The sequence below is a fragment of the Agelaius phoeniceus genome, chromosome 34 (assembly GCF_051311805.1).
Source record: "Agelaius phoeniceus isolate bAgePho1 chromosome 34, bAgePho1.hap1, whole genome shotgun sequence".
Taxonomy (NCBI): domain Eukaryota; kingdom Metazoa; phylum Chordata; class Aves; order Passeriformes; family Icteridae; genus Agelaius; species Agelaius phoeniceus.
This window is the reverse complement of record NC_135298.1, coordinates 4032003-4086673: the sequence shown is the minus strand read 5'-3', so window position 1 is coordinate 4086673 and position 54671 is coordinate 4032003. Positions and strand designations below refer to the sequence as shown.

Below are 54671 nucleotides of genomic sequence, written 5' to 3'. Positions count from 1 at the left end.
GTCTCTGTCTGTAAAGTGGCCAGAGCTGGTTCTCAGGGAAACCACTGGCCAATGGTCCGGACGAGGACCAGAAGGTTTCACTGGTGTTTGCTGGCACCACCAGTGCCCAGATCTGGAAATTTCCCTATTCTGACACAGCCCAAGTGCAGCAATTTGCTGGCACAGAATTCCAAAACCCGGCAACTTTCTGCTACTGGGTCTGGCACCGCCCACATCTTGTGTTTGCTGTGCCAGTACCCAGATTTGGAAATTTCCCGGTGCCAGCAGAGCCCAAATCCGGCAGATTTCTGTTGCTGCCAACGACACCACCCAGATCTGGTGTTTGCTGGCAGCGCCAGTGCCCAGATCTGAAAACTTCCTGGTGCCAGCACAGCCCAAGTCCAGTGATTTGCTGGCACAGAAAGCCAAAAGTTGGAAATTTCCAGGTTCTGGCTCCAGCACCATCCAGATCTGGTGTTTGCCAGTGCCCAGATTTGGAAATTTCCCGATGCCTTCACAGCCCAGGTCCAGCAATTTGGTTTTATCTAGCTTAGGCAGAGAAGTTCCTGGGACTGGGACTTTCCTTTTTCTTGGAACTGTTTAAACCTGCTCTGGACTGAAAACCCAGAAAAACACCGGCAGCTCACACCTGTGGCCCACTGAGGTCTGGGATGCTGCATTCCAGCACCAGAGGGACTTAGAAGAGACCGAGTGAGCCAACTACAACCCACAAAAAGGACTTTCTGAATTTGCCATCTCGTCAGTACTGTCAGAGGTTTTATTTAATATTATTCATTTTTCATGCTTGTGAATACTTGTTAAATAAACTGGGTTTCTTTTCACTTTTCTCAAGGGAAGTCTTTTTCTGAACTAGTAGGGGGAGAGGCCACTTGAACTTGCTTTCTAGACAGACCCCTTTTGGAGGTTTCCTCCCAAAATTTGCCCTAAACCAGCACAAACAATCATAATGAAAATTTTACCAGTGGTATAATTTCCTGGTGGCAAATCTTGTGACAGAAGCTTGACCTTGTTCTCCAGGAGAGATTCTTGAGAAGAGCAGACAGGAGAAGATTCCTGGAAAACTGAAACAGCTTTCCAGAAGGGAAATGAAAATGAAAGAAACAATCCAAGATGTTTTCCTCTATTTATTTCTATGCTCCCCTTTTCCATGTGGCACTACTTCTCCATCCCAGTAATCCCAGATGCACCTCACCTCTAAGATCGGTGACTTAGGGATTTTTAGACACTCTAAAATACCATGAGCCACACTGAGTTTTCCTTCCCCTGTTTTTACTGGTGCGGCACTGCACCAGCTGCGGGGTCCTGCACCGCGACATCAAACCAGAGAACATCGTGCTTGACCTGGCCACTGGGCAGGCCAAACTGATTGACTTTGGCTGTGGCACCTACCTGCAAGACACAGCCTACGCTCACTTTGCAGGTGAGCCTACACAGGGCTGTGCTCCCCCTGCTGGCATCTCATGGCCCAACATCTCCCAGCCCAAGCTGGCTGTGGCAGCGGGGATTCTCCCTTTTGCTGCCAGTCAGGGGACTGAGTCATCAGCTGAGTTGCTTTAGAGCAGGGCTGGGTGGGGAGCCATCTTCCATCCCTGCTGGCAGCCTTTGCCAGCCACTCTGCCCAGGACTGGGGCTGGGCTGGGGCAGCCAGCCCGACCAAAACCTCCGTGAGTGGGGGTAGCAGAGAGGGGGGTGGAACCTGTGCCCCAGCCAGTTTGGTGTGCAGGCGAGAGGAAGGGCTTGCACTGCTCCACTCTCCCTGTTTGCCTTGGCTTCCTAATATTTTTGGGGCAATGCAGACAGGGAGGATAAGGGCGTGTTTTCCCCAGCACAGAGAGGGTTTTTCCTTTGCTTGTCATGGTCAGGCTTAGCTGGGGCTTCCTCTGCCCTCTTCTGACACCAGTGGCTTCTTTTCCAAGCCTTAGTTTGTGCACAAGTCCCAGGTGCTGGCGAGAGGGCAGTGGTTACCCTGTGTGCCACTGATGCAGCCCCCGCAGGCCCAGGGATGCTGGGGCCAGGCTCTGGGAGCAGAAGCATCCCCCTGCTGAACTCCATCTGTATTCCATAGGAACACCGTCCTACAGCCCCCCGGAATGGAACGACTTTGGCTGGTGTGACTGTGGTCACAAGGGTTTTCAGGATGAAGAAGAGACGAGAATGTTGACTCCATGATCAGAAGGCTTGATTTATTATTTTATGATATATGTTACATTAGACTATACTAAAAAGCAATAGAAAGGAAAGGTTTCTTCAGCAGCTAGCTAAGAATAGAAAAGGAATGAATAACAAAGATCTGTGTCTCAGACAGAGCAAGAGCCAGCTCTGCCATGAGTGGTCAAGAAATCCAAACACCCACAGGAGACCAATCACCTGTTGCATTCCACAGCAGCAGATAACCATTGTTTACTTTGGTTGCTGAAAACTGCAGCTTCTCACAAGGAAAAATCCTAAGAAAGGATTTTTCATGAAAGATGTCTGCGACAGGCTGGTACCATGGCGAGGCAGTAACGATCTGGTCCCTGGGCATCCTGCTGCACCAGATGGTCTGCGGGGAGCACCCTTTCAGGAGGGGCCAGAACCTCAGCTGGGGCCAGCTCCCGCTGCCACAAGGGCTCTCTCAAGGTGGATCCTCTTCTCTGGGCACGGGGGGAATCCCAGTGCTGGGAGCCAGCAGCGGGCTCGTGAGCATCCCGCTCTGGCAGCTGCTGAGGAGGTGGCACATGTCCTGCTCTCCTCCAAAACAAGGAATTGATGGGAAAGTTTAGGCCCAAACCTCAGCACATCCAGAATGGCCTGGGCATGGGAATAGTGGGGCAAAGCAGACAGGAGCCTTCTCTGGCTGACCGGCACTTTCTGCTTTCTCTGCGCAGAGTGCAGAGATCTGATCAGGTGGTGTTTATCCGTGAATTCCTTGGACAGACCCACATTAGAAGACCTGTTCTGTGATGCTTGGGTGCAGGATATTCCTCTGCCGTAGAAGAAGGGAGAGAGCCACAGGCACACTTTGATCCAGGGCCCTGGTAAGTTGCAGCTCCACACATGCCTTGGCAATCAGAAGCAGGGGAACCCAGACCTTTTTATGCTGCCTGTGTCACTGCACCGGGGTCATGGGATGGGCACACGCAGCCCCTGTGCTGCAGCTGAGCTGCTCTGCCCAGCACTGGTGGCCGCCATCCAAGCTGGTTTTGCTTGTGCTGGTTCCCTGACAGCTGGGGCCCTGGGCAGAGCCCTGAGAGCCTGGTCTCCCCCCAGGGAAGGAGCAGGAGCCCCTGGAGAAGCTGTACTGGGTGGGGCTGCTGCTGCTGCTGCTGCTGCTGCTGCTGCTGCTGCTGCTGCTGGAGACAGCCAGGATGGCACCAAGGATGAGAAGCTCTTCCTCAGCCTGGCCACTGGAGGCTGAAGGTGATGGACTTTGATTCTGGCACCTTCTTCAAAGCCAAACTCCACAGGGAATTTGCAGATGAGTCCCCACCTGGGGAAATGCTGCCAGATTTGGGCATGGCCCAGCCTGGCTGGGAAGCAAAGGTTCCCCCTTTGCTGGGGCAGATGCAACTCATTCTTCAGTCACTGCCCAGCTGCTTTTTGGCAGGGCTGAGGGGATGGGCTGGGCTGGGTACAAAATGGGAGTGGGCTCCTGGCCCTGCCAACAGCCCCCAGCAGCCACCGTGGCCTGGGCTGGGGCTGGGGCTGGGGCAGCCAGCCCGACACAAACAGAGCCCCATGGTGGGAGCAGAGGTGGGACTCCAGAAGCTGTGCATGGGCTGCTTGGCTTTGCAGGCAAGGAAGGGCTGGGCTGCTGCACTGCCCTTGTTTGCTTTGGATCACCGTGATTTTGGGGGGCAGTGCAGGGGGGAAGAGAGAAAGTGTGGGCTTCCCTCAGCCTTGGCTGGGTTTTTCCCTACCATGTAGGAGTTGGGCCTTCCTCAAGGCCCTGACAGAGATAAGAGTTTTTCCTGTTTTTCTTGTTTTCCCTTTTTGTCTCTAATCTCTTTTCAAGAATGTGTTGTTTGTTTTTCCAGAGGACACCTTCCAGGTGGTCCAGTGGGGATGGGGAAGTGCTTGGGAGCAGCTGTGGCGTGGATGGGCGGTGGCCTTGGAGAAGGCTGAGGCCATGGTTTGGGAGCAGCTTTTCTTGCAGCCGTGGCTGCTGCTTGAGGTGGGTCCCTGTGTGCTTGGCAGGGTGGGATCAGAGCTTTTGGGAGATGGCAGCGAGCACAGGAGCATCCTGCTCTGGGCAGCTGCTGAGGGCTGGATGTGCCGTGGCTGGCTGCAGGCTGGGCACATGTCCTGCCCTCCTGCTCTGCTGCCAAAGGCAGCAGGGATGGGCAGCTCTGGGCACAGCTCTGGGCACAGCCAGCATGGCCTGGGCACCGCAGGCCTTGGCACAAGGGCACAGGAGCCCTCAGCTGAGGGGCACTTTCTGCTTTCTCTCCTTGCAGCCGGGCTCTGCGGCTGCTGAGGCTGCTCTGGGCTCTGCCAGGGCTCTGCTGGGCTCAGCCCTGGGCCCAGCTGGGCTGGCTCTGCCCTCACATTGCTCTGACAGCTTTGCATCAGACGAGCCCCTTGCGAGCACAGCGCCTGAGCTTTCTGCTTTGGCAGCTGAGTGAGACTCTGCTGCAGGCCCAGAGATTGCAGCTGGGGACACCCATCCAATTGGCAAGAACCCAAACCCTCCACAGTCCCAGCTGAACGCCTGGATCTGCACAGGGTGTTTGTCTGTCCCATTCTTCCTTCTTGATTGCCTGGAATTGTGCAATTGCACTTTCTTCCTCCTCTAGAAGTGCCACGAGTGGACCAAAGCTGGCGAGTTGGGCCGTGTTCCTGAGGCAGTGCAGTCTGGAGCTGATGGATGGAGAATTGCCATTCTGCACTGCCAAACCAGAGCAAAAAGCCCTAAGTGGCACTTGGTGTCTCTAAGAAATCCCTGACAGTTTCAAAGGGAATGTGCAGCTCCTTCCCAGGCTGAGAAGGAAGGTCATCTTCTAAAGGATTTGGGCTTTGACAGAGTTTCCATTCCCAGTCCTGCTTGGAGCTGGAAGGGCACAAAACAATTTCCTCTTGCTTTGAGCACAATTTCAAATGGCAATGTTGGAAACAAAGCCCAAAATCTTTTAAAAGGCTGCTGGGGTCAGTAAGATGGATCCATGCCATCAGCACATTTACAGTGTAAATAACTGAGTTCCCTTTGAAAAAAAAACATTTACCTCTTAATGCAAAGTTTCAGAAGTTTTTCACTAACACTTGGGTTTTCTTTTCATCTTTCACATTTTATATAGTTTTTTTTCTTTTTCCTTTTTTTCCTTTAAATAGAAAACATGTCCTACAAAAGGAATGTCCTTTGCTCCTGGTTCCTGTGTGGAGCAGCTCCCTTCCTGCTGGCTGAGCTGCTCAGGCAGAGCCCGGCAGCTCCTGGCCCTGCAGGGCTGAGGCTTTTCCCCGTTGCTGGGCACAGACTGATGGAGCAGCACTGCTGAACACGGGCACACACAGAGGGCCCAGCAGCAGCTGCCTTTGGCCACCTGAGGCTCCAAGGCTCAACCTCTGAGCAGCCAGGGCTGGAAGAGACTGACAGCATCTGATCCCTGACTCTGGGCCAGGGCTGCACAAATGACCCCACAGCAGCAGCAGCAGCAGATGGAGCTGACTTTCAGCACAGCCCCTGCCCCTGTTCCCTCCCGTGTGCAGTGGTGTCACAGCAGCCTGAGGCACCTGGGAGCCCCCAGTGCCAGCAGGGACTTGAGATGGCAGCCCTGGGCTCCTGGAGGCTGTGCAAGGAACGCAGCTGGGCACTCCCTGTCCATGGGGAGCTTGCAGATGGAAAAAGCCGCTGTGCCCAGGCAGCTCCAAGGGCACAGAAAGGAGGTTCTGGAGCACTGGATCTGTGCCAGTGCCACAGTCCTGGGCAGCAGCCAGCCAGCCCTGGGGGAACACAGGGCACAGCATGAGGGGCAGAAGCAGGCAAGGGCAGAGACTGGGAAGAGCCAGGCCCGCGAGCAGGAACAGCTGCTCCATTGCACTCTTGGAGAAAGCTCCTGGCTGCTTCAAAGCGCTGAAAGGCGTGAAGGGCAGAGAGGAGGCCACAGCAAACAATGCTCCTGTTTGCACAGCCTCCCCTCTCCGTGTCCCAGAAGGAATTGGATGGACTGGATTCGTCTCTCCGAGTGGTCTCGTTCAGCATGAGCAGCTCAGCACCAGCAGCTGAAGGAGCTGAAGCCACAGGCCACAGGAGCTGGGCAAGAGGGAACTTCTGGAGCAAAGTAATGCTGCTAAAATAGCCCCAGCTGAATGCAGCGGATATCATCATGCAATCACAGAATCCTTTCTGTTGGAAAAGCCCTCTGAGCTCACCCAGTGCAGCCGCTCAGCCAGCAGTGCCAAGCCCAGCACTAAAGCACGTCCCTGAAGTGCCAAGGCCTGCACAGCAGCCCTGAGTGAGGCCTGGACAGCAGGCCCTGAGCCAAAGGTGGCCTCTGGAGGAACCTTCCAAGCAAAGGTTATCTTTGTATCTGCTCCCTGCTGAGATCTGCATGGTCATTAGCACTGTGATAGATGTAGCCACTCCTTAGTGAAACATGGATGGACCTTTGTGTATTTAGAAGCCAGAGAAGGCCATGAAATCTGACATCTGGCCTTGTGTGGGGCTGAAGGATCAAAGTCAGCTGCCTTGGCTCCTCCTTGAGGCCTGGCCAGGCTTTGGGAGGGAGCCAAGAGGAGGATGAAAGCAGGTGTTGGCACACTAGCAGTGCTGTCAGTTTGTTCATGCAGCACTGTCAGAGCTGGGCCCTCTCCCAGCGGGCTTGGAGCCTCAGCTGGGGCTGGAGGCACCTGCAGGAATTGCCAGTGCCCAGGAGTGGCTCTGCAGCCCTTGGCCGTGACAGCTTCCCCAGCTGCTGTGTGCATCTGGGGGATGGGAAAGGCTGAGGGTAAATGCTGCTGCATCTTTCTTAACCACTGCAGGCAATCTTTGGTGGGGATGATTGGGTGCATTGCTGAGCTGCTCCTGTTGTGATTCTTTGCTGCTCTGAACTGCAGGAAATGACACTGATTCCTCCAGTTGGAGTCTGTGTCTTTGGTGCTGACTTTGGCCACTGGTCAAACCAAACTGGCCCAGTCTGGCCAGATCCCAACCAAATGTCACTTGTTCAATGTCAATGTGAGGAATCAGTGCCATCAGAAATTCCCAGATGGGAAGCCCTTCCCTGGAGTTCCCTGGCTCTGGAGTGGGCTGAGGTGGGAGCCCCATGGGAGCAGTGGGGCAGTCGGGTAAAAGAAGCTGCAGCCCTGGATGTCTTCAAATGCATCCAAAAACTGCACATGGAAAAGGAAAAGGACTTGTGGGTTTGGGCAGACAAAGATGAATTTGTTAAGAGTCCATTGGAAACAGCAGCTTCAGAAGGAACAATTATTGTTGGAATGCTCCCACATGGAGCAAGAGAAGAAGGTTTTAATCTTGAGCTCTGATGTATTTGTCCCAGGGAAATATCAATGTGATAAATAACTATATACATATTTATAGGATAATACGACCTTAATATATATTTATAGATTTATATATATATATATATGTCTATATGTATATCTATATTTCTATCTATGTCTATATATAGATAGAAATATAGATATATATAGACATATATCTATATGTATCTATCTATATTTCTATATCACTGTCTACATATAAGATAATAATAATGTGAAATAGTGCTGACAATACTAATTTGGTAGCTTTGGCTGCTCAGGGATGTAACACTAAATACCCTACAGAACAGGATTGGCCAGGACCCTACTGTCAGTGGTCAACTTTGTGAGATTGTAGACAATGAAAAAAGGAGGAAGGGAGGAAATTGGCTATTTTCCCAGGGTTTGCTGATACTGCGATGCAGAGTGCTTTGTCTGTTGCTGTGAAAAATACAGGGATGAAGCCTGCAGGGTTTTTCATGTACCAGACTATGCACAAGCTGCAGGATTGGTTGAACGGGTGAAGGGGTTGTTAAAAGAGCAGTTGAAAAAATGAGGAGATGGGAACCTTTGGCCATGGAGAACCCATCTCCCAGATGTGCTCCATGCCCTTAACAATGCCCACGGGGGAAATGGAAACCCCCTGGCTGTGCACGGCTGCCCCCAATTTGCAAATCCAACCATGGGCAGTGAGACTTGGACTGCCTGGGAAATTGTTCTGGCTGTGATGGCCCCTGGCAGGGCCAGCCCAGAGGCTGCAGGGCTGGGCCTTCATGCATTGGAATTAATGAGGAGAAATTCAAAACCAATGAGAGCCATCAGTACTGAAACAGGAATTCAGATATCTCCAGGACACTTTGCTTTGGTAACTGCTCCCTTGGAGCTTGGCCTTGCAAAGTGTTCATGTCATGGCAGGAGGAATTGATGCAGAATATCCAGGAGAAATTACAGTAATTCTGTTAAACAATAGTGACCAGGATTGGATTATTCAACCCCATGACAGGGTAGCACAATTATTGATATTGCAATATTGAGAACGATTGTGAAAAAAGGAGCTCCAGCTCCAATCACCACCGTTTGTGGAGATAAAGGGTTTGGATGCAGCAGTCCTAATAATGGAGCCAGAGTGTGGGTCCGGAGGCCAAATGGCCCTCTCAAGGCAGCTGAAGGAGCAGCTCCTGGGAAAGACAACTCTGAGTCCTGAAACCTGGGCAGGAACAATGGGAATGTGTCCCTGCAGCCAAGGATTGTGTGTGAGAAACAAGTAGATCTGACAGGATATTGCTTTATACATGTTGCCAGACCAAATCTCCCTGTTTGCCCCAAGGGCCCCTTTGGCAAATGCTCTGATCCACGGGGCTCCATGGGAAGGCTGCTGTGACACTGAGGGACTTGCACAGGAATTGCATCCAGGAGCCTGGGTGCCCCTCAGGGACTGGGACCCAGCCCCTTCCAGCCAGAGGGGAAAGGGCCCCCAGGCCTTGTTAGCCCCAGACAACATGGTAAAGCTGAACAGCAAAGGGCCTGGGGGCATTATTCTGGAATTAAAAAGGTGCCAGCTCCATGGACAACAGAATTCTTGTTTCTAACTCCAATGAGATTGAGAAAAAAGAATGAAGAATGGTGTCACTGAGGTACTACTGATGTCTGTTAGGTGTACCTTGATAGTCAGCCAGAATCTTTGTCTGCCACAAACACCTCTAGTGTTTGACCAAGGGGTTAGTCATCAAAATGTAATGATGAGTTCTGATGGATTGCTGAGCTTCTTTTGTAATTCTTTGCTAATGATGATGTGCTTTGCTGAGCTTATCCTTTTGTAATTCTTTGCAGCTGTGCATGATATAAATGCCACAATTCCTTCAGTTGGTGTCTGTGTCTTTGGTAGTGACCCTGCCCACTGGTGAAACAGGGCCCCCTCTTGCCTAAGTGTTACCTGGGAAGGCAAAAAGCCTCCCTCCAAAATCCTCCCTTCCTCCTTGTTCCCCCCCTTCATACCCTGAGCATGATGTGCTCTGGTCTGGGCTGTGCCCGGGGTCAGCTGGGGTCACCTGTCCTGGCTGTGTCCCCTGCCAAGCTCCCCCGCAGCCCCAGCCCCTCCCCAGCGTGGCTGGACGAGGGGCAGGACAGGCCTTGGCTGTGCTGCAGCTCAGCAAGAACAAAACCATCTCTGCGTGCTCAGCGCTGTGCTCAGCACCCGGCCCAGCAGTGTCTCAGTGCCAGGGGCTGTGCCCTCAGTGCCTGCCAGGGCTCTCCATGGCAACTGCCAGGCCAGGTGCCCCAGGTGTCCTCCCCAGTGCCGGTTGCCATGGAAACAGTGCCCAGCCCTGCCCCTTTCTGTCTGGCTGACCTGGCCTTTGGCCCTGGCAGTGCCCTTGGCTGCTGGTTCCTGGTGCCTGAGCGGCCAGCGCGGCACAGGGCAGGTGGCCATGGCACAGCCCCAGCAAGGGATCCCCTCTGGCTCTGGGCACTGACACCAGCCCTGAGCAAGGGGCCCAGGGCAGCTTTCCATGGCCACCAACCATCACAATGCTTTTGCCCAGAAAAAGGTACTTGGACATCCGTAACTCTTTGTTCTTATTGTCTCGTATTCTCCTAAATCCTAATTGTCCAAATTTTTATTACTTTAATTATATTACTGTTTTTATAACAATTTAATTACTATGAAAAGTTGAAAATTTTAAAAACAAGTTATTGGTGTTTTTCACACAGTGCCCAAGACACAACATCCCATGTACTGATGTTTCTGGGGGAGGCATTTACAACACTGGGGGGTCACAGGATGTGAAAAACGCCAATCACTTGTTTTTTGAATTTTTAAAAGTTTCATAGTAATAAAATGGTTAGAAAAAGAGCAGTATAAGTAGAGTAATAATAACTTGGATAATTTGGATTAGGACAATATGAGACAATACAAATAAAGAGTTACGGACATCTGGGTACCTTTTTCTGGCAAAATAAGCCTGAAAAAAGACACACTTTACCAGAGGATTAACCCTTAAAAACAATAACCTATTGCATATTCATACACCTCATACGTGATGCATAAATTCCATTCAAACCAAGGAGTCTGTTCAGTGTCGATGCATAAATTCCATTCAAACCAAGGAGTCTGTTCAGTGTCAACTTCTTCCTCTGAATCCTGACGGCATCTTCAGGGCTGAGCAGGCAGGAAGAAGTTCGTTTCCTCTGATAGGAAAGCAATAAATTCTCTTTCTCTGAAAGATTTAGGTGTCCTGTGGCTGCTATCTCGCTGCAAGTCCTTTCTTTAAAAAAAAAAAAGTATCTCACATAGCATAGCTTCTATTTTAACATTACGTTATAACCTAAAACTAGATTTAACACATTACTTAAGAAAATTAATACAGCATAACTTTCTGACATAAACACATATAATAATCATTTGAATATTTGCGAAAAGCCAATCATAAAATACTCATTTTTCCCACAGGAGGACTGGGCTCCCCCAGTTATTCCCTGTACAGGCGGGACCTCCCCTTCCCCTCAGACCTCTCCTGCCTTCCCCGCGACGGCCAAAGTCCCGCTGTGCTGCCCCCGGCCGGCGACCACGGCGACATCGCCAACCCGCCCGGGCCCCTGGGCTGCCCCGAGACCTCTCTGGCGTCCACGGGCGACGAGCAAGCCCCGCCGATGGCCCCGCCGATGGCCCCGCCGATGGCCCCGATGGCCCCGCCGATAGCGCTGATGGCCCCGATGCCCCCGCCGATGGCCCCGCCGATGGCCCCGCCGATGGCCCCGCCGATGGCCCCGATGGTGCCGATGGCCCCGCCGATGGCCCCGCCGATGGCCCCGCCGATGGCCCCGCCGATGGCCCCGCCGATGGCCCCGATGGTGCCGATGGCCCCGCCCATGGCCCCGCCGGTGCCGATGGCCCCGCCGATGGCCCCGCCGATGGCCCCGCCGATGGCCCCGCGGCCGCCGCTCTCTCCGGCCGGGCTGTGCCCGGGCCGTGCCCCGCGAGCTCCGCTAGGCGGCGCCCCCGCCCCCGCGCTGAGGGGCCGCTGCCGCTTCCCGCCCTTCGCGCCCGCCCTCAGCGGCCGCCGGGAGCTGGGGCCGCCCCGCCCGGCCTTTTGTCGGAGCCATGGAGAAGGAAAACCGCTTTAAATTGTTCATGCCGCCGCGCCTGAGCGCTGGGCAGGTGTCTGCGGGCAGATCCCAGGTGAGCGCTCGGCCGCGGGGCCGCTGAGGGCGGCCCCAAACCCCCCCTCCCCGGCCGCCCCCTCGGGCTCTGCTGCTCTGGAGGCCGCGGCTGAGGAGGGGACACGGGGAAAGCGCTGGGGCCTTTCCCCGGGGACACGGGGACAGTGCTGGGCCCGGGGAGTGCCCGGCAGAGCCCCGAGCTGGAGCACACACACACCTGCCCCTTGCCCCGGCAGAGCCCCGGCCTGGAGCACACACACACCTGCCCCTTGCCCCGGCACAGCCCCGGCCTGGAGCACACACACACCTGCCCCTTGCCCCGGCACAGCCCCGGCCTGGAGCACACACACACCTGCCCCTGCATGGGCCGGGACGGCTCCTGCGCTGGACTCATTTCTGTGCGTATGCCTGGAGTGGCATATGCACAGACATCTTCGGTTTGAATTTCAAAGACTTTTGTTGTTGTTTTTATCAAAACTGAAGGGAATCATCTTCTCGAGCATCCGCTCTGTGCTGTAAGTCCGCGTTTGATGTGGGTAATTGAGCCCAGAGAGCGAGCAGGGCTCTATCGCCGGCCGGGCTCTGTGTACAAATCACAAACGGGACGGGACTGCTGAGGAACTGCCTTGAGCTGTTTTATTTTCCAGCATCAGTCTCATTACACGGTGATGACAATGGGAAGATGCCAGCAGCTCACATCCCAGGCAGCAGACCAAGAACTTAATGTTACAACTTACTTTCAAAGTTTTTTGACCAATCACACAAAGCAAAAGCATATTGACAGTAGTTCTATCAACCACTGTAAGCACACGTACCTTTGGTTAAAACAATGCTTGCCTTTTTTTTTTTGAATACAATACCTGCTTCTTGTAAGCCTTAAAACACAATGCACAGAGCTCCATTATTAAGCTTAGAACTTCCTAATATCTCGCTAGATAAAGTTTTCTGTAACTTAGGGAGTTATTCCAGACAAGCGTTAATACACAGACCATTGTTCTATTTGCCCTTACTTTTCTACTTTTTAAATAATTTTTCTGCTGACCTATCTCATGGCTCCTGCTTGGCTCTAATCACAGTTCTGCTGTCTCTGAGGCTGCCTTTTGCAGCTTTCCCAAACCCCTCTGATTTGATGGATTCCCACAGGCCCCATTCAGATGCTCACACTGGTGTTGGTGTCTTGGTCTCACCAGATCAGGTGTGCAGTGAAAGTGTTCTGTCCCCACACTGAGTTATGGGAATTCAACAAGTTATTTTTTCATGCTGAAGCTCCTTATGAAATATGGTGAGATTCAACAGGATATTCTGACAGCAGATGAGTTAGCTGTTTACAGGATGAACTTCTGTGACTTAAAAACCTTGTGAAAGGGTATTTTCATGCTAAAACATAATCAGATATGGTCTAGAAGTGCCCTTGGAAGCAAAGCAAAAAAGAAATATCAACTACTGGTCTTCAAAAAAGTAATTTTTCTCCTTGAGTCCTTTGCCATGCACCAGGGCCCAGACAGGCAGGAGCTGCTGAGTTCCCTGCATTGAATGCTCCCCTTTGGCCACAGTCTATAAATCAAACTGCAGGACACCAGCAGTTTGATAAACCACTGGGCAGTAAGAAGTCAGTTCCAAAGCCATTACCAATACCTTGGGCTTTGAAAATTGTAGGCAGCTGTTTTATTAATGACAAATTCTATTTTCACATCATCTGTAGGGACTTTTTATGGATTTTATCATTCTTCTTTACAAATCTACCCATAAGGAACTAATGTTTAAATTTGTGCAGGGTTTGAACAGATGCTCAGATGATGACTTTAAGCTGCCATTTGACGTGTCGAACCGTGGCGAAATCACTGATTCAGGTACGATTGGAATATTTGCCATGCACCTTCTTTAGATTTTTATATGTTGTCAAGGTTTAATTTTCATGAGTAGTCTCACAGTTTCATATCTGTAACTGTTAAATATAGTTTCACTGTTACAGTTTTTAGAAAGACATTGATCAAAATCTCTTCATGTTTCAGATACAATTTCACAGCAAGTGAAACTTTGCTCTGAAGTAGATGAAGAGGTCAGCTAAGTATCAACTCTGCACATCTAATTCCTTGGGGTCTTTTGAATTTGTTCCCAAACAGTGCCTAAAACATTATTCAATAGATATTTCAGGGCTAAAGGAAGTAGTTAAAAGGGAATAATGTTTTCTGTCTCCTGTTTAAAGCTGAATCACTTAGAGAAGATATTTGTGATTTAGTGAACATGCCTGGAAACAAATCTTTAAAAATTAAGGTGATTGCAATATTGCTGTTGTTCTTTCTTTGTTTGAAGTGCCTGTGAAGTCCATGAGCTTTAATTAGAGTAAGATTTAAACACTTAAGTATCCTTGTGGAACTGCATCTGAATATTCTGTTGAGGGGCAGAAGAGTTGAAGTCAGAGTATTCTTTGGAAAACTGAAGTAGATTATCCCCATTGCCTTGTCTGGCTTTGTTTTATCTGTAAAACAATGAATTCAGTGGTTTCCTCAAGCACTGGATTCTTTTGACAGTGTCTTTACCAGCAGATCTCTGCTTTAGCACAACTCAGTACAGCTCATTTTTTTGCAATAGCTTCTGTACTTTGCAGCTACAAAACACTCTTTGCTACCACAAAATAAAACCCATTTCTTGCACTCTCCCTGCTGATTTTCATATCCCTGACAATGTTTTAGACTTTTTTAATCCTAAGCTATTAAAGTACCATCAGGACTGGAACAAAACTGTGATGCAGCCAAAACAAGGATGGTGTTTGGGGGTGTTGTAAGTGAACCAAAGGGCCCTTTGGGCTCATGTGTTGCTCTCCCTGCCTCGACCACTGGCCCAGCACTGCTTGTAGGACACTTTCAAGGTGTTCTAAGGGCACAAGGGTGGTGGTTTTCCTTCCTGCTCTGTGTGTGAGCAGAGAACTGCTGGGACACTTGGGTATTTGTAAATCCCTGGGTCCAGATGGGATCCATGCCAGGGTGAGGAGGGAGCTGGCAGATGAGCTTGCCAAGCCTCTCTCCATCATTTATCAAGAGTTGTGGCTCACTGCTGAGGTTCCAGATGATTGGACACTGGCCAGTGTGACACCCATTTACAAAAAAGGTAGGAAGGAGGATGCTGGTAATCACAGGCCAGTTAGCCTGGCCTCAGTGCCAGGTGAGCTAATGGAGCAGTTCATACTGAGTGCTATCCCACAGCACTCACAGGATGGCCAGGCTATCAGACCCAGCCAGCGTGGCTCTACGAAGGGTAGGGCATGTCTGACCAACCTGGTCTCCTTCTGTGACCAGGTGACCCGCCTGGTGCATGCAGGAAAGGCTGTGGATGTTGTGTATCTGGACTCCAGCAGGGCCTTTGGCACTGTCTCCCCCAGCACACTCCTGGAGAAGCTGCAGCCCATGGCTTGGACAGGAGCACTCTGTGCTGGGCTCAGAACTGGCTGCATGGCCGGGCCAGAGAGTGATGGTGAATGGTGCTGCATCCAGCTGGGAGCCAGGCACCAGTGCTGTCCCTCAGGGCTCTGTACTGGGACCAGTTCTGTTCAATGTTTTTATAGACGACGGGGATGAGGGCATCGAGTCCTTCATTAGTAAATTTGCAGAGGACACTAAGCTGGGAGCTTGTGATGATCTATTGGAAGGAAGGAAGGAAGGAAGGCTCTGCAGAGAGACTTAGATCAGTTGGATGGATGGGCAGAGTGCAGCAGCATGAAGTTCAATAAGTCCAAGTGCTGAGTTCCACATTTTGGCCACAAAAATCTCCTACAACGTTCCAAGCTGGGGACAGTGTGGCTGGACAGTGTTGAGGCAGAAAGGGACCTGGGGGTGCTGCTGACAGCCGGTTGAATATGAGCCAGCAATGTGCCCTGGTGGCCAAGAAGGCCAATGGCTCCTGGCCTGCATCAGGAATGGTGTGGGCAGCAGGGGCAGGGAGGTCATTCTGCCCCTGTGCTGGGCACTGGTGAGGCTGCACCTTGAGTGCTGTGTCCAGTTCTGGGCCCTCAGTTTAGGAAGGATGTTGAGGTGCTTGAGCACATCCAGAGGAGGGCAACAAGGCTGCTGAGGGGTTTGGAGCACAAGCCCTGTGAGGAACGTTGGAAGGAGCTGGGCTTGTTTAGCCTGGAGAAGAGGAGGCTTAGGGGTGACCTTATTGCTCTCTCCAACTGCCTGAAGGGAGGTTGTAGCCAGGTGGGGTCGGTCTCTTCCACCAGGCAGCACTGACAGAACCAGAGGACACAGTCTCAGGCTACAGCAGGGGAGGGATAGGTTGGATATTTGGAAGAAATTTTTCACCGAAAGAATAATGAAGCACTGGAATGCTCTTCCCAGGGAGGTGGTAGAATCATCATCTCTGGATGTGTTTATAAAAAGACTGGACATGGCACTTGGTGCTATAGCTGAGGTGTTGGGGCAGAGGTTGGACTCGATGATCTGAGAGGTCTCTTCCAACCTCATTATTCTGTGACTCTGTCATTCTGTGTGTGTTCATGGCAAGATCACAGGTACTCTTGGGCAAAGTCTCTGAAGCTGCTTTTACTTAACTCAGCAGTGTCTGTCAGAAGGAGAGGACAGAAATGGTGTGAAGAACCTGCTAGAAGGAATTTTGGCTTCACTGATAATTCTGACAAAACTTTTATCGATTTTGGTGGACTGCAGTTATCCATGTCTTTAAGCCCATCTATTTGGTGATGTCTGAATGGGGTTTGGGATATTTCATTGTATTTGTTTCTCCTGTGTGCTCTGTAAAGCCTTTTGATACATACATAGAGGATGCACAAAGATTTGTGCATCCTGTGCATAAACTTGGGCTCCTGATCATATATCAACTTATATCACCATCTGTAGAAAAATATTACTCTTGTGATGTTTCTAAGAGATAAATACATTATCTACAACAGTATGAATTAGATATTATGTACTATTAATTAGATAGTATTTGAGATTAAATTGTGGAACCTGTTTCAATAGAATACAGAAGCAATGAATGAATTGTTCTCAAAACTCTACAAAGAGGCTGAGAAGATCAAGCAGTGGAAACTGACTGTGGAAACTGAATTAAACCAGAAAGAAAGAAAGCTCCAGGAAAATAAAAAGACTATTGAAGCACAGAATAAAGCCATTCAAGAACTGCAGGCCAGTATTGTATAGTATACATTAAATAAACAAAGTTAAGTGCTTCCTGATTCAGTATGACACTATTATTGATACAATTAAATCTTAAAGACTGTTGCAGTTTGGTTGTGCCTTGAGAAAATGATCATTTTGAGAAGTTGCAGGCACCTGTCCTGTGTGAGTGTTTGTCTGAAGAATATACCTGTGTCTCATTTGCTGCTAAATTATTGTTCATTAATTATTGCATCTTTCATGCAAAAGATGACTCAGCATGTAATACCAGATAAAACAGACTTCTGTCTACTGATGCCCCAAATTACTTTTTCATGAGGGATTTGAGAAGTCAAAGTGCATTTCTAATCTGTTTTTCAATAATAGTGTCTTTTTGCATTTGTTCCCTATGAAATTAGTTTGAAAATGAAAAACTCCATTTGAAACTGGAAGATGAGATATGTGAAAATAAAGATCTCTTGAAAGAGTAAGTAATAGAACCAAGTATATATTTTTGTGGTGGAAATAATCAGTTTCCATGTGGGCAGTTTTATGTAGCTGTTAAATTTTGAAGGTCATTTCCATTGTTACTCCTTAGGTACACAAAGTACTGTGCACTCCTGTGCAAACAGGATATTTTTTCCCTCCTTTAGAGCTGCTGCTTTGAGGCATCTGAGTAATCTGCTCAAGGAAACCTGCACTCGCTTCACAGAGAAGACCAGCAAATGTAAATGCTTTTTTAGCTTTTATTGATCAGAGTAAATGTACTTCTAGCTTGCTCTAAATTCACAAACAGAAGAAAGCAGAAGAAATTTCTCATGCTGTTCAGAGAAGTTCTCTAGTTGAGATCGACTGGATGTGGCTCTCAGAGTGAAAAGTGAATTTTAAGTGGCTCACAAAATTGGAAGTGAAGCCCCAGGTCTAACAGACTTTTGGTGTGTAATGCTGAATGCAGAGGGCTTTTGAAGCCAGTGAAATTGTTTGCTGAAAGGTGCCAGCCTGGGAGCTCTTTGGGTGCCCAAACAGTGACCCAGGGTTGAGGCCGTGCCCACAGCCCTGACTGGCCCTGGCAGCCGCTCCAGAGCAGGGCAGGGCTCCTCAAGGCTGCTCAGCCCATTGAAGGTTTGCAGGGCCATCCACACACTGGGAATATATTAAGACATAAGAAGTGACCCTTCATGCCTGTTTTTAGGCAGTGGAATCTACTATAAATTCCCAGCACTCTCTAACAAATTTCCAGAGCTGACATTTCCTGTTTTCAGCCATCACACATTTATGGGGAGAAAAGGTCTTAACCCCAAGGTATAATCAGTAACTGGAATTCTTCTCATGAAACTGAACAAGCCAAGACAGCTGGATAACTTAATGAAGTTTAAATTCTTAAGGTTTTAAAATATGTTCTTGATTGGAAGTTCTACTTTATATGCAATTTAAAATTGTTATTCTAATCATTAGAATTTTACTAACTTAATCCTGGATACTTAAGAAGTGTCGATTTCTTTTTAGCCTTAATTCTAGAAACATTTTGTCATGGTTTGACACTGGCACAATGCCAGTGCCTCCATGAAGAGACTTTCTTTCTGGTAGCTGCTGTGAGATGTGACTAGGAATAAGCAAAGCAGGCTCTTACTTAGAGAAGAAAGAAAACAGAACTTTATTAACTACACTACAACTACAAATAAAAAGGAACACACACACAGGGAAAATGAAAACTTTACAAATACATTTCTTCCTCCCCCCATCAAATTTCTAACACAATACATCTATTCTTCAAATCACTAACTCTCAATCTAGCACTACCTTTCAAACAATCAATCTTCAGTTCATCAAGAGGAGAGGAGTCTTTCTTGTACCATGGGCTTCCCCTGGAAACACACCTGAAGCTTCATGTGTTTCCGTGTCACTCGTAGCACCGCCCGGAGTACATCTGCCGTTGCAACTTCTTCTTTTTCGTGTCTAGTGCTCTCACTACTGAACACGGACCAGAGCTGCTTCTAGGGTTGTCTTTTTTAAGGATGCTCTGTCCCGATTTAAAAAAAGGCACAGTCTCTCTTTTAAGACACCTGTCCCCACAATCTCTCTTTTGGGACACTTGTCCCCCCCATATTTTTTCACCCCCTGGAGCCGAGAGGCACTAACACTGAACTTTCTTAGTTCTGTAGCCATTGCCTCCCCCTAGAATGCAGTTTCTGTGTCACAAAGAACATGGTTCTGTCTATGGCTATACAAAAAGAGTTCAGCAAAAGCTACTCCATCATCTCTTCTTACTAAGATTCTTCTCTACTCTTCTACTATCTCTGACTCGCCTTGACCTCTCTCACACTTGCACATTTTTTTCTTCATCTTCTACTCTATCTTCTAAGAGAAGTCAATGATCTGTAAAATTCTCATTCTCTAAAAAGAAGTTAAAAGCTCTTACAAGTGGCCGGCTGAACCCCCCCTTCTTCTCTGTCCCAGCCGTGCTGCCGGCACAAGCTCATGTTTATCTAGTTTCAAAGTTACAGTTTCAAGCACCAGCTCTCTCTCTCTCTCTCTCTCTCTCTGTGTCTCTAAGGGGAGGCTGCCCAATGGCTCTCAATGTCTCTCTTTCTCTCTTCTACTCTTCTACTCTTGAGCTCAAGCCTACTTCTCTCAGCTACATGGCTTTTCCCCTCCCCGTGCCTAGCTAGCAGCTGGGCCAGGAGAGAGACCCGAACTCTTTCCTGCCAGAAACCTAAAAAAAGACCCTCCCAAGAAAGAGCTCTGCTTTTAACTGTGTTCTCAGAAGCGTGTCTATGTCTTAAATGGCCAAGTTAAATACCAATATTAAAGCCTGAATATCCATTAGCCCAAAACACAGCATCCCAAAAAACACATTTCCTGTCAAACCACCACACATTTGTATATAGATGTATCATTCTTTTTTGATAGCTGTTTCTTTTACTGTTTTTTTTTAATTGTTTTCTTAGGAAAAAATAGTATCAATTACAAAAGTGAAAGAAGGAAAATATGGACATGGAGTGTTGCAATTTTCTAATGACAGCTCTGTGGTTATAGGTATCTGCTGATAGGAAGAAATTCAGTGCTAAACCCAAGATTACAGTTTATAAATACTAACAGTTTTGATACATTATTATTCAACAGCATTAATACTATAATAATTAATATGGTCACATCAACTGACCCAGAATTACACTTTTCACAGAAAAAAATATCTTAGGAAGGAAATTTAAAAGCTGAGCTTGCTTAATGTTTCAATGAAATACACATTTTCCCTAGATTCTGTAACTTTTGACACCATATTTCATAAGGACTTATTTAATAAGAATGGAGCTGGTAATTCCTTTTTTAATTCATTATACTGATTAAGTATAATGACTTGGACAGCTGGCATTCTTGTTCAAAAGAAAAACTTTCTCATATGTTCTTGCTTTGATAGATGAACAGGAAAAGGCAGAAGCAATACAATTGTATGAGGAACTTCATAGCAACATAGAAGTAAGTGACCAGGCTTGATGAAAGGAATGTGAGTTATGTGAGCTGAGCTGAGTTCCATGTTTATGTTGGGATACTGTTTGTATCCATCATGTGTGGGTATCATGTCGTGTGTGATGCAGGAAGTTGGGCTTTCAATCCCTTTTCAAGAATGATTTTTGTGTTCCATAAAACACATTCAATGGAGAAAGTGCAGCAGTGTGTGGGATGTGGATCCCTGTGATCTGCGGGATGGGTGCTTAGTGCTGGGTCACTGCCACAACTTCTGGCTTCTTTCTGGGCTCTGTTTCACCTCCGTGCTGGTTCCTCAGAATGGCTGAGGTGGGCAGCAGCCCCTGGAGAAGTTCCAGGGTTTCCAGTATTGAACTTCAGATATTAAATTTTGTTTTTAGAGAATGACAGCGGCATTTGAAGAGCTTCGTGTGCAAGCAGAGAACGACAGATCAGAAATGAGTTTCAAATGTGAGAATTCAGTTTATTGTGTTTATGCAGCTGGCTCAATTTTGTACTTCATAGCTTGTGTTCCACATGCAGGGTCAGGGCAGACAGATGTGAAGGGCTGGAATGGTGAGCAGGTCACCCTGAGACACTGGGACCCTTCTTTTATTCATGCAGCCTTTGTTCACTGCCTGGCCCCTTCTGTTGCTGTTCCACTGGGCCAAATTTGGAACTTTATTTTTCAAACTGTCACTCAACATTGAAGTTTTGTCTAGAGATCCTTCTGTGAAGTACAGTCTAGAGATCAATACTTATTTCACATAGTTGGTTTATTTAAATGATAATGCACTAGTGTATAGCTACAGAAACTTCTACAGAAACTTGAGCTAAATGCTCTCTCTCTGTATGTATAGCCTGGTATGTTCCTGTTTCATTTTCACATGCTCTTTTCTGTTTGTATTTTGATTATAAAATCAAACATTGCCTCAACAATTACTCTTGGGAAACAAAAGGTACAGCTGTACAATTCCAAGCAATCTTAAAGTGGAAGTTGTATTGAACTTGGAGTATATTTCAGCTAGAATGTTAACTGTGGATGTTACTGTATCTCAAAAGTAAAAGAAGAAGCAGAAAAAGTGGACAAGTTTGAAAAAGAATGCAAACTGGAAGTCAGTCAAAAGGAAAAGCAGGTTTGCTCATTTTACCATCTCATATGTAGAGCTTTGTTTGTGACTAAAGGGGCAATGCAAGAGCCAAGAAGTGTTTCTGGGTATTAGTAAAAAAGACAAAATAACATCTGAAGCTGCATTTAAGTCAAATTCTGCTAAGTTTAGTGATCTTTCAGTACCTTTAGTCTACTGGAATTTATGGTTTGATTTTGAATTGGAGAACTTTTTTCTTTAGAGTAATGTGACTTGATCAATATTTGGCTAAGATTATATCTAGCCAAATATTTTCTATCTGTCTGTCTGTCTGTCTATCTATCTATCTATCTATCTATCTATCTAATCTAACTTGAATGACAGCAAAATGTCTGCTTATCATACCTGGGGTACAAATGAAAATTAACATCTGTCCCTTTTCCAGACTTCATGGTGATATTTCTTGCATTTTTCTAGATTTCAGCTCTTACCATAGAGAGAGATGAAAAAGATGATGTCATAAAAGACATCAAGGCTCAGCTGCAGACGTCACAAAATAAGATTGCTGACTTAATGGAAGCAAAATGTAAGAGTTCTGCCTGCTGTGTTTAAATGTAATTGTTTATAGAATTTAAATGTAATTGTTTATGATTGTTTATTTATGATATGTAATTGTTTATAGAAGCATAGGAAACAGGGTCATGATAGTTTTATTCTGTTGCTGGTTGGCAGCAGAATTTTGGGGCCTTGAAGGCCTTATTTTTGTTTGGAACAGGAGCTGCTCATGTGGGAGCAGGACTGGCAGGGTCGTTTTTAGGGTGAGTCAAGCAGTGAGAGCTTTGGAAAATTGCAAGGGGAAAATATGTTGCTTCAGTTTTGCAAATTTACAGTCAGGCAGATGTCACTGAGGAAACTTACTTTTCAGAACTTGATTTTCAATATTTTTAAGCCATCTATATTCAAATTTTATCCATTATTTTATAGTATATGATGTCAGTACCATTGGTCTTTGTTAAATTCTTTAAATGTATGTAATTTTCCATTTTTAGCAGTACTTTTTGGTAAATAATCTATTTTTAAAAATATAAACATCTTTTTTTGTTTAGTACATCATGAAGAAATGTTAAAGGAATCCCAGGTCAGTAAAGAACATTTGAGGGCAGAGCTGGAAGAGGCTAAAATGTCATTGCAAAAGGCAGAGGTACCCCTTGCTTATAGTTTTACAGTAGAAATAGACTAGAGGAGTATTTGCATCAATAATTATGGATACTTTAGACATGAAACAGCTGTAGCTGTTTGTTGCAAAACATGTCTAGAAATGATATCATGTCTTGAAGGTTACTCAAAAGAACTTGGAAACTGAGTTCCAGACTACAGTGAAAACATTAATTCAGGTTACTGGAGAAAAGGAAGAGCAGGAGGAAGAATGTAAAAAAATGAAGGCTTTGCTTGCAGCCCTGACAGAGGAGTTTGAGACTTCTGTTGCCAATTTGAAAAGCTTGCTGCAAGAAGAGCAAAATAGGTAAATTAATGAGTTTCAATTCCAAGAGTGATCTTACAGGTTGCAGTCTATGACAAAATCAAGAACAATTGGAAATTAAGCTGAAATTTGGAGGTTTTTTTCACACAGTGGTCTAAATGCAGACAATTGAATGTAAATTTTTTTGTTGGTGATAGTTGATACTGGTCTATAAAAAGTAAATTTTTGCCCCCTCCAACTTTCATAATTCTGTCTTTAAGAAATAGAGATTTCTGTAGGTATATATTTGTTTACTTTTATGTCTTCTGTTCTGAGGTTGTAAAAGTGTAATTTGATATGTGTTGCAGGCAGATGGATCATCTGCCTGTTGAAAGGTAAATGTTCTTAAAGTGCTGGTGCTAAGACTTTGTCTTATTGTCCTTGAAGTTTCAAATGCAGTGAGTGCTTTGTACCCTACATTTGGGGTTTTTAATTTACCATTTTCTTAGATTAAAGAAATATGAAGATGATTCAAAGCTGCTTACCTTGGAGCTCCAAAAGAAATCTGCTGAACTGGGTAAGGCTTGTAGAAAGGCAGAAAATGAGCCAGGCAGTAATAAAAATGTTTTCTGCTGTTGTCTGGAAATGGACTGTCTCTAGTAGGTGGAGAAATGATTTTACAGTACCTGTACCTATCAGGAATGCCTGAATTTATTTTGACTCGGCTGATCCCTTTTCTTTGGGGGTCATTGGTGCTGGCAGCAGCCAAAGGGCAGTGCTGTGCAGAGCTCCAATAGTGAGACCATTCATGCATGAATTCTTCTGGAGGTAAATTTGGTTTCCAGCTAAGAGCAGCAGCACTGCAGGTGCCAGGACTGACTTCTGTAGCAGAGATGAAACCCTCCCATTGAGGTTTCTGGCACCCTCCCCATGCTGGAAGTGGAATGAAGCTGGCTGGGGTTGTCTTTAAATATCATCAATTTGATATCCTGTGTTTTCTAGGGATGTGCTCCTTAGTCCCCAGAGTAAGAGCTCTGCCTTGCAGTTGAGAACTTGCAAAAAATACCAGCACTGTCAATGTGCACATAGAAACCATTGGGAAGTCAGTAACAACTGGTTTCCTTTCTCAGCATATCCATGTGGTACCTTCAGCAGTTCAGATTTTTTTCTGGAACAATGCAGGTGCATCAATACTTGCAGAATACTCTAGTCTTACAGTCCATGGTTTATTTGAAGCTATAATTGTGGAAAACATAGAAAGGCTCTAAATTTTATTTAAGATAAATATTTAGTTTCTCTTCAGATAGAGATTTGCTAATGTCTGAATCATTTTTTCAAGTCTACATTTAGATTAAGTCATAAATTAGCTTTTCAGCTTCTTAACTTAATCCAACAAGTTTTGAGAACTGGGTATTGCAAAAGGGTAAATGTTTTATACTGCCTGCTAAATATGAAAAATCATTTCTGTTCCATTAATTTTACATTCCATGTGCTGTAGAAGAGATGACTCGAGTAAAATGTGATAAAGAAGTGCAACTTGAAGAACTGTCAGAAACTCTGGTAAATATTCATTTTATTAATCTCATGGCATTTGCTCTTCGTATGAAATTCCTCTTGCTTTGTAAGTATCTTAAATGTCATAAATAAACACCATCTAGTCTACCTTAACATTTCTACTAAACTTTCTCACACACAATTTCAGTGTTTTCTTTGAAGAACTTCTTTATTGCCTCTGTTTTTCTTGCCTCCTGTGCTTTTGGTTTTTCTTGTCTCCCATGTTTTTGGTTTTCCTTCTCAAGGTTTTTGGTTATTTCCTTCTTTGTTCATGCCCATTCAAATGCCACTCCCTCTGGATATAAAGTTTTCCCGTTTGTTCTTCCTTACAGGCAGGTAATTAGCTCTGGCCTCTGTGAACCCTGCTGTACTGTGACACAGGCCCATTTTCTGTCACAGAAGTCTCAGCTATATGAAATACACTCTGAACAGAGGTTTCTTTTCATTATGATTTTATATTTACAAGCCTAACAAGAATCCATATCAACTCAAGTTAAGATAGTGGGAAATCAGGTGTGCATTTCACTGTGTTTGCTTGTTGTTCTAATCTGTGCATTGAGTGTTCTGAACTGAGTTTCACTCATTTTCTATAATGGGCAAATTGGAGGACTTTGACTGAAGAAGAGTCTTGAGGCTACTGTAGAAAATATGCAGAGAGAGAAAAATGTGGAGAGAGCAATGAAAATGCTCTCCAGATGAGAGAGGTCTGAAGTAGGGCAATAGTAACATGTTTTTAGAAATAGTGAAGTTGCACATCATGACTCGTACACAAGTTTATGCATAAGAAACAGCACCCAGAGCAGTGTCCCACCCTAATTTTGCAGCCCAGGTAATTAAACTCACAGCAGGGGACAGACATGAACAGCACTAGTGTCACAGTTCACTATCTCACAGCACTTCCAGATCCCAGCAGAGATTGGAAAGATCCAACCTGGATAATCCATGCCATGGATGTTGTTGGGTTCTTCTGAAAGCCTTGTGCTCTTAGTTCATATCTGATAACCTCCAGCAGTTGGAGTTTGCACATGGATACTCAAAACTCTTCCTTTTCATTTTGCAGAAAGAATTCCAGGATTTGAAAGCACAGCTGACAAGTACAGCTGAGAAGGAACAAGATTATTTAAAGCAGCTTGTGACTCTGAAAACAGATCTTGAACAAGAGGCGTATGACTATCTTGAAAATACAATATTTAATTAGTTTTGGTGGAGTTGCTTTAATCCACAGTGAAATGAACTACGATTGTTTTCTAATCAAACTTTTGAACCACATATATGCCATTGATTCTAGACTTACATTTCTAAATTCCACTTTCTCTATTTGTATGTATTCTATGGCATATGTAGTTGTTCCATATCTCTTTGACTTACTTAACAAGAAGAGAAAGTTTCTGAATTCATGGTTAATCTTGCTTTGAACTACATCATCTTCACTAACCATGAGATTTATATAAAAGTTGACTCTGATTTTCTTTCCTTCTTCTGTCACCTTTTTACATCTCTGACTCTGCTGCAAAGCTTATATTTGTAGATAAAGGCCTGGACTTCTTTCAGCATGGAATAAGACTTGATAATGGGTATGTTTAATTTAAAAGGAGATTTCAAAAGGCATCTTCTTATTCCTCTTGGCCATTTGTTTGAAATTAGGTTAAGGAATGAACAACTAACAGTGGATCTCAGTAAGCTTTCACTAGAGAAAGAACAAACAGCACAAGAGAAAAATGCTGTGGCTGCAGAACTCAAGAAACTGCAAGAACAACAAGAGGCAAGTTGTAAACTTCCAGGTTTCATGAAAGGACAATACTCAATTTGACAAATTACTCAGTTTTACAAATTAGATGATGAGCTGCAACATGACTTGGGTCTGTAGAGTACCTGAGCTGTTTTTTGTGTTTGAGTTGGAGAGGAAGTGTATTTACACTTGTGAGCAAGGCAGGTCAGTGTACTTTGGATGTCTTTGCATTTTTTAAGAAGTCACTTTGAATTTTATTTCTTTGCTGACACATGGGTCTTTATTTAGGATAGTAAGAAAAAAGAAGAAAATACAAAGCAGTTAGTTGAAAATCTAGAAGAGGCAAATAGCCAACTAAGGCAAGTAAAAACAATTATAATAACTGATATTGTTAAAGGAAGTAGACTCAAATAGTTAGTTGTGTTCAAATGCTGCTTTCTGGGATTTTTTGATTAATGTTTTTCTAGCTTATATAGCTAAACAGAAACTATTCAGAATTGCTGTTGGCCAAGTAGAAATTTTCTCAGATGAGAAATACCAATTGCTGCAGGAACAGTGTTTGCCATCATTTTGTATTACATAGTAGGAGCTGTCTTGTTGTGCATTAGACACCTCAGGTGAGAAGGCAATGAAAATGGAAGGTGAAGGTCATGGATTAAATGTGACAAGGCAAAACTGGATGAGAGTTACTCTCTGTATCACCAGTTCAATAGACAGGCAGCTCCCATGTTTCACAGCTGCATTGCAATAGTCCAGGTGAGGATGTATTTTCCTTGGCTTAGCTGGAACATCTTTTCCTACTTAAAAAAAGTATGGAGAGTTCACACATTGACTTACTGGGCATGTTGCTGCATTTTAAGAACATTTTCATTGAGCAGCTTATGAAGTTCCCATCAACATTAGCAGCTCTTTTTAGAAAATAAAAGAAGGGTTTCTTAGAAGTACTGAAAATAAGTTAAAGGCAAGAAGGAAATATTTACTAATGGTTGTTAATTTGGCACTTAGAAATGAACTGGAGTCTTGGAAGGAGAAAATGGCAAAGACAGGTGAAGAGATGAGAAGTACACTGGATGAAAGAGAAGAAAATGTATGTCATGTGTCATGAAAGTATCTTACAGAACCTGTAGGACAGCATTAAATGTAAAATCTGTGTTGGGATTTTTCTGCAAAGCTCTGCCTGGGGGATGTGATCTCTGCCAGAGGTTTCTTCTCTCTCAGCTGCTGCCAGCTGTGCCATTGTGTGTGCCCATGCTGAGCCCTGGTATTTCAAAAGACAAGCACAGTCACGGGGATCTTCACTCTTTGCTGCAAGTTTCATATTAAAGATTTGGTTCTTTTCAGGCAAACAGAGAACCTGCTTTTCTGATTTTTCATATACCCACACAGTGATGGATGGGCTCTGGATTAGCTTTTTATATGTAGTGTGAGTTTTAGCTTAAATAGATTCAAACATTTTTACTTTTCTTTCTGTTGGTTCAAAGCAACCTGGGGTTTTTAGCAAATTTCAAAATTTCATTGTAACAGTCAAAGATTTACAATTGTCATTTCAGGTAAAGAGTACTGAAAATGAAATTTCGAGAAAGGAAAAGCCATTGAAGATTCTAGAAAATAATTGGGACAATTCATTTTTTCATGGATGTAGGGAACTTCCTACAAGTGTATTTTTAAATTGTGAAGATATTGGGGTATTTTTCTTCTTCTTTCCTAATTCCATAACCACTAAGGAACTGGTTCAGTGCTATTAATTAACATCTTGTGGTACTTTATGGCTAAAACTCTGATTATTCTAACATGTCAGCTGGTGTTGCAGTCCCATTGGAACAAACCAGACTGGTGCAAGTGCAGGTTTGAGAACATTTACAGGAATTGCTCACATAGGGAGTCATTTGTAGAACTTACTAATGAATGTCTGAAATCTCTCTTTCAGATGAACAATTTAAAGAAGCAGGTGGAAAATAAAACCAAATGCATTGAAGAGTTGCAGCAGGAGGTGGGTAGAGATTTTCATTTCACAAATACATAAACACATTATATTTTGGGTTGCCTTTTCAGCAGGTTTGTGTCTGCTGTGATATCTTTAGATACCCCTATGTAATTTAAAAATTCTCCTTTCTTATCCTAACCCTGAGCAAATTAGGAAGTTATCTCAGGAATCACTTGATTTGTTAAATGAGCTTTAATTTGAAAAGAGCAATTACAAAAATAGTATCTTTAATAAACTTCTACTCTTTTTCATTTAGTGCATGGTGTTATTTTTGTACTTGTAATAAGTATCTCAGTTACCACTAGTAGAAAATAATTCTGCACTGGCACAAACTGTAGTAACTTCACTGTAAAAATAAAGAACTTGTATTTTTTGTCATGACATCTTCACACCTTCTGTCAGCAGCATCTTAGTTTTAATTCCCATTCTGCACCTCATTTGTTATTCCCTGCTCTTGCTCAGAAGGAGCCTTTCTTAAGTTCATGAAGAAACAGTAATTATCACAGAAATTAGTTGAACATTCATTTGTTTGAAGAATTGTTCTGGAACCTGAGCTGCACAACAGAGAGTTATTTGCCTGATGAGAGCTGGAATTTCTTGATGCAGTTAAACCATTACATAATTCTATTTACTTATTAAGGTACACTGCTTGTTTTGTTTTATTTCAATAGAATAAGGTGCTGAAAAGGAAACTTACTGCAGAAAGCAAGAAAAGCAATACTTATGAAGGGAAGGTAGGTTTAAATAACATCATGTAGAAGATGAGATGAGTGTTTTTAAGTGCCACTGTAAGTAATGATAATACTTGTTAAATACGTTCTGAGCTGGTTTTTGGATCTGGGATACAGACTTTGCAGGAATGAGCTCATAGTTTTTAGAAGATGCTTCCATTTTTAATCATTGGGCACTGACTGTTGGACATTTAAGAGATGGATTCACATTGCAATTAATGATGTTTCTAATCTGTTCCTTTTTTTTTTTCTTTTGTTGATAGTGGACTGAACAGGGTTCAGCAACCTCATTGTAACAGAAAAGCATTTAAAAGACATATACATATATGTATATATATATATTACTTTTTTAAGGCTGTTCTTTAAATGTGTTCTGCAGTGGCAATCCCTCTGATGGGAATATTGTGTCCAGCTTTGGGTACTGCACTTGAAGAAAAGTGGACTTTTTTGAGGATATTCATTCATTGATAAAAGGAAAAACTGTAATCAAGATGCACAGCTGGGAGAAAAATGTACCATAAAAGCTGGTAAAATCTGATACAGATTTACAAGAGAGGGAATCAAATCTCCATCTGTATTTGTTTTTTTCTGAGGCATTCACAGCATTTAGGGTGACTGCTTAGGGCAGTCTTCCCCACTGGGCTGTTGCCATTCTTTCTTTGAGTATTTTCTAACTCACTTCAGGCCAAAGTTCAACTCTTTATTAAAAAAAAGCTGAACTTTTAAATAGGAAACACTTTAATCATATACCTGAACAGTAACAGTGTGTTTGTGCTCAAAAACAAGAGGTAAGAAAAAATCATTAACACAGTAATTCCTAAACAAATAACAGCAGCAATTCTGCATTCTCAAAAGGTGAATAAATTGCAGTTAGAGATGGAAAATATGAACAAGCAACATAAGGAAGCAGTTGACATCTATCAAAAAGACATAGAAACAAGAAAAGGAAATGAAAATAAACTTCGTGAAGAGGTGAGAGGTGTTATTTTTACTGCAATTTAATTTTTTTAATTTAAAATGTTTTTATGAAGCTTTATTGGCCAGAGTCCTTGCTCTTCCATTTCAGACATGCATGGAATTTGTGTATGCCTGTGAGCAAAGCTTTAGTACATGAGGTGTGACAGTGTTCACAGGGGTTCTTGGATGAGGCAAGAGATGAGAATGTTGACTCCATGTTCAGAAGGCTTGATTTATTATTTTATGATACATATATATATTACATTATAACTATACTTAAAAGAAATAAAAGAAAATATTTCCTCAGAAGCTGGCTAAGAATAGAATAGAATAGAAAAGAACGATAACAGAAGGCAGCTCTCTCAGACTCTGTCCAAGATAGCTCCGTCTTGATTGGCCATTAATTATAAACATTCAAGATGGCCCAATTAAAAATCCACCTGTTGCATTCCACAGCAGCAGATAACCATTGTTTACATTCTGTCTCTGAGGCCTCAGCTTCTCAGAAGGGAAAATCCTAAAGAAAGGATTTTTAGTGAAAAAGACGTCTGCGACAATTAGGTGCTTAGGCTGACGTATTTGAGTATGTCTTTGAAAATAAGAACTCCATTAAAACTTCTTGCTTTCAAGATATAGTTCAAAGAAATTCCACCCTTGGTATAAAGTCAGCATAGTTAAATTAGATTATAACTTCTCCCATATTAGTATTTTTTCTGCCCACACTTTTTTTTTTGATGGCAATGCTAAGAAATGTTAGGGCAGAGTGCTTGAAATGGCCTTTTGGTTTGAAGTGAACTTGCCTGCCATGGCTGTACCTTTGATCTTGCCCATTTTAACAATCTGCAGAAAAGATGAGGGATTTGAAAGGGATCTGAAAAGCAAATAAAGCCCAAGTGGGACTGCAAACTTTGCACCCACAGGGGAAAGAAGAAATTAAGATTAAAAAGAAATATATGGTTATGTTGATGAATGAAATGCAATTTATTACTGACAGGTAGAAAAGATGAGGTTGCTTTGTGATGAAACAGCAATGATACAGAGAGAAACTGATGCCAGATGTCAGCACAAGCTAACTGAGATGATGGCACTGATGGAAAAGCACAAGGTAAGAGATTTTCCTGCTTGCTGTGGTTTGCAATGTGTGATACCATGTTAATAGCATGTTTATAACTTGTGATACCACATTAATGACCTTTCAAAAGCAGAAACAGGCCTGAATCTGGGAAAAGGAAGCTGAACACATGCTGGACTTTGCATCATCTAAAATCAAATTCATTTGAAGATTTTCAAAAGATTCCTATGGGCAGATAAATTCCATTCATCTAAACTTCTGGGATTTTTAGATTTTTTTCAGTTCAGGCTTCCTTTGATACCATCTGAGTGCAATATTTTTCAGTATCAGTTTGGCCTCTTTCTCTGAGATGACTTAGTGACTGCCAGCAGTTTAGCCTGACACATTTTAGTTTTCCTTTCTATTCCTCTATTTTGCAATATCTTTAGCAGATACATTAATAAAGATGGCACAGCTGGCTCTTAATCCTGAGCACATATTGCTGCACAGAAATCAAGCACTCTCTGCCAGTCCACAAAATAATACTTGAATTGAGCATTTTCTGTTTTACAGTTTCTGCAGAAGCATTAATGAATCTTTTCTTTCTGAATCTTAAGAGCCTGGTTTGAAAGAAATGATGTTTTAAGACTGGATAACTCTATAATTGTAACATTTAGTCACATGTTTTGAGTTTGTTGTTGGTTTGGTTTTTTTAACCCAGAATGAATATGATAAAATGGTTGAAGAAAAAGATGCAGAGTTAAAAGTATATAAAATGAAACAGCAAAAGCAGTTCTCATCAGAAAGAGCACTGGTAAGGAGTACTTTCCAATGTTCAGTAATTCAGTGAAGGGGCTGATGTCCTTGTGTAGTGGTTTTATACTGGCTAAGGGTCAGGCACACACAAAAAAAAAACATTCACTCATTTTTCTCTGCTGTAGTTGAGCAGAGGAGGGGAAAGAAAAATTCAAGTTGAGATAAGGATTAGGAGAAAAACACTTTGAGGGTAAAGCAGATTCAAACTTAAATAGCATCAAAAATTTATTATTAACAGAATTAAAAATGGGTAATGAGAATTAAAATAAACCTTTAAAACACCTTTTTTCCCAATCCCTCCCTCTTGCCCCCCGACAGCACAGAGAGACAAAAGATGTGATCTTCAGTCAGTTTGTGACTTCTAAAAATCTTTTTTCAGTTTGCTTAGAGAGTTTCTTTTTCCTGCTGTGCTCTGGGGTCTTTCCCACCAGAGACAGTTCTCTGGGAACTTTTCCAGTGTGGTTTTAATTTTTGCCAGTAGCAGTCCCACCCAAGCTGCTGCAGCAGATCTTATTCTGGGCACTAAAAGCTCCAAATGTTTCTAGAAATGAATTGGAGTAGCAGTGTGTTTGTGTCTGCTCTTGCAGATAGTGTGTCATGCTCTGACTTCCCACTTGGAATAGGAAACTTTTGTTGTAAATATTTCGATTGTGCCCTCTCAGCCCTGTTCTCCCAAGTGTTTTAAGGTCTTACCTTGAACATTTCTGATCAAGTTCCTGTTTCTTATAGTGCTTCAGTCTTTTTTAAACAAGCTAAAGCAAAGCTTCAAGTATAGGGCTGAAAAGCAAATAGAATTCTCTTGTGTACCTAATGAGTGTCCCTGTTAATTACTGTCTCACTTGGGACTGTTTTCTTTTTTCTGGGCTGTGCATAGTTAACCCTGTCCTTTATTTAATGGTTTGTAGGAAAATGAGCTGTCATGTTTGAAAAGTGAACTGGCCTCCCTTAAGGAACAACTGAAAGCAGAAATTGAAGAGAAGGTGGAGTTTTTTATTCACTGAGCAGTGGGGGTGAGAGGTGTGGCCTGGGCTTGTGCTGTGGGAGGAGTTGGATAAGAAATGAAACTGAACAGAAAAACAGGGACTTTTGAATGCTGGGGTTGTGCTAAACCTGGTCATATATTTGTGTGAACTTTGTAACAGTCTGTGATTATAGATTATATATGAATAAGCAAACAACAAAACAAAACTCTCCTTTATTTTAGTTAACTTTAACTAGCTAAAGCAAAAAAGTTCCCTAAACTGTAGGGTTTTTTTCAGTGGCTTTTGAATGCTGGGGCTGTGCTAAACCTGGTCATATTTTTGTGTGAGCTTTGTAACAGTCTGTGATTATAGACTGTGCTGTGTAATTACACCAAGAAGATTTTTAACAACTGAATTCAAAGAAATATTTCCTTGCTGTCACATAACTCTTTTGTAGGAGAATCTTGTAAAAGAGCACTCTCGCAGTATGATTCCTGAAAGTGAAAAGAAACACAAGGTAACTTCAACTTTTTAATTGCTTTTAGAATTTGGTAGTGTTTATATGTGTAGAATCAATTGAAGTGCATGATAATTTATTTGCATTCAACAAAAGACACTGGAATGCTTTTGACTTCAAACTTTTTAAAGAAAATAAAAATTTATGTTTCTGGGACTCCTAAACCTTGTTTAGATCTATACAGTGAATCTACTCATGTAAAAATAGAAAGTCTCCAAATTATATTCCTAAAATAAAAAAGATAAAAATAAAAAATATCTCCTTCAGTGCAGGAAGCCCCTTGGGCAGTCCAACATTGAAGTTTTGTAACTCCTAACAGTGAATTTTTCTTGTTGCATTTTTCTGCCTGTATTTCTTACTTCTCTGTAGATGATTTTTTTTTCCCCTGGGATAGGAAGGGATTTTAAAGGGTCCTACCATTCCATGGAGATATTAGACAGCAGTTTCTGGAAGGGCTCCCACTGTGTAATTTTTCTTGCTCAGTTGTTGATTTTTTTATGTCTCGAATTGTTTTACTTAGTCTTAAACGTGTCCATTTGTAAAGGCACTTTTCCTCTATGGAAGAGAACAAAGCTGATCTAGCTGTAAAAATGGTCAAAGTATCAAAGTAGTCCTGACTGCAGAACTTACCCTTCTTCCCTGTCAGGAGTTCACTTGTGGTTTTCATATTGGAGCAATGGAATCCAGCACCACTTTGATGTTATCTGTCTAAAAAGGACTGCACTGGACCATTCAATGCTTCTCAGTTTAACTTCTAGTGAAAAGACTATTTTAAGTAACACCAATCTTGATATAGCTATCAATCTTTCTCTGAAAGCCTTTTCCTGCAGTTTTGTTTGTTCCCATTTTCTTTGATGTTTGATATGGTCCACATGTAGTGGCTACAGTTCAGAATAACCTGAATTTCTCCTGATAAGCATGAAGAACTGAAATACAATGTGCCACGAAACTCAGCTCTTCCATAGCTTCCCCTTCATTCTCCTCATTTGGCAACAAAAATAATATAAAAAATGATATTTCCACCCCACCCCACTTTGTTTGGGTCATTGCTTCATGTTTGGATGGAAAGAGAAGAGTTCCACCATTTCTCTCAGGTGAATTCTTGGACACTCAGACTGTAAACTGGCTCCTGAGTTTGGCTTTAGATTCCATTCTTACCCCATAAAATAAAATCTAAAAATAGAAACATTTTCTTTCCCAGACATATGTTATAAAGACTCCTCCAATGGATAAAATGCACAGTGGAAGAAGCACAAGCCTGCCTTCAGAGCAGAGCAGCAGGAAAAAGCAGAAAGTGCTTGTGCAGCTGGACACTCAGTCAGACAGCTCTGAGCACACTGACCTCCTGGTAAGAGTCAGAGAGCAAATCATGTGCTGAGCACTTCTTTGTGCTCACTGCTGGGTCTGAGAATGAAAATAAACAGTTTGGGCTTCCACATTCAAGCCAATATTTATGTGTATATTTTTAATTGATTGGTTCTTTCTGGAATTGTATTATAATTGACATTCTTTTTATTGAACTGTTTTGCCTCATAATGACATCTTAATTTTTTTATTTTTCATAGTTTAATATCCTTAGGGGGAAAGAAAAAGTAGTTTTTAATATAGTGTGAGTAAGTAACTTTTTCATTTATTAGAGCATAGTCTCGGAAGAAGAAATGTTTAAAAATTTGTACAAAGATTTTCCACAAGCTTCACAATTACATTCCACAGCACCAAAAAAGGTATGTTAGCCTTTCCTAAGATTAAAGCAAGCAGTTAATCAGATTGTTTACTGAAACTAAAGGATGGCTTTATTTTCCTTCCTAGACCCCAGCTCCATCCAGTGTGAAATCTCCAGGCTCTGCTCTGAAACTCAAAACCATGAGGAGAATGCGCGAGGCGGGCTGGGCTGCGCTCTCCAAAATGGACAGGAAAAGGAAAATTAAAGATGTTGTAAAGTTCTTTGCTTAAAATGCAGAAATACCCAGTGCCCTGGCATTGCTTGCAGGGTTGTTTTTCTCTCAGAGTTAGTGCTTTGTTGCATTTTTCTGTCATACTCAGTGTGTTCAATACTGTGTTCATTCCTTTACACATATGAACTTTATAGATCTATAACTGCAACCCCTGCAGAGCCTTTTCCACCTTTCCTCCCTTGGGCTTCAAAATGTTGGGACAAAAATTGGCCAATTTTAAATTTTGAAATAAATAGAACTGCATAGAAAGTTGTTTCAAAGCTGTTTCTGGCATTAGAAATTCTGGTTTTAAAGAACTTCTGTTCTTTTAAATTTACTCCATTTTTCTTAACACATAAATACATAGTGGAAGAAATGTTGCTGTTCAATGTATGTTCTTTTACCTGAAGTCCTCTTGCTTTTTCCTGCATTTTAATGGCTGTTAGACCTGTCTTTTTAGACTGTTTTGTTTTCAGTATGTTAAAATGGTTTTGAAACTTCTAAAATTGCAGTAGAATTGCTTGTATTTAAAAAGATTTCAGCTTCATAAGGAGTAAAATATGCACGTTATAAGATCGTGAAAACAATGTTAAGATGCCATTAAATTGTTTATCTGAAATATCAAGTATGGGACTATTTGTTATTGCTTTAAATATTTGAACACAGACAGAAATCACCCACCAGCTTTCCTAGGGACCAGCAGAAGTGTAAGGATAGATTAGAACATCTATTTCTGTATTATTCCTTGATTAATCTTGGTTTCACAACAACGACAAACCCTACTTCAGAGCCTAGACATAACAAGAAAACTACAAGTACATGTTAAAATATAATGCAAAATCAAAAATCCCAAATGCAGGTGCACTGGGAAGCAAAATAGATTTGTTTTCTTCTTTTTGTGTAGTCTTAGGGATAGGCCAGTAGTTTGGGTTCCTTACGTTGAGCTGTTGAGCAGCGATGTAAATGTGATTTGTTATTGTATGTAGCTAACAAATATTGTGCAGAGATCTGGAAGAATATGCTGTGCTTTCCCCATGAGCACTTGAAAGTGAAAATTGGAAGTTTGTACTGCCCACTTCTAGGCTCAAACAGTAACTAATCAACTAGAGCCTTGGTATTTCCTAGGGACATGAATCCATGGGATATCACATAATTCTCCTGATCCTGTGAGTGTGTCCTGTGAGGTGTTGTGTAAATCACTTGAAAAAGTACAAAAATATTGCCAGCAACACTGAAGAAAGCTTGCAGGAAATGCAAACAGCAGGGAAGGGTGTAAAATCCCATCTGCCCGTTTCTGTGCCTGATTTTATTTATGGGCTGAGGGTGCCCTGCTTGCTGCCATGGCCACAGTGCACAGCTCCATCTCTCCTGTCTCCTTCTCTGGCCTCAGGCTCAGTTCCTTGGAGCACCCCATGGGGGAGAATCCAGGCAGTGAAAGAGACAAAGAGCCCCAACTCCTGGGCTCAGACTCAGACAGGTCCATGGGGGAAGGAAAAGCTGTGCAAGGAAGCAAAACCAGGAATTCATTCCCTGCTTCCCACGGGCAGGTGGGTGTTCATCCGTGCCCAGGTGAGCAGGGCTCCACCCCAGGCAATGGTGACCTGGGGACACAAATGCCATCACTGCCAGCATCCCCCCCTTTCTGCTTCTTCCCCCTCTTTCCAGACTGATTCTTCTTCCACATGGTCTGGGAATGCCCTGGGGTCAAGTCAGGTCACTGTCCCAGCTGCGTCTCTGCCCCTTTCTGGTGCTCCCCAAGCCCTCGCTGCCAGGGCAGGATGAGGAACAGGAAAGGCCTCGGCTCTGGGCAGGAACAAAACCCTCCTGGAACCTTCCCTCTGTTTCCAGGCCAAATCCAAGCCCTGCCCCAGAGAAGCCCCTGGAAGGAAGTTCAGTCTCCCCAGCCCAAAGCAGTCCCCAGTGCCCATCCCCAGCACCAGGCACTGCCTTCCCCAGGGCGTCTCCTCTAGGAAAGGGATGGCTCAGCGAGCACCAGGCCGATGGTGATTGCAGCTCAGGGAGAAAACAGGCAGGAGGGGATCCCTGCTTGGAATTCCAGGGGTGCTTTATGGGCCAACACACCTGAGGGGTCCAGGCACCAAGAACCAAAAACAAAGCAGGGTCCAGGCTTTTATATGGGACAAGGGAGGGGGAGCTTTGGTGTCGCCATGATATTTTCTGAAACTGAGAAGCTGAGAAGCCTCACAGCAAAAGAAAAACAATAATTATCTGCTGCTGTGGAATGCAACAGGTGCATCTTTGATTGGTCCATGTTGGTTGTTTCTAATTAATGGCCAATCACAGTCAGCTGGCTTGGACTCTGATAGTCATGAGCTTTTGTTATCATTCTTTTCTATTCCCTGCTTGCCTTCTGATGAAATCCTCTCTTCAATTCTTTTAGTATAGTTTTAATATATCATTTTCTTTTAAGATAATATATATCATCAATAATAAATCAGCCTTCTGAAACATGGAGTCAAGATTCTCGTCTCTTCCCTCGTCCTGGGAACCCTGCAAACACCACCGCACTTTGGGCCTGAGGGCCAATGGGCAGAGGGAACAAGGGTGGTGCAAAGGTGGGACAAAAGGGCAACAACCAACTGGGATTCAGGGGAGGAGCTGCAGGCAACGGGAACCAATAGGAAAGCGGGAGTGGGGAACATTCTAGAAATGGGGAGGAGAACAAGGATGATGTAACTTGGGTCATCAACATGTAAGGGACACGATGCCACCAGGACACACACCAGGGGACAATGTCACCACACCTGTGGGGACGCTGCCACCAGGACGCCTCCAGTGACACCCAGCATGGGCCCACATGGCCCCTGTGGGTGACACTGACCCTTGCCCTGTCCCCAGGGGCGGTTGGGGTCCCCCTGAGCGCGGTGGCCCTGGGACACCCTGGTGGCTGTCACTCACTCCTGGGCCACTTGTCACCAGCTGAACAAGTTCCCATCCTGCCCTGGTGGGTGGTGACATTTGGCTGGGACACCACAATGGTGGCAGGGGGGATGTGGTGGCAGGAACTGCATCAGGCAGCGCCATGGCTGAGATGAAGGTGCTGGTGGCACTGTGGTGGCACAGGTGGTGGCCTTGATGCTGTCCCAGTTCATGTCCCCATCCATGATCATGTACTCCCATGTCACCATCCATGGCTGTGTCCCCCCATGTCCCTGTCCATGGCCACTTCCAACTCAGGTCCCCACCCAGGGCTGTGTCCCCACATGTGCCCATCCAAGCCTTAGTTCAATGTCTTGATTTTTACCCCAATTTCAGGGCTTTCAAAGGTATGAACAGAAACCTTTGTGCTTGAAGGCAAAACCAAAAGGATTTATGTGTCCCTGCCAGAAGAGCATCCACGTGCTTGGGTGGGTGGGAAGAACCTTTTTTGGAGGGGTTTCCAACCCCACTGTCTCCAAAATCATGGGTTTTGCCCCAGTCTGACCCGATTTGGTTGTAGAAGATGCCTGTGGGGCAGAGAGAATTAAAATGATGGATTTGTATTGGAGAAGACCTCCAAGGCCACCCAGCGTTACTTGATGCCACCAGGAAGACGCAAGAAGTGAGATTTTTCTGGGGTCAGAAGTCGACAAATCTGCTCCATGTCGCTATAGGACATGAAACAACACGAGCGCACACACCACTGTTCTCAAGGTGAAAAAAGGGAAGTTTATTTCCTGACTCCAACATTTATAGTTTTCCAAAAGTGACAGTGGATTGGAGGGTGACAGTGCCACCTCTCCAATGACACTGGACAAACTAACAGTCCATCAAATTTCTTCTCCTCCATAAAAGAATGCAAAACAATAAGTTATTTACAGGAAGTATGTGAGAAAGTTTGCTACAAGAATGTAAACATCAGAAGGCTTAGAAAAATCTTCAAAAGTCAGGGCGACAGCTCTCCACAATGGATTTCTGATGTTGGTCTGTGGGTGTGTCCCGGTGCTCATGGGGAGCCAGGAGCCAGCCAGGTGTCTTCCTAACACAAATCAGCAGCACCACGGATCACCAGGGCTCTGCCCAACGGGGTCACTGGGGATCATCCAGTGCTGATCCTCCAATGAGGGATGGAGCTGTGGAGCTGGAGCAGCACACAAAGCTCTTCCCGCCCTGGGAGCACTCCCACAGCTTCCCTCAGTGCTGGATGAAGCGGTCCAGCTGGAGAAAGATTGATTGATTGTCCTTCTCGGACATCCCGGCTGGCTGTCCAGCACCACTAGCAGTAGGGGGGCACTATCCCGATCTCCGTGGTTCGGGACAGCACCTAAGGCAAACGCTCTGTGCCGTGACAGCAGTGTTACCTTGTGGCAGGACGTGGCTTGGCTTATGGCTACAGTCAGCAGAAATAAGAGAGCGCTCTCCAGCTGTGGTGAATCCAGGTTTATTGGGTCCCAGGGGAAACCGACAACCAAAGAGAGCCAGGGGGAAGTTGCAACAGCTTATAAGGAGGGAGGGACACAGGGGAGGAGTCAGTCCTTGGACGAATAGGGTTTCAGAGGGGAGTGGGATACAAAAGATTGACTTAGGGAAAACCCCAATGGGGATAACTTGAGGGTGGGGCCCCAGCCCCTGAGCCAATCACTCGATGCTCTAGCTGAAAGTTTCTAGAGAGTTCTAGAGAGAAGGGTGGGAGCGCCGAGTGACGGACAGGGCACCGGGGAGGGATTTGAGGAAGGGTACATTAATCTCCAAGGCAACTGGGGAGGAGTTGGGATAACTGGCAGCATAAAGGAGGAAAGGGAGAACCAGGGCACAACTATTGCATGATAGGGGGAACAGAACAGTCCAACTTATACAGACAACACAACAGCTGGATGCGTTGGTGTTGGGTCAAGGCTGACCTCTTGGAGAAGCTCTTCCCACAGCAGGCACACTCATAGGGCCTCTCCCCGCTGTGGATGTGCTGGTGGGCACTCAGGTGGGAGCTCGTCCTGAAGCTCTTCCCACACTCCCCACGCTCGTAGGGCCGTTCCCCCGTGTGGCTCCTCTGGTGGGCAGTCACTTCATAGCTGGTCTTGAAGCTCTTCCCACACCTGGGACACTCGTAGGGCCTCTCCCTGGAGTGGATGAGCTGGTGCCTGAGGAGACTGCACTTGTCCCTGAAGCCCTTCCTGCAGTCGGGGCAGCGGAAGGGCCTCTCCTCTGTGTGAGTGCGCTGGTGATGGAGGAGCTTGGAGCTGACCTGAAACCTCTTGCTGCATTCATCACACTCGTAGGGCCATTCCCCGTGTGGCTCCTCTGGTGGAAAATCAGGCTGGATTTGGCTCTGAAGCTCTTCCCACACTCAGGACATCCGTAGGGCCTCTCCCGCTGTGGACGCACTGGTGGCAGATCAGGTTGGAGTTGTGGCTGAAGCTCTTCCCACACTGCCCACACTCATAGGGCCTCTCCCTGGTGTGGATTCCCATGTGGGAGTTCAGGCGGGAGCTCCACCTGAAGCTCTTCCCACACTGCCCACACTCATAGGGCCGTTCCTCTGTGTGGATTCTCCAATGGTTGATCAGGGACGATCTCCACCTGAAGCTCTTCCCACATTCTGAGCACTTGTGGGGCTTCTCCCCATCCTGAAGCTGCTCCCCCCAACTCCGACCTGTGGTCACCTTCCTGGCTCAAGGTGGGTCTTTCTTCCTCAGATCCCCGTGATCTGCGTTTGCAGCCCCTCCTTGTGTGGGATCTCCAGGACTTTTTCCTCACCGTTGGATTCCTGTGCCCTGGAGCCACTCCAAATGGCCTCAGCCACCAGGTTCTGCTGTGGGGATTTGTCCTCCCTGCTCTCCATCCTCAGCTCCTTCCCTGGGGGAGGAAGGACAAGGAGAGGATGGGATTTGCCTCCGTGCCACAGGGAAGGGGAAGGAGATCCCCCCAGTGCATCCCTGGCTGGACAGCATCAGCAGTGGGGCTGTCCTGCAGCCGGGGGCCGTGCTGGGCTGGGAGATGGAGCAGGAGAGAGGGGGAAAGGGGCACTGACTTCCTCCTCACCTGCCTGGGTGTCCTGGGGCATCTTCTTCCTCCTCGCAGCCTCCTCCTCCACCTGGCCAAGGTTTGGGAATGGGAAATCCTGGTTTGGGGGGCAAAACAAGGGCTGAGCGTGTCGGGTTTGATGGTCCCGGTGCCCAAGTGCAGCTGGAGAAGTCAGCGCCCCTTTCAGCCTCGGGGGGCCCGGACCCCGCTCATCCCCAGCCTCCCCCACCCCTCCAGGCTGCCGGGGGTCCCTCTGCACCGGGATCGCCCCTCTCCGCCATGGATTTGGGGCGACTCCCCCTCCCCGCTCACCTGCGGCTTCCGGAGGGGGCGGAACCGGGGCAGCCGCGGCCCGAGCGGGGGAACCGCGTGGGGTTGGTGCTGCGGCTCCTCCTCCCGCTGCTCCTCTTCCTCCTCCTCTGGGCCTCCTCTTCCTCTTCTTCCCGCTCCTCTCTCTCTCTTTCCCTTTCCTTTTCCTCCTCCTCTGTCCCTCCTCTCCCTCCCGCTCCTCCTCCGCTCCCGGCCCGGCCCGGGCAGTGCCGGCACCCAAAAGCAGCCGCGCTCTGCCCTGGGGGGGTTCCAAAGCGGCCCCGCCACGCCCGGAACTGGGAGCGATACCGGAAGCACTGGGAACGATGGTGAGAGCAGCGGGCGGGAACTGGGAGCGCTCTCCCTGCCGGTCCCGCTCTTACTGGGAGCACTGGGAACGATGGTGAGAGCAGCGGGCGGGAACTGGGAGCGCTCTCCCTGCCGGTCCCGCTCTTACTGGGAGCACTGGGAGGGAACTGGGAGCAAACAGCGCCCGGACGCGGCTGCAGCCGGCGGGGGCGGGGCCTAATCTGAGGGCGTGGTTATGCAAATCATGGAGCGATCGCGCGCTGGGATTGAGTGGCCGGGAGCAGGGCGGGATTTGCACGGTCACGTGAGGGCCGAGGGGGGCCGGAGCGATGGCGGCGGCGTCCGGGGAGAGGGAACCGGGAATGGGGACAGGGAATGGGGAATGGGGACAGGGAATACGGAATGGGGACAGGGAATGGGGATGGGGGATGGGGAATGGGGATGGGAGATGGGGAATGGCGAATGGCAAATGGGAGTGGGGACCGGGAATGGGGAATGGGGAATAGGAATGGGAATGGGGACAGGGAATGGGAATGGGGACCGGGAATGGGAATGAGGAATGGGAACGGGGACAGGGACAGGGAATGGGGGATGGGGACAGGGAATGGGGAATGGGGACAGGGAATGGAGCCCATACTGGGAATGGAGCAGGACGGGACTGGGAGTGGGGTGATGCGGGAATGGGTGGAGGAAAGGGGAGTGACAGCAGGGAGGGGGGTATCCGCTACAGGGGACACCAGGAAGCGGGACAAGGGGACACAGGGACAGTTCTAGGCCAGGAGGTCCTTGATCAGCAGCCCCAGAATCTCCACCAGCATCTTCCAAAGCACCTGGAGCCGCTCGGCCTCATGTCCCCAAAGCCCTGAGCAACCTCCAAGTCCTTCCCAGGAATTCTCAGCTCCCTCGGACCCAGCATCCCCCACACCTCTGGAACAGCCCCCCACTTCTCAAGCCCCATCTTAGTTCAACATCTTTATTTTTACCCAGGTTTTGGGTGTTTGGAAAGAATGAAGAAATGTGAAAAGAAGACCCAGGCCATGAGGAGCCAGGAGGATGTGGAGCCCCCAGCCAGGTGTCTTCCCACCAGGGATCACCGGCACCACGGATCACCGGGGCTCTGCCCACCGGGGTCACTGGGGATCATCCAGCGCGGATCCTCCCGTGGGGATGGAGCTGGAGCAGCGCACGGAGCTCTTCCCACACTGGGGGCACTGGCAGGGCTTCCCTCAGTGCTGGCTGCATTGGTGTTGGGTCAAGGCTGACCTCTGGGAGAAGCTCTTCCCACACCCGGTACACTTGTAGGGGCTGTGACATCCCAGGAACAGGGCTGGGATGAGCTCTGGTGCCTGGGACATCCCCAGCAGCAGCGGGGCTGGGATGGGCTCTGGTGCCTGGGACATCCCCAGCAGCAGCGGGGCTGGGATGGGCTCTGGTGCCTGGGACATCCCCAGCAGCAGCGGGGCTGGCTGTGATGCTCTCCAGTGCCTGGGCCATGCCCAGGGGTGCTGCTGGCTGGGGTTGGGTTGGTGCCTGTGCAGTGCCCAGGGCAGGGTCACAGCGGGGCAGCTCTCAGTGTCCCCAGCAGGCCACGCTGTCCAGGGCAGCCGTGCCAGCGCTCGCTGCGCACTCGGGGCAGGCTGGGCTGGACGGGGCTCGGGGCACAAACGCCGCCCCCGGGGCTGGGCTCTGCCCCTGCCTCTGGGGCCCAGCCCCTGCTGGCAGCGCCTTGGGCAGGGCACGGGGCTGCTGCTGGCCCAGGGGGACAGGCCTTGCCCCCTGCCAGCTGCCCGGGCCCCTCGGGTGCCTGTGCCACAGCCCTGTGCCTCCTGTCCCCGCTACTCCCCGCCACCTCCACTCCCTCCATCAAAGCCCCACTCAACCTCTGCACTGTGACCTCTGGAAAGAACAAAAGAACAGAAAGAAAGAATGAGAGAGAAAAAGGAAAAAGGAAAGGAAAGGAAAAAGGAAAGGAAAGGAAAAAGGAAAGGAAAGGGGAAAGGAAAGGAAAGGAAAGGAAAGGAAAGGAAAGGAAAGGAAAGGAAAGGAAAGGAAAGGAAAGGAAAGGAAAGGAAAGGAAAGGAAAAAGGAAAGGGGAAAGGAAAAAAAGTAAAAAGAAAAGAGAAACATGTAGCCATTTGGCCCTGCCTGGATGCCAGGCACCCACCAAAGCTGCTCTCTCACTCCCCTCCAGAGATGGACAGGAGAAAAACCAGAATGAAGGCTTCATGGCTTGAGTTAAGGACTGGGACAGATCATTCAGCAAATGCCATCATAGGCAAAACATTTTTGAAATTACAGGTATTAATTGAATTTATTCTATCCAGATCAGGGCAGGATAGTGAGAAGTAAAATAAAGCTTCACAAACACCTTCTGCCTGTTCCTCCCTCCTTCCCAGCTCTGCTCCTCCCCCAGTGGTGCAGGCAGACAGGCACTGGGGGCTCTGCTCCGTTCATCACCCGTTGTTTCTCTGCTGCTCGGGGAGAGGAGTCGTTCCCCTGCTGTGCCAGGGGTCCCTCCTGGAGACACTTCTCCATGAACTTCTGCAGGGTGGGTGTGACCGTGGTCACAAGGGTTTTCAGGATGAAGAAGAGACAAGAGTGTTGACTCTATGATTAGAAGGCTTGATTTATTATTTTATGATATATGTTACATTAAGACTATACTAAAAAGAAATAGAAAGGAAAAGAAGCTAGTTAAGCTAAGAATAGAAAAGAATGAATAACAAAGGTCTGTGTCTCAGACAGAGAGCAAGAGCCAGCTCTGCCATGAGTGGTCAGTAAATCCAAACACCCACAGGAGACCAATCACGGGTCTACCTGTTGCATTCCACAGCAGCAGATAACCATTGTTTACTTTTGGTTGCTGAAACTGCAGCTTCTCACAAGGAAAAATCCTAAGAAAGGATTTTTCATGAAAGATGTCTGTGACAGGTGAGTTCATCTCACGGACAGCAGCTCTTCACAAACTGCTGCAGCTGCCTCACTCTCCCAGGGGCTCACAAGTCCTGCCAGGACCCTGCTCCAGCGTGGGCTCCTCTCTCCACAGCTTTGCAGGTCCCTGCTGGGTCCCTGCTCCAGCACAGGTTTCTCATGGGGTCCCAGCCCCTGCTCAGGCACCCCCTGCTCCAGCATGGGCTCCTCCAGGCGCTGCAGGTGCATCTCTGCTCTCCGGGCCCTCCATGGGCTGCAGGGGCCCAGCTGCCTCCCCAGGGGCTGCCCAGGGAATCTCAGGGCAATCAGCTCCAGCCCCTGGAGCAGCTCCTGCCCCTCCTCCTGCCCTGCCCTGGGGTGTGCAGAGTTGTTCCTCTCACATGTTCTCACCCTGCTCTTCCCTGCTCACAGTTACACCTACACCATCACCCATTTTCCTAAATCTCTTACCCCAAAGGTGTTACCACCATTTCCAACTGGCCCAGCCTTGGCCAGCGGCCGGTGCATCCTGGAGCTGGCTGGAATTGACTCTGTGGGACACAGAGGAGCAGCTGCTTCCAGCAGCCTCTCACAGAAGGTGCTCCTAGAGCCCCCCCTTACCAAAACCTGGCCATGCAAACCAAGTATAAGCATGGTAGGGTTTTTATTACCATTATTAATTCTTCTTTTTGCTATTGTCACTATTATTGCCCCTGTGATGTCACACTGCCCCTGTGAGGTCACAGAGCCAACTCTATGTCACCTTGTCATACAGCAGTGCTGTGAAATCACAGAAGACTGATATCCCAAAGTCATCCTGTCATGTCACAATCTGTTTTGTGACGTCACAGCCTGCTCTATGATGTCACACAGCCACCAGGTGATGTCACAACCCACCCTCTGATGCCATTGAGCCACCCTCTATGATGGCAGACTCTGCTCTATGGCCTCATAATATGCTCTGTGACGTTACAGCCAGCTCTGTGATGTCACAGCCAGTTCTGTGATGTCACCACCCCCTCAGTGATGTCACAAAATCCTCAAGAACTCAGTTCTAATAAAACACTGAAGTTTCTTGTACTTTGAAGAGATCCCTGTCAGGGACACAGCTGAGAAAGCGTCCCCAGGTTCCAGCTAGAGCAGAACACTGCAGGCAGTGATGCCAGTTGGCACAAGCAAGGCAAAGGTGTCTCTGGTGCTGAGCACACCTGGATGTGTTTGAGGAATGCAAGGGGCCAAGGCCTGAGCCCCAGGGCCTGGCCAGGCAGATCCTGTCCCTCCCTCCTGGCTCAGGGCTCTTCCCGGGATGGGCACTGGCATGTGGGGATGTGCAATGCCAGGGGCAGGAGCGTGGGGCGGCCCCTGCCAGGCTGCTGAGCAGGGACAAGGAGGCAATGAGGCCCCAGGCCTGCAAGGGTCACTTGTCCCCTCCTGGCCCCAGGCCCAGCAGCCATGGCCAAAGTGCTGCCCAAGCTGGCTCTGGCAGGGCTGTCTTGCAGCTGCTGCCCATCCCTGTGCCCTGTGCAGCCCAGGCTGTCCCACGGTGTCCCTGCCCTGCGCCTCTGTCCCTGCAGGCTGTCGGCATCCCCCGGCTGCCCCACCTGGCTGGGCCCTTCCTTTGCTGACAGTTCTGCCTGGCCACTGCACGGTGTTTGCAGGGATTGAGCAATTAGGTCAAAGCTGTATCGCACTGTCTGTAAGGGGAGGAGTCCCTTAATAAGTAGAGTAGGATATGATATAATATAGAAGAATAAAGCCATGGATCAGCCTTCTGCAATCATGGAGACAATGCTAATTATTACCTGGCTGGGAGCCTGCAACAACAGGCAAACACTGCAGTACTGATAAACAGAGGTAGAGCCAGGGGAGGGAGGCAGGTGGAAAAGGCTTTGTGCTGTCCCTGCTCTGAGGGGATGCTCAGCACGGCCTGAAGGTCTGCACATAGGAGAAAACAACAATGAACACAGAACAGCCAAATGATAAACAGGCACCAACAGCAAGAAGCCCAAGTTCCCTGGGGTTGGAAGTTTGAGGATCTGGGGGATTTCACAGAAGAACTGGCCCAGGGCATTGCCATGGTACAGGGGCAGGGAAAATGTATTGGCCATGTGCAGCAGAGCAGTGAGAAAGCCCCTGGCCCAGGCAGCTGCTGCCATGTGGGCACAAGCTCTGCTGCCCAGGAGGGTCCCGTGGTGCAGGGCTTTGCAGATGGACACGTAGCAGTTGGTGCACATGAGGGTCAGGAATGAAAGCTCTGCTGTGATAAAGAACAAAAAGAAAAAGACCTGTGCAGCACATCCAGTGTAGGAGATGGTGCTGGTGTCCCAGAGGGAATTGTGCATGGCTCTGGGCACAGTGGTGCAGATGGAGCCCAGGTCAGTGAGGGGCCAGGCTGAGCAGGAAGAAGAACATGGGCGTGTGCAGGTGGTGGCCGCAGGCTACGGCGCTGATGATGAGGCTGTTGCCCAGGAGGGCAGCCAGGGAGATGCCCAGCAAGAGGCAGAAGTGCAGGAGCTGCAGCTGCCCCGGCTCTGCCAATGCCAGCAGGAGGAAGTGGCTGATGCAGCTGCTGTTGGACATTGGCTGTGGCTGCACGTGGGCACCTGTTCATGGAGAAAAGGACAGTGAAGGGTTAGAGGAGATACCTGTAACCAAAATCAAAGCCAATTCCCACACACCCTCCTTTGTAACACACACGGACATGCTCTTGTGTTTCAGAGTTCTGATGTTTTCTTTTTAAGCTCCTACCATGGACTTCCTGGTACTCTTGGATATCAGAAACCCTGAGCATTTCTGCTGCCCTCTGGTAGAACAGAGTGATTTCCCTGAGGCAAGATAATGAGTGGAGGCTGGGGGCAGATGATCTGTCACTTCATTCTGTTTGCAGTTCCTCTGGGCTTTCACTTTTCTCAGCTGGAGGATGTTCACACTCCCACGTTCCTCTTACAAATGCCCAGGTACTGTGAGAGCAGATGGATCCAGCAGAGCCCAGCTCCACTTCTGTAGCCAAGGACTCACGTTGCTCATTCCACCAACCCAGCAGCATTTTCAGTGTCACAACACCTCTGCCTTTGCCCATGGATCTTATCACTCAGAGATGCTCCAGGACAGGTTTGCACGCTGGGGTGAAGCTCCCAGCCTGGACTGAAATGTCAGAGGGACTTGCAAGTGTCCTTCTGCTGGCATTGGCTGAAGGGAGATGCAGCTCCTTCCCTGGCTGCCCTGACAGCATTGCCCAGAGCCAGGCAATGGGGATAGCGTCACCCTGAGCCAGCTGTGCCCCTCCAGAGCCTCCAGGGCCAGGCAGCTGCTCCCAGCCCTGTGGTCTGCAGAGGGAACTGGGCCCGGGGCTGCAGAGCTGCCCCACGGCTCTGCTGCAGCTCTGCCTGCACAGGAGGGGCTGCACACCTTGGAGCCCCGGGCCTGAGGGCAGAGGCTTGGCTGGGGCACAGGAGGGAGGGGGCTTGTTCAGAGGCAGGGGCTGCACTGCAGGGGATCCTGTGCACATCTCTCAACTCTCCCTGCCACAGCATTGCTGGGTTCTGTTTTCTCTCCTTCCCTGATCCTCTCTCTGCTTCCTGGAGATTTTCCTCCTGCAGGGGTTTCCCTGTGCCTGATCTCTCTGTGCCAGCACTCACAGAGCCCAAAGCTCTGTGCACTCTCCTTGGCCTGACAGAACCCTGCCTGTTTGCAGGGCACTGCCTGGGGGCAGCTTCTCTTTGCAGCTTGCAGAAAGGACAGCTCAGACTGAGCCTGATGGCTCCAGCAAAGCTGCTGCTGCTGCTGTCCATGGGCAGAATGGCTGAAGGCACATTAGGGATCTCCTGTGAGCCTGCTGGTCACTAAAAGGAACAGTTTGGTGGTCTCAGGCACCACTTGCCAAAATTCATAACTAATAATTCATAATCATCCTTTAATAATTATCCTCCCTCCCTGCCACTCTCCAGTAATAGGAATCTGAAGACAAAGTCTTAGGAAATTGCCTCATTTTAATCAAAATCCTTGTCTTGCAAATATTCTGTGACTGATCACCATGTGAGAGCTTCATGAGCATTTCAGCTCCCCTGCAGCAGAAATGCTCAGAGATGCACTGCCAGAGTCTGCAGGCATTGGGATGTTGCAGCTTTAGGAGATCAGTGCAGGAGCTGCAGCTGCATTGTCCTGCAGCCAGAGGTTGCTGTGCCAAGGGCTGGCAGTGATTGTGCCCCAGGCACTTCCCAGCCCCTTCCCAGCCCTGCCTGCTTGAAGCTCTCTGTGCCTCTGTGCTGTGCCCGGGCTGGCTGCAGGCAGTGCCCCAGCCCTGCTGGGCTGTGCACAGGAGCTGCTCCTGCCCAGAGCTGTCTCTCTGCAGCTCTGCTGCCCTTGCCAGGAGCTGCCTCTGGGCCAGGAGCCCGGCCCAGCTCAGCAGCACAGACACAGCACAAGGACTTTAGGAGCCTCTGGGCCTTTGTGCTGAGGCCCTGAACATCAGGCCCTGAGAGGGAGCTGAAGAAGCCTCTGCAGAACTCCAAGTCACAATCCAACTCCAAAGTTTCTGGGACTTGTAGTGGCTCCCACTGAGGGACACGACAGAGAAAGTGTCCCCAGGCCCCAGGCAGAGCAGAGAACTGGAGGCACTGATGGCAGCTGGGGACAAAGAGAAGCCAAGGCTTGGTGCCCTGGGGCACAGCAGGGTCTGTGCCAGCAAGGGCTGGGAGGAGACACCTTGTGCTGAGGCCCTGGGGCCTCCTGGCCCAGCCCCAGCCAGGCTGGGCACTGCCAGCCCCTTGTGCTGCCCTCTGCATCCCCCCCTAGCCCACATCCCAGTGGCCTCAAGGATCTGCTGCAAGGAGTCCCTGGGGAGCCTTGCTCAGCAATGCCCTGGCGGCTCCTGAATGCTCCCTGCAGGGGCTGCAGCTTTTTCAAAGGACTTGGGGTTTGCCTTTGGCCTTGCAGTCTCTGAGAGCTTTGTGCAATCATGGCCTCCAATTACCTGCTGTAATTAGTCCCTGCAGAGGCTCTGTCAGTAACACCACTCAGTGGGGCTCATGAATGCTTCAAGGTACTTCAGTTCTTTTAAGGTACTTGGTGTTTCCCTTTGGATCCAGACTCTGGGAGAGCTTTGTGCAATCATGGCCCCAATTATCTGCGTTAGTGAGTCCCTGGAGAGCTTTGTACTGACACTCAGTGGGGCTCATTCATGCTCTGAGACACTCAAGGTGTTGAAGGTACTTTGGATTTTCCTTTCCACACTGAGTGTCTGAGAGGTTTTTGTGCTGTCCTGGCCACCAATTCTCTCCTCCAAGGAGTCCATGAGGAGCCTGTGTTGGACAGGGACCTCAGTGTGGCCATGAATGCCTGGAGACACTTTGGGTGTTTCCTCTGACTCTGACTCCTGGCAAGGTTTGTGCAATCTCCTCCCAGGCCCTGAGGTTCAAGGGCTCAGCTCCAAATGCACAGTGAGGCTCATGAGGATCAAGCAAGTCCTGACAAACCATGGCTCTGCCTTGATTTCCCTCTGCTCCAGTGCAGTTCATTAGGAGGGTTATGGAGAAATAGTTATGGAGAAATAGCTCAAAGAGCTTCTAGGAAATATGTATTCCTATTTTAAAGGGTGTCTTTTATTGCTTTTCTTATTACACAAGAGGTGACTGCAGCATTCGGTGACTGCTATTGATGCAGGGACTGTCCTAAGGAGGTCTGGCCTGCTCAGAGAAGCTGTGCCTTGAGCTCTGAGCCAGTGTGGACAACCTTGCTCCACATTCCCCAAGCCCATGGTGTCTCTCCTCACTCACCTGGGAGCTGCTTTGCTTGGAGAAGTGGCTGCACTCAGGCAAAGAGGGATTTTCCTTCTTTGAGTTTTGAAGCCATCTAAAACTCCTGAGTTTCCCCATTGCAAACAGACATCCTCCTCAAGTGTGTGCCAAGCCCAAGGTGGCACCAAGAGCACTCCAGCCCTGCCCTGGGCCAGCTGTGAGGGTGGATCATCATCCCAACAGGCAGTGGGCCATTGCAACGGGCTGCTGCCATGGACACTGCAGGGACCCCAGGGCTGGGTTTGGGTGCCATGGCAACCGCCATCAGTTCAGGTTTCCTTGGAAAGCAGCCCCAGGAGCCATTTCTGCAGCCAGGTTCCATGGCCCCTTGCCTGCAGAGCTGCTGCTGCCCTGGGCTGCCATGGCAACCCTGAGGCCAAAGCGGTGCCAGGGCTGTTCCAGGTACAATTGCAGTGACACTGGTTGGTGCCAGCAGGTGCCATGGCAACGGCCACGGGGACCCGTTCCTTGGTTTGGTGCCATGGCAAGCAATGCCCGGAGCCGTTGTGATGGTTGGTGGGCATGGAAAGCTGGCCTGGGCCCCTTGCTCAGGGCTGGTGTCACTGCCCAGAGCCAGAGGGGATCCCTTGCTGGGGGCTGTGCCATGGCCACCTGCCCTGTGCCGCGCTGGCCGCTCAGGCACCAGGAACCAGCAGCCAAGGGCACTGCCAGGGCCAAAGGCCAGGTCAGCCAGACAGAAAGGGGCAGGGCTGGGCACTGTTTCCATGGCAACCGGCACTGGGGGGGACACCTGGGGCACCTGGCCTGGCAGTTGCCATGGAAAGCCCTGGCAGGCACTGAGGGCACAGCCCCTGGCACTGAGACACTGCTGGGCCGGGTGCTGAGCACAGCGCTGAGCACGCAGAGATGGTTTTGTTCTTGCTGAGCTGCAGCACAGCCAAGGCCTGTCCTGCCCCTCGTCCAGCCACGCTGGGGAGGGGCTGGGGCTGCGGGGGAGCTTGGCAGGGGACACAGCCAGGACAGGTGACCCCAGCTGACCCCGGGCACAGCCCAGACCAGAGCACATCATGCTCAGGCTATGAAGGGGGGAACAAGGAGCAAGGGGGCAATTTTGGAGGGAGGCTTTTTGCCTTCCCAGCTAACACTTAGGCAAGAGGGGGCCCTGTTTCACCAGTGGGCAGGGTCACTACCAAAGACACAGACACCAACTGAAGGAATTGTGGCATTTATATCATGCACAGCTGCAAAGAATTACAAAAGGATACGCTCAGCAAAGCACATCATCATTAGAATTACAAAAGAAGCTCAGCAATCCATCAGAACTCATCATTACATTTTGATGACTAACCCCTTGGTCAAACACTAGAGGTGTTTGTGGCAGACAAAGATTCTGGCTGACTATCAAGGTACACCTACAGACATCAGTAGTGCTTCAGTGACACCGTTCTTCATTCTTTTTTCTCAATCTCCTTGGAGTTAGGAACAAGAATTCTGTTGTCCATGGAGCTGGCACCTTTTTAATTCCAGAATAATGCCCCCAGGCCCTTTGCTGTTCAGCTTTACCATGTTGTCTGGGGCTAACAAGGCTTGGGGGGCCCTTTCCCCTCTGGCTGGAAGCGGCCGGGTCCCAGTCCCTGAGGGGCTCCCAGGCTCCTGGATGCAATTCCTGTGCAAGTCCCTCAGTGTCACAGCAGCCTTCCCATGGAGCCCCGTGGATCAGAGCATTTGCCAAAGGGGCCCTTGGGGCAAACAGGGAGATTTGGTCTGGCAGCATGTGTAAAACAATATCCTGTCAGATCTACTTGCTCTCACACACAATCCTTGGCTGCAGGGACACATTCCCATTGTTCCTGCCCAGCTTTCAGGACTCCGAGTTGTCTTTCCCAGGAGCTGCTCCTTCAGCTGCCTCGGGAGGGCCATTTGGCCTCCGGACCCACACTCTGGCTCCATTATTAGGACTGCTGCATCCAAACCCTTTATCTCCACAAACGGTGGTGATTGGAGCTGGAGCTCCTTTTTTCACAATCCTTCTCAAAATTGCAATATCAATAATTGTGCTACCCTGTCATGGGGTTGAATAATCCAATCCTGGTCACTATTGTTTCACAGAATTACTGTAATTTCTCCTGGATATTCTGCATCAATTCCTCCTGCCATGACATGAACACTTTGCAAGGCCAAGCTCCAAGGGAGCAGTTACCAAAGCAAAGTGTCCTGGAGGAATCTGAATTCCTGTTTCAGTACTGATAGCTCTCATTGGTTTTGAATTTCTCCTCATTAATTCCAATGCATGAAGGCCCAGCCCTGCAGCCTCTGGGCTGGCCCTGCCAGGGGCCATCACAGCCAGAACAATTTCCCAGGCAGTCCAAGTCTCACTGCCCATGGTTGGATTTGCAAATTGGGGGCAGACGTGCACAGCCAGGGGTTTCCATTTCCCCCATGGGCCATTGTTAAGGGCATGGAGCACATCTGGGAGATGGGTTCTCCATGGGCAAAGGTTCCCATCTCCTCATTTTTTCAACTGCTCTTTTAACAACCCCTTCACCCGTTCAACCAATCCTGCAGCTTGTGCATGGTCTGGTACATGAAAAACCCTGCAGGCTTCATCCCTGTATTTTTCACAGCAACAGACAAAGCACTCTGCATCACAGTATCACCAAACCCTGGGAAAATAGCCAATTTCCTCCCTTCCTCCTTTTTTCATTGTATTCAGTCTCACATAGTTGACCACTGACATTATGGTCCGGGCCAATCCTGTTCCGTAGGGTATTTAGTGTTACATCCCTGAGCAGCCAAAGCTACCAAATTAGTACTGTCAGCACTATTTCACATTATTATTATTTCATATGTAGATATACATATTGATATACATATAGACAGATAGATACAGACATATATATATAAAATATATATATATAAATATACAGATATATATATATATTAAGGTCTTAATATACAAAAAATACATATAGTTAGTTATTATATTGATATTTCACTGGTACAAATGCAGCTGAGCTCAAGATTAAAACCTTCTTCTCTTGCTCCATGTGGGAGCATTCCAACAATAATTGTTCCTTCTGAAGCTGCTGTTTCCAATGGACTCTTAACAAATTCATCTTTGTCTGCCCAAACCCACAAGTCCTTTTCCTTTTCCATGTGCAGTTTTTGGATGCATTTGAAGACATCCAGGGCTGCAGCTTCTTTTACCCGACTGCCCCACTGCTCCCACGGGGCTCCCACCTCAGCCTACTCCAGAGCCAGGGAACTCCAGGGAAGGGCTTCCCATCTGGGAATTTCTGATGGCACTGATGCCTCACATTGACATTGAACAAGTGACATTTGGTTGGGATCTGGCCAGACTGGGCCAGTTTGGTTTGACCAGTGGCCAAAGTCAGCACCAAAGACACAGACTCCAACTGGAGGAATCAGTGTCATTTCCTGCAGTTCAGAGCAGCAAAGAATCACAAAAGGAGCAGCTCAGCAATGCACCCAACCATCCCCACCAAAGATTGCCTGCAGTGATTAAGAAAGATGCAGCAGCATTTCCCCTCAGCCTTTGCCATCCCCCAGATGCACACAGCAGCTGGGGAAGCTGTCACAGCCAAGGGCTGCAGAGCCACTCCTGGGCACTGGCAATTCCTGCAGGTGCCTCCAGCCCCAGCTAAGGCTCCAAGCCCGCTGGGAGAGGGCCCAGCTCTGACAGTGCTGCATGAACAAACTGACAGCACTGCTAGTGTGCCAACACCTGCTTTCATCCTCCTCTTGGCTCCCTCCCAAAGCCTGGCCAGGCCTCAAGGAGGAGCCAAGGCAGCTGACTTTGATCCTTCAGCCCCACACAAGGCCAGATGTCAGATTTCATGGCCTTCTCTGGCTTCTAAATACACAAAGGTCCATCCATGTTTCACTAAGGAATGGCTACATCTATCACAGTGCTAATGACCATGCATATCTCATCCGGGAGCAGATACAAAGATAACCTTTGCTTGGAAGGTTCATCCAGAGGCCACCTTGGGCTCAGGGCCTGCTGTCCAGGCCTCACTCAGGGCTGCTGTCCAGGCCTTGGCACTTCAGGGACGTGCTTTAGTGCTGGGCTTGGCACTGCTGGCTGAGCGGCTGCACTGGGTGAGCTCAGAGGGCTTTTCCAACAGAAAGGATTCTGTGATTGCATGATGATATCCGCTGCATTCAGCTGGGGCTATTTTAGCAGCATTACTTTGCTCCAGAAGTTCCCTCTTGCCCAGCTCCTGTGGCCTGAGGCTTCAGCTCCTTCAGCTGCTGGTGCTGAGCTGCTCATGCTGAACGAGACCACTCAGAGAGACGAATCCAGCCCATCCAATTCCTTCTGGGACATGGAGAGGGGAGGCTGTGTAAACAGGAGCATTGTTTGCTGTGGCCTCCTCTCTGCCCTTCACGCCTTTCAGCACTTTGAACCAGCCAAGAGCTTTCTCCAAGAGTGCA

At 47.5% G+C, this 54671-nt stretch overlaps 1 protein-coding gene and 1 pseudogene across 1 annotated transcript; one reads left to right on the top strand and one right to left on the bottom strand.

The window, feature by feature from the left end:
* Positions 1 to 11554: 11554 nt before the first annotated feature.
* On the top strand, positions 11555 to 35647 carry LOC143696359 (synaptonemal complex protein 1-like; annotated as a pseudogene).
* A 3686-nt stretch (positions 35648 to 39333) lies between these two features.
* On the bottom strand, positions 39334 to 41793 carry LOC129125068 (uncharacterized). Its single transcript, XM_077192554.1, has 4 exons — positions 41787 to 41793; positions 41242 to 41534; positions 40948 to 41026; positions 39334 to 40761 (listed from the first exon to the last, which is right to left on the bottom strand). The coding sequence occupies exons 1-4, from the start codon at positions 41791 to 41793 to the stop codon at positions 40598 to 40600; spliced, it is 543 nt and encodes a 180-aa protein (XP_077048669.1). The 3' UTR covers positions 39334 to 40597.
* Positions 41794 to 54671: the final 12878 nt, after the last annotated feature.

What these genes read in the sequence shown, in the direction of transcription:
- LOC129125068 (XM_077192554.1), bottom strand. An exon ending in GCCCCCTCCGGAAGCCGCAG is followed by an intron (nt 41,027 to 41,241) that starts GTGAGCGGGGAG and finishes CCCCCAAACCAG; the next exon opens with GATTTCCCATTCCCAAACCT. An exon ending in GCCCCAGGACACCCAGGCAG is followed by an intron (nt 40,762 to 40,947) that starts GTGAGGAGGAAG and finishes TTCCTCCCCCAG; the next exon opens with GGAAGGAGCTGAGGATGGAG.